The sequence below is a fragment of the Tetrao urogallus genome (assembly GCF_951394365.1).
Source record: "Tetrao urogallus genome assembly, chromosome: 21".
NCBI classification, from domain to species: Eukaryota; Metazoa; Chordata; class Aves; order Galliformes; family Phasianidae; genus Tetrao; species Tetrao urogallus.
In genome coordinates this window covers 3,462,635-3,533,940 of record NC_136834.1, presented here as the reverse complement: position 1 = coordinate 3,533,940, position 71,306 = coordinate 3,462,635, and the positions used below count along the sequence as shown (strand labels likewise).

The following is a 71,306-nucleotide window of genomic DNA, read 5'->3' as shown; positions in this document are numbered from 1 at the left end:
AAGTAAAGAGAGAATGGGAGAAAAAAAGCCATGCTGGAGAGAGAAAAACAGCACAGCTGTTAGGAAAAAAATATATACAAACGAATGGGCTAAAAGGCACAGGAGAGAAATAAAGACCTCTCTGGTAGTCTCTCTAAGGCTGCTCTTCCCTCCTGGCAAAATACAGGAAGCACTTTCAATATTGGGCGTGGAGCATTGTTCAAACTAATAAGTGCTTCTGTGCTTAATATATTGGTCTCTGTTAGAATTTGTCCAGAGCTAGGAGCAATTAGGAGGTGAGGAGAAGGCAGCATGGAAGAACCAGGATGCAGGCTGGGATCCAGTAGTAAGGAGAAGATAACATCAGTGAGGCTTAGGTACCAGCCAAGATAGTACTCCCCAGAAACTGGGAGGGTACTGCTCACTTTTGCCAAACTTAGGTAGTGACAGAGTATGAGGAAATGTTGTCTTGCTGCAAAGTGTAGCTTCTGCTCAGATAGCAACAGCACTTGACCCCATCAGTAGAGTAAGACTGTGGAACAAGAGTTTAATGTACACCAAGGAATTGAAGGAAAGGACTTGGTCAAGTTTTGCTGGCCCACAGTGGGTAAGAGATGGCTGCAGTTCCACCAGGCTCCATCATTCCCAGTACCAGCTCAGTGCATGTGAGCCTGCTCACTCCCAGCCCTTGAGCATCTGCTGTTCTGGGAGGGGAAGGTGTTTTTGTTATTAAGCCAAACAGCTCTGCCTGTGTGGCAAGAGAATGACTCAAAAATGCCTTGGAAGTTGGTGTGGGTGATGACATCACTGGGCAAGCGCGTCACTACAGTGATCTCAGTGGGCTCATTAAAAGATAAGTCTTAATAACGAGACAGGGAATACAATGATGCAAATCTCCAGCCGTGAGTGTGGGGAAGTGAGAGGGCTTTGGGAAGGGATAGAGGGAAAGCATGTTCGGGCACAAACAAGTTCTGGCTGTGATGCTCTTGGGCAAGCCTTGACTACATTAGGCATGTCCTTCACATGAGCTGATGCCATTGAGGGATGGCCCTGGAGGGAGGACTCATTACTTTCCAGGTAAGGGTTTACCATTGCAGTAGATGGTGAAAGGACATTTTACAGCCCAGAGAGATCTGTCTTTGTCACTGATTTTCTTGGAAGGGGGGTAAGGAAACCTGAGCACAGTTGCAAAGCCAAGTGGAGCCTGTATAGTTCAGTGCAGACCTCTCTGAAATTTATCTGATCATGGCATCATAGTCTTCTTCAGCTGCTAGGACTGTCTGTCCTAGCCAGCTGTCTGTCCCCCCATGCAAAGAAGCTGGGTACTTTTATCAGTCTTATCTTTAAAGCCTTGAATTGTGTTTATACAGATGTGGCTTGCATTCATGAAAGAGCTCGGGTGTCTTTGTCTCTACCTGTTTATCAACTTGCCCAGTTTGCTGGACAGAGAAAATATGTTTGACATGCTCCCAGACTTCCTGGGCTCTTTTATACTGAGCTGTTCATCTGGTACTGATGGCAGAGTGGAACCAACATAGAAGCAGGTGTCCATTACTCGGGGTTTCCAGGGAAAACTTGGGATGCCCAAGTAATGGAGAAAGGGAAAGACTACAGCCAACTGGCTGGAAAATTTGTGTAATAGACAGCTGGAGGGAGGCTGCTGCAGCTTTGCCATCATATCCTTTATGTTCTTTAACTGTCTGCCTTCTGGCTTTCAGAGTACCCTTCTTCTTTGAACTGTGAGGAGTCAAAGCTACAGGCTGGTCCAGAGAGAAATCATCTTTCTAGCAAGACTGCCTGGTTCCCTCAACTGTGCAGCCTCTACAGATGAGCTGCAGTACACAAAGCTGCCCATAGCTACCCAGCCATCCTTACTAATGTAAGAGGAAAAAAAATGCATGAAAGAGCATGACTTAGCATGACTTTTCCGTGGCTATCTGGGCAGCCCTCTTGCCTTGTATTTCTAGAGGCCACTGAGCTCCACTCTGCCAGTTAAAAACAGAGCAAAGATCACTGCAAGACGAGGTGTTCGTTTCCTTGGCAGAGCAGGGAATTATGCTCAGCCATCCAGCAGGTCACTGTGGGTGCGATGGGCAGGAGTGAGGTGAGAGAGGAGCGTGGAATTTTTGAGGGGTGACAGTTTGGAAATATGGTATTTTGAGCAATTCTTTTTTAGTCCTTTTTAGTTCTTTTAGTCCCTTTAGTCCTCCTTAGTCCATTTAGTCCTCCTTTTTAGTCCTTTTCATCCCCAAAAAATAAAGGCAAAGTGGTACATTTGCTGTTTTGCTAACTGTCACCGAGAAATATTTCACTGAGCAAATGAGCAAATGTGCCTTGCTTGTTGGAATCTTTCACCCAATCTGCTCCCTCCTTGGCTGTTTTTTTCTCTGTTTCTGAAGAGACCTGGATTCAGTTGCTTTCGCCTTCATAGATGTTGTATCTGGCCTTACACAAATACCTTTGCTCTCTACATACATCTAGGAATGGTGCACTGGCTCACCTCACATAGGCACTACAAGTAAAATACTTGGACTCTCTGCTGCTATGGTGTTGCAGGCCACTTCTGTTTCTCAGATACTTTAAAACTATTCTTGTAGTGGAAGAAATGAAAATGGAGCAGGACTGGACCACAGCTAAAGAACTCAAAAGTGAATCCAAAAAGAAACAGGAAAAAGGTTTCAGAAGTTATAGAAACAGAGAAATGTATTTCAGCCTTCTACTTAACATGGCTGGGGCAAGGAAAAGCCATTGCTGAAACCCAGAACCAGCAGAGGATGGAGAAAGCAGTAATTGCATTTGGAGGTTGCAGAGATAAGGGAACACTGAAGAGAGCAAATGGAATTCCAGAGATTTTTCACGTGCAAATGGATATTTCCTTTGAGAGCCTCTAGACTAAATAATGCTCCCTGTGTCTCAATGGACAATATATCCTGCTGACCTGGCAGCATCCTCTTAGTCCAACACAAACCAAGTAGTTCCCTGCAGCTGCTTGAAAAAGATAGAAACGGGGAAAGAGAGGAAGAAGAGAGGGTACGTGGATAATTGATCTCCTTCTTTATTGTTTCCCCTTGTCTCTGTCTCTCTCACATGTTTCTCTCTTTCCTATTTTTCATGCCTGCAAAGTCTCAGTGCTTTGATTTTACGCTGGAAGTCAGAAAAGCAATGCTCTGTGCCATACAGATGGCTGTGTCAGATAAAGGCAACAGTACCTTCTGACCTTCATGTGTAGAAGTACAGATGGGTTGTAGCTTGACTGGGACTCTCTCAGATGTTTGCAACTGCTTAGAGTTTCACAGTGATGGAAAATGGACACGTTGAATACAGTGAACTCATTCTCCCTCCTACCTGATGTTAGTTTTGTATAAACTCAGAAGCAGTTGCTGGTTTAGGGTGGGCGGATATTCCCAAATATATCTGGCTTAATAGATATAGACGTAATATGATCTGGGCTGTAAGATGGGTTTTCAGTTTTAGACAGTATGCAAAATGTTATCCAAGCTGATGAATTTAAGGTCTTCACCAGCATTTTTTAACCTGAAATCCATAAATCTGTTATTTATTTCTGAGGCACCTGCCAGATGAGCTCAGAAGAAAAGATAACAGTTAGGAGGATTACTTCCACTTGTCAGGAGACAGTACATCTGCTGGGAAATCTTTAGGGCATCCTTAAAGCAAAAAAAGTTGAAATGACTGATCTGTTTATTCATTGATGTGTTCATTTTAAGCAGCTGCTGTGTAATAACCAAATAAAAAAATCCCCCATCTATTTTTTTCTGCTTATCTTTCCTTCTCTTTCTTTCTCCAGTAATTGAATATAACTAGAAGAAATGTTTCCGCTTGTTTGTCTGTCTGTCCCATCTCAAAAGACTGAACCACACTGAGGTGTTTCACGCTCACATTCAAGTGGCAAAAGTCTGTCTTCATTCCCTGCTCTTTCAGGGAGTGCTGCTGCCTTTGGAGGTTAGACAGGAGTTACGCTGTACAGCGCTGGGCCGGCCTATGGAGTCAACCAGGCTTTAGCTTGCTGCTTCCTAAGGTTATGGGCCAGTGAGCTTTCGCACAGGCCTGGCCAATGTTGGCATACAGTATATTTACAGCCGGTGCCCTGATGTGATGTGTGATCCTCTCTTCTGTCATTCATCCATCACATAACAGCCCCGCAATATGCCAAGAGTACTCTTGGCCTCCACATAAAACCCAGAAGAGGGAAGGAGTTCATGCAGCCTGCCTTGCACAGGTACAGGCAATTTGGCTGTAAGGGTTCACTGTCCTTTAGCCAGAATACATGCCACCACTCGCGTGCTGCATGGGGAAAGCACTGATTTTACTTGTAACCCTGTCTTCAGTAGCAGAGGTTACTGCTACAGCTGTATTGGTTTGGCTTTAACAGGAAGCTAATGCCTGTTTATTCTTCCTTTCCAGATTGATCTTTCAGCATTTCCCTGACCCATGCCTCTGTCTGCTTTGCCAGCCCCAGCACAACCTCAGCTCGGATCTGTCCATACTAGTGAAGGTGAGTCTGTGATGTTTCGGGCCTCTTGCACTCAATGGTGCATTGAAGCACATCAGGAAAGGATAAGATCAGGTATTTCCTTTGGGCTGAGTGCCCAGTAGCTTTGGAGCAGGGGGAGGGTTTCCAAGGCCCCTTCAGAAAGCAGCGCTAGTGCTGCTCTGGCATGGCAGAAGGAGAGAGTTCTCCTGCCAAGTCCACTCTGGACCCCTGATCAAACACATTGGGGCACCTTCTTTGTGCTAGCAGATGAAAATGCTCCTCTCATGAACTTGGGTACCCACTGCCAAGTTTAGATGCAGTCTAGACACAGTAGTTTATTTATAACCTTGGCGCATGACGTGACAGGCAGTGGGGTATAAACAGCATTCAAACACGATGAGAAGTGGAGTTATTTATACATCAGGGTGCTGAATGTAGGGTACCACAGCCCCAAGGGCAGAGGTCACAGCTGGCTTGAGGCAGGAAGCTGCCTGAATGGTGACAGTGGGGACTTTTGAGAATTGGACATAATCATTAAGATCACTGTCAAATCCCATACTTTTGCTTTAGCAAGACACAGACCAACCACAACTTGCTAATAATTTCGAGCTGCAATAGGTTTTTCCTGAAGAATAAATCCTCCTCCTATAAGAGACAATTGGGTGAGGAGGTTTTAAATGGCTCAGCCATCGCTTGAGATTTAGGCAAATGTCCATTCAGTCACAACAGCAAAAATGTCCAGGTTCAGTAGGTTATATGGACAAGGATACCCTGCTGACAGTTTGACTCTGTCCAATGGATTGAGTAGCTGCAGCTCAACAAGTCTAAGAACTGATTAACTCATGGAAGTAGCAGAAGTCAGCATCTATAGCACATCTTGAATATGAGAGAACATAAGTACAATGAACCTGTAGGCTGCTCAGGCTGTGAGGGAGTGAGGCATTACTGGCCATACAGTCTTAGGAGCTCCTTACAATTAATTCAATTTTATGTTACATAGATCCAGTCAAGCGAGGTTTAAGTGACACAGCCCTGAGTAATGTTGAGTAAAAATCTAGTTGAGAGGAGAGTGACAGAGTGATTCGTTCCAGAATTTTAGCCTAATAATGGATAAAAATGGATTGAATGGAAGGTTAATATCTGTGAACCTCTTTGGGCTCTTGGACTGAAATGGGATGGAAGCACAAACTGTAGTTATTTGCCCAGGAGTCTGAGTTTTCAGCCAGCTCTCTTGACTTCCTGTGGAACCTGCACCCTTTGAGCAAGTTCACAAGGTGATTTTAATTCCATCTTGGCTTTGATGCAGGAATCAGATAAAGGTTGAACCCCTTATACATTTCATCAGACAGTAGCTTTCGGTATGTTGTGTAGTGTGGCTCAGTCATGTCTGAAGCCTCTCGGGACATGGAGACGCTGTGAGACAGGCTGCCTGAGCAAGCCAGACAAAGTGACAGAATCAATCAATGAATGAAAAGATGAATGAAGTCTCCATGTCAAGTCTTCCTCAGGTTTTGCCTTTCAGGAAGAGGAATGTCACATCAAGAGCTGGACATGACTGCTTTTTCCTCTCTTCATTTTGTTACAAAGAGATTTAGGTTACTGCCTCCAGGTGGGGAGAACCAGTTCTGCAGGTGATGGTGGGGAAGCAGAAGGGAAAGAGTGAGATTGCATTCGTGTGGCAATAAATATCCAGCTGTGTCCTGTGACTTGCATGTCATGAGACACCTCAGCCTTCCATCCTGGAAAGAAACTTCACAGTCATAATTGGCTTTAATAATAGCTTGCACAAACGCAGTACTTTCCCCTGAAAATCCTACACACTGGGCAAACATCTGTCAAGTCCTACAAACTTCTGCCCTCAATGCAGACATGTCACTGTCACTCGCAGATGAAGACAGATTATCCAAGTGGAAAGTATATTGCTCAAATGTTAGCTCAGCCTGCAAGTCAGAGAAAGATCAAAGAACTGAATCCTTTGGTGCTTTCACTACCAAAATGTCCCTTCTCCCCTGCAGGGTTTTAAGGAAGCTATTTTTCTATCCCATGAGATTGACCTTGCTTGATTTCTGTATAGCTTTAAAACTGGGCCTCTACTTCTCTGCAGTTAAACACTTAGACAAAGTGGAGTACAAACAGCTCCTACTTAAAGCTGTAGTTTTTACGTCAGCTTTGCAAAGGTCCAAAGTGAGAGGCCATCCTCCATTATATGCAGTAAGAAGAACTTCAGCAAGAGAAAATTTTCCCGTGTTGCATGAACACGCCAACTCTCCACGCTGAATCTGATTTCACACTGCTATGTTCCCCAGAGAATTCTGCTTTTCAGTATCTGCTGCCTTCTCAGTAATGTGAAGGGAGGTCTCAGCACAGATTGCTTCCTGCAGCATCTCGTCTTTGGAGGGAGAGAGGCAGACAACACTTGCAGATCTTGGAAGCTTCCTGGTGAGAAGCCTATTTATCAGCAGTCAGCACCGTGATTTGTCAGAATAGCATGGTCCCTCTCCTGCTCATCTGAGCTGTGAGAAATGATGTCAGCCCAGGAAACTGAACTGGATTTAGACAGAGAAAGAAGACGGTAGTGCAGCAAGCCACAGCATGTCTCAGTGGGCCAAATCCCACATCTGAGAGCCATAAATGCAACAGTGAGGGGGAAGTGTCAGCGTGAGAGTGCTGAATCATCTCATCCCAGAATAAGCCTTTGAGAGGTCACCCAGTTCATTCTCCTACACAAAGAGGGGAACAACTACCTCAACATCCTTCCTGGCAGCTTGTTCACTGCACCTTTTAAGCTACAAAGAACCAAGAACTCTCCCTCTGTTGACAAATATTTGCACCTTTATTTGCTACTGTTGAGCACATTGGGCAAACATAGTCTGAATGCTCCTGTGCTGCACCTTAACTGTGTGCTGTGTGGGCAAACGTGGCTCCCAACAGAGAAAGCAGGACTACTAATCAGTCTCTGAGAAGTCCCTGACAGAGTATTGGAAACAGTTAACCTTTTACAAACATCAGAAAGGTAAAGCAAGCATGCACCCATAATGGGGAGCACTGCTGCTCCTTGACTTAATGCCATATCACATCTACCTGGCATCTTGCGTGGATCCAAACAAAGCCAACTTGTACTTTGCCATAGCAGAGGGATCCCCCTGTTGCTGCTGCTGCCTGCCTATGGTTGCTTAGGTATGAGATTGTTTGGCTATCATCAGTAGGAAATAAGAGCAGATTCTGTCCCTGACATGATGCATAGAGAGGACTGTGCAAAATTTAATTTACTTTTCAGCTCCAGCAGTTGAGCTTTCTGACAGCTTTTCTTGCTCCTTTTGTGTTGTTAAGTTGCAAAAGTTCCAAAGATCTTGACTCAATGCTTCTTTTGCTTTTGGGAGGGAGAAAGAAAAAACAAAAACATGCATGAGAAATGTTCCCTTTCATGAAAAACTGCAGCACATACTGGTACTTTTCTTTCCCTACTGCGCATGTGCCCACAGAGCTTGCATGACTACTCTGAGATTAGTCTTAAAAAGCAAAGAAAAATCTGCTGCAAACTTGGTTGCCGTTGTACTGGCAAATATCACTCAGCTCTTCCATAATTCCCATTCATGGAGTCAAACATTCCCTCATAGCAAGAATCCCAGCAGGGGGGCGGTAAAAAAAATTGAGTAACAGTTTAAAAAAGATGTATTTTGGAACCCCACCATCATCTCACGGTATTCAAAACTTGAAGAATTCCCAGGGATTACTTTGCCAGTGCCTGACTGAGAGCAAGCATCCAAGCAGTAATTATTTCTGGTGGGGAAAGATTTCCATCCGTTCAGTACAAAAGGCCTCACCTTGGATTCCTGTGTACTTTTCTCCGAAGTAGCTGAGAGGAGCTTTTGATGAACAGAAGGTGTGAGATCTGGCACACATCAGATGTGATCTGTTACAGAAGTGTTACCACACAAAATTGCAGATCTCAGTGTGGCCGGGTGGCAAATCTTGATCTGATGTGGCTATCCTGTGGCCTTGCCTTGTCTGTAGGATGCCAGGGAGGAATGTTTTGAGTTACTGAGGGACTGATTGCTCACTTACTGGTGTGGGGTGCAGGGCAGGAGGAGTAGAGTAAGAAAGAAAAGTTATTTGATGTGCTGGAATTGCACAGCCAGCACACAACTGAACTGCAACAACACACACAGGCAGGAAGCATCTCTGTTTGCAGGCACCAGTTAAAATGTGAGCTACAGTGCAATTACTGCCACAGAGATTACAAAAACCAAAAAGTGTCTGTGTAGTTATGGGCATGGAAGAATTCATACTGCTAAAATGGCATGGTTTCCCTGTTCTGTTCTTGTTCCCTGTCCCCTATTCCATCAGTGACCACCAACACCAGGGGCACAACACCTAAGAGCCTCCTGCATGCTACTGCTTGTAACTTGACTTTCCTCGTGCATTAAGGCAGAAACCCACGCAAGGCCTCATCGCTTCAAGTCCCATTCACCCTCATTGTGCTCATGGTATACAAAGAAACATGTAAATGTTTTTAGTTCTGATAGCACGTTGAGCCCGTGATACTGCAAGAAGTGTTTTGACTTGGAAGCTGAGCACATTTGATATGAAGGCTGCAGCAGGAACAGCAGGCTCGATGCAGTCTGGTTTATGCAGAGTATGTTCTGATGCCTCTGGCTCCAGTGAGTGAGCTGTCTGTGCTAGCAGTGAAGGATTGCTGAGTGCCTCCTACAGCTTTTATTCCAGCTTCTTTAACCCTTTGCATGGACTGGAAGGCTGTGTGTTCGAGTTCATCCATCTCAGTTCAAGCTGCAGCTCTGAAGGTTAGTGTATGTACTGCAGGATTATGGCTGGTGCATGTCAAATGACACGTACTTTCTAAAGGATTCATCATGGAGGCTGCCTCAGCAGGTAGGGGAGTGCTGAGAGCTGGACTGGGTTCGCCTTGTGGACTTGTATGTGTTTGGGGAAACTGAAGGGTGTGGGGTGTGCTGTGGGTTTTGTGTCAGGCGCTGTGTGCTGAATGAGGTGCCTGCCCAGGAATCTGGCTGGGAATGTTTCTCCTCCAAGCTTTCCAATATTTTGGGATGTCCTGGGGAGGCTTCAGAGCTCATTTCCTCTGCGCCTGGCACTAAGTCTGCTTCCCAGCTCTCCAGCAGCCACACGAAGCTGCAGGGAGGCCATGAGGTGAGGCATGTTTGAGCTGTTACCTGGGCAACAGCTAAACATTGACTTCAAATAATAATTGTAAAATAACTTAACGTTGGAGCGATGAGGCAGGGGAGAGGGGGCTGCCACTGCCCATTGTCCCAGGGAGCCCCATAAAATCCTCAGTGAAAACCTACTTGTACAAGCCAAATTGGCTGAAGCTCAACCTGTGCTCAGAGCTCTTGACAAACTACACCCAGACAGAGGCATCATGGTGCCCTGGTCCTTTCAGATGGCCTTCTGCAGCATCACACCCAGCCACCTGCTCCTGACTGCCACATCTCTGTATTGTCTGTGGCTTTTACCAGGCTCCAGGAGGCTCCACAAAATACATGGAGGAGTAAAACTTTGCACACAGACTGTTTCCCAATTGTTCTGGAGGCAATAGAGCCTCTGAGCACACTGCTTCCAGTCTCTGAGCTGAAATCTGAGTCCCTTGCACCCAAGAGATTTGCAGAGCTTTAATCAGTGACAGGTTAATTTTTGAGTTCATCCTTGAAATGAACAGCAAAAGAAATGGGAAGCGCTGGGGTAGGTTGCAAGTACCACATGTTGGTTTAGTGCTGTGGTTGGGGACGTAGGTATGAATGCTGGTAGCTAGGAACAGAGTACAACCTTCTGCATGGAAGTAGCCTTGGTGCTATCAGGCATGGCTCTGTCATGGCTTGCGTTTGTATTTTCAGTGGCAAAAGTTTAACTCAGAGGGGAAGCAAAAAGGCTGACCCTGGATTTTTAGATGCTGGAGAAATGAGAGGGAGAAAAGAGCAGCAGTCTGTGGGGGAGTGGCTGCTTCTCTTCCTTATCTTCTGTGCCTGTGTTCCAGGTAAAGAGAGACAGAAATCTTCTGCAGCCCTTCCCGCCCAGGTGATAATTGTGGTGTTAGCAGGGTTCATCAGATGCACAGGATGCAGCAGGTACTGCTGGGACCACTGCTGCAGTTTTCCCTGCCTGTCTGAACTGTGTTAGTTGAAGGTGTTACACACAAGCCAAACAGCAGATCTGAGGCAGATATCATCTCTGAGGATCCAGGTCCCTGACTAGGTCTTAAGACACAAGAGCATTATCATGATGAATTAAGTTCTTCTGCAGTGTGTTTAGAGTCGCATAAACTTGTTCCTAAGCACCCAGCCTTTCTGTATCACAGACATGTTACAGGGCAGGACTTTGTGTTTGCTTGCTGCTCCTAGATTTACTGGAAAATGACTTGGCCAAGGTAGATTGTATAACATATAGTATTAAAATTACCAGCACTGTTCTTTCTCTATAGTAGAGCTGGCTGTGGTGAAATGAGGACTTGCTTCCAGACAGATGGAGATGTAGCATTAGGTAGTCATGGGAGGGATTGGATTGTTTTTGACAAGCAGCATGATGTCACTTTCTTTCAGTCCCCTTTGGGTGGGATATATCAACAGGCTGCCATTTGCCTTGCATGCAGTGACTAATTTCTTTTTAAAACCCATTTATGCCGCTGCCGCTTCCCAGTTAACTCATTCTCATCTTTGCCTTTTGTCACGGTTTCAGTCAGAGACAACAAAGAAGTATGAGCTGTATCAAATAATGGCATTTGCTGCGGGGTAACATTTTGCCAATGCGTGTTCTCACAACAGCCAACGTACCCTAAGATCAGACGCTGCCTGACACTGCAGTCAGCCGATTGCCAGCTCCTCCCACACATCTCTTCCCATCTATAATATAGGAATAATTATCTTCTTTTATATAATTCATCCCCTTAGGCTGTGAGCCACGTACATCATGGGCTGGGTACTCAAAGGGTACCCAGCACTGTGAGATTAAAACTGCGTTGGCAACCTGAGAGTCAGAAGAAAAGTCATCACAACTGTGGTGGCAGATAGAGCCCATCCAGCATTTCCGTTAGGGATTCTTGGCCAACGTGTTAGAAAACAGTGTGGGCTGAAGGACCACATCTGGAGATGACAGGCGTGAGGTACAAGAAGAGGCTAGAGAACTCCCTAGTTTGCCAACAGGTCCACGTGCAGAATCCATTTATGGCAAGGTCTAAGATTAGTAAATGTGTAAGTGGTTCTGAGGGGAAACACCAGCAGGTTGTTACTTGCTAGACCAACAAAAGCTGGGTGTTAGGATGGCAGTTAGCACAGTGCAGTGGACAGATGGTTTGGTTTGGATAGCTGTGTCAAAGCTGGAATGGCACCCAGCAGCACCAAGAGAAGTGGAAAATGCAAAATCCATTGTACAGTGAGATGCTAAAGAACATTCCCTCCACCTGCACCCAGCTTTGAGCTGTATTTGCCTGAGTAGCTCCTACAGACACACAAAGTCAAGACCAGGTCTGCTGCATGCCAGACTGCCATGGTAACAAAATCCAGCTCTCCTCCCAGAAGGGCTGGAACTGAAGTCTGACACAGCCCAGGGCTGGTGGTGTATCTCATCAGCAGGTTGGAGAAGATGAGTATCAGCTGGTGTCACTCCCCACCCAGTGAGGCAGAAGACGCTGGGATAAACCCACCCCAGATTTCTGTCTCTGAACAAGATGTTCTGGACCTGTACTACCGCATGTTTAAAAAAAACCATGCCTATGTTGCTGTGTAAATCAGGCAGGTGTTTTCACTCCTCTCTGTTCGGATGACTCCTGGATTACACTGAGTCATTGTTTCTAATGAGGAGTGCTTGGGGTGGAGGTTGGAAGAGAGGAATAAAGCCTAGGTGATCTTGGAAGTTAATTGCTGCCTGTGACTTCTGTTGATAAGGAGGAAAGCTTCCCTTAAAGACTGTGCTTGCAATGACAGCATTGCAACTCCATGAGCATGTCAGAGTGCTGTGCCTCTATGGAAAAGGGGATTCTTGAGCTGCACATCTCTCAGAGAGTTTCTTTCTAGTGGCAAAACTAGAATAGCTGAAAATGCTGGAATTGAATCTTTGTTTATAAAACTTTCCTAAAAGTAATGAATAGCATATATACAGAGCTTTGAGCGGTCAGGTTCTGTTGAGGCATTAGAGACTCACTATTCAGAAAAGCTACTTAAATAAGTCAGTTCCAGGACAGAAGGAAATGTTCTGATGCTCTGCAGAAAACCTCAGTGGCAGCTGCATCAACCAGGGAGTGAATGTCTGCAAAGAGCTGTGAGCCCACTGAGCAGAGGAAGGCCCTGACTAAGCCCAGTTTGTTCTGTAAGCAGCTGTCTGTAGTGCTCTTCCACACCATCGCAGTAAGGACGCATCTGCATGCCTGGGGGCCTTGCTGCTGTTGCTGGGCTCCAGTCACCAGGGGTTTACCCTGGTGGTTAAGAAGTTCCAGCTCTTCTGCCCAAAGGCCTTTCCCCTCACTGGGCACAGGCATGTGAGGATGCTGATAGGAGCGAGGTCCCTAAGCGGGAGGAATTAGAGAAATGCAGATGGCAGAGAGATGTTGGATTCCTCTATGTTTTGATTACTCACCAGAAGAGAATGCTGTGCTGTAGGCATAGAGACAAGGTATAAATGGGAAGTGTGGAGAAAAGGGGGGAGCCTCTCCCACCAAGAATATGTGCTTTGTACCCTATACTTCTCTGCTTTTCAGCCAGCCAGTAAAATGAAAAACATGTGAGGGGTGGAGCAGGAGGGCAGGGATTTATGGGTTGTTTTATAGGAGATGATATAAAATGCTTTTACTTCAAGTTCTCTATTGTGTTCATTTCCTCTCTCCTTCCCTTGCTTTTCTCTTAACCACATGCAGGACAGAGCTTGATCCAGGCTGTCTGCAGCCACGGCATAAATCTGCCGACAGAACCCCTGTGGTCTGTGGCAGCCCACCCCTTCCATGTCATTTATTGTGGCTTATTGGCAAGGAGAAATGGAGCCAGGTGATGTCTCTGTGCTGTGGGCACCTCAGGCTTTGGTGGCTCACCAGCTCTTCCAATGTCTGTGCAGATGTGTGGAGTTGTAATTATGGTGTACATCATTAACATTCAAGAGAGCTCCAAAGTCTTGCAGGCACCACACACAACAGTGCAACCTCTCACTGATGGTGAGCAGAGTCCCATCTCACAGAGGGTGCCATAATCAGTAAAGATTAACAAGGTTGACTGTGCAAATATCACTACATGGAGGTGATGTGACTGAGGTGGCTCATTACAGCAGTGACACCAATGGAGCCCTTCAACATCAGGACAAAGGGAAAAAAAATCAGCTTTGGAAACTCATTGACGTGTATATTCTTCTTGGATTTGGTCTCAGGAGAAATCCTGAGATATTTCAGGGCATTACAACTTATTCTGGAGTTGGAAGGGGGATTTCTGGAAGGATCTGGTGATCAGCAGTGTCAGATTTATGGGAAAAGACGCAAGGCTGATAAAGCTGTAACAACAGGACACCCAGTCTTCGTGGGATTTATTGCTATACCCTAAGATCTGTATTGGCTCATTGCTCTTGTATCCACATTGTTACATTTCAGAGCATATTTAAATGAAAACCTTCATCCACTGAATAATAAAAAAGATGCAGGAAAACATATGTTTGAACTGTAGCTCTCATTTCTATAAAACTTAATCCAAATCCTGGGCTATTAGTTCAAGGAAGAGGTAAAGGAAGGAGCCCTGGAATTACTCAAGGAACCTTGCATGGTAAGGCCTGGAAAATGCTTGTTTGCAAATTTGTTGCTTAATTCTGGAGTGAAGACAGCAAAAATCAAGAGACAGGAAAGGTTGGAAAGGATCATTTAAAGCTAAGCTAATGATAATAAAAAAGCATATGTGGAAGGTAATAAATCTGGTGGGATGGGCAGCCATTTTGCTAGGCACTTTGCTGATGTTAGCTAATAAAACAGCAGAGTGTTTGGTAACTGAGGTCATCTCCTCTGTGCATTCCACCCTTACTTATATTATTTTTTTCCTCTCAAACCTTTTTATTTCTAAGGGAAAGATTCAATCAAGTGATGATGTGTAAATTCTGGGATGTGAGAGGTATTGTTGAGATGAAGCGTATTTTATTGCATTCTTATAAATATTTTGCTAGTTAAATTGCAGAGAAGCACAAACACAGGGAAAAAAAGGATATGTAGATCACTGTCATATTGGAAAATTTCCCCACCTTGTGTCTGCTGTAATTCCACATCGAGAACAGAGAGAGCATGTAGGTGATGCAGTCTATCACCACAATGCTGTGGCCTGTTAAATCACATATTTAGCTGTATTTAATTTAATTGTAGAGTGCTGGGTTTGATAACAATTGTTTTCTACTTGGGTTGGACAAAAAGGATAAAATCCAAAGAGAAGGAAAGAGATGAAAAAAGATGGAGCGAAAAGGATGATGAAGGGTTTATTGAAGGTAGTTGCTGTCCTCGGGGAGGAAGGAGAATCTGCCTCCAGCAAATTCTGTAGAGGGGTTGAGCTTTACCCCCTAAACTCAGCCTCAGTTCCATGAAAGTTCAAGGGCGTTTGGTTTTGCTGTTGATTTGCTGCTTGCAGATTCACTCCATGGAAGCACCTTAAGGCTTCAGGGCTTGAGAATGGACTGGACTAGGACACTGGTGCCTTGGTGGCTCAGTATGAGTCCACCTTACACAATTTGGGTGGGGAGGTAAAAGGAGAGATGTTGCCTGGAAGATGCTGTGCAGGGTTAGTGACTCTCACACTTTGCTGTGCTGGAGCTGGAAAGTTCCTCTCAGATTGGCGTGTTGCCCTGGGAGGGTGGGAATCACTGAATTAGAACCCTGTACCTTTTAATTCTCCCACCCAGCCCACTCCCCATTCATGAGATGTTTGATTGCTGAGCTCACTGCTGAATGGAGTCCAGGTAGCTCCTCAGTGGTTCAGCTGCTTGTCCTGGAGCCCTGGATCACAGGCTGTCCTCCCATATGTTTCCTATTAGGCCTAGTCTTGCCTGCAGAGATACTGACTATGGGGATGAAGGGAAGCGGGCTCTTAGAGAGGGATGATGTTCCTCTTTTCCTTTGCTCTCCATGTAATTTCCCCAGAATTTGGGATTGTTTCTGCCTTTATTTGGCTCTATTGGTTAAGTTTGCACTGCACCACCATGGGTGGAGGAACTGTGTTAACCTACTGCATTTCTGTGAAGCTTGTTCTTGGGAAGAGGCTCTCATGGTCTCCTGGTATGCCTCTAGGAATTTCATTTGGCCTTTAAATGGAAAATTTCTGAGGTGCTACGGGTTTTTCTCGCCCACAGCATAAGCGTAGCTGCAAGACCCCAGGGATTCCCTTATGCTGATGGCAGACATGGAGGTGTTCCTCCCGCAGCCAGTGGCTGGCACTCTCCTCCAGCACTGAGCCAGGTGGTACACAGGAAGTTTTTTCACAGTCTCCCAGTTAACTCAGGATTCTCCCAGCCTTCAGTCACTCATTCCAGCCAATTAAACCTCCTATTCTTCCAGAGAGAGAAAACAAAAGGCTGTAAATTCTTGGCTTCAGTGGCATCCTCTTACCACAGGCTCCTAAATCCAGTTCCATGTTATGTGGGAAAAAAATGGTTTTCTTTTGTCGTTTTTAATTTTACCCAGTTTCTCATTCTCTTGAATGCTCTTCTTGTTCCTGTGCTGACAGTCTGATGCTCCTGGTATTGGGTCAGCCCTGCAGTGGTTGCATGACAGTATTTAAAATGGTAGCAGCTGCTTCGAGTCTGTCTGTCCTCAGGGTCCTGAAAGTGGAACTGAGTCTGTCTTAGCAGTGACAAGATGTTTAGTAACAGCAGCCAAGACTTGCAGCAGCCCAGGCTTCTCTGTTTGTAGTGTCTAAGCACTGCTGACTGGGAAACACACATTACGACGGACAGCTGACCTTTGGGCAAGCCAGTCTGTGCCCTGGCCTCATCCCTGCTTGCTCACTTTGTGCTGGCTGCCTTTGTGTTTTAGCTTTCCCCACATAACACAAGAGCAACAATTGCACGATACAGCAGGTAGAAGGAATTCAAATTGTTTGTGTACACTTAAGGCCTTCAGGATGCCACTTAAATCACTCAAAAGACTCTTGACACAGTTGTGATGACAGAATGAATAGCCAGGTGAAAGGTTTCCTTATTGTGTTTATAAAAATACATGTCCTGCGTGCTCCTTCAGCCCTGGGCTTGGATACTCTTTTAGAAATATGCTTCTCCCAAAGCACCCCTCAAATTATGAGCAATGACCTCAGCCATTCCTAGGGCAGCTGAGTGCTATTACTGTCTTCATCACCACCAGAGGTATTTCTTTGATGGTGCTCCTGGCAGGGATGCACTTTGGAGTAGAGCGGAGTTTCAGATATGTATCCGCCTTGTGATAGACACCCACTTACTGCACCCTTCCAGATTCCTTTCACCAGGTGCTCTGACAGCTTTAAGTTCAAACATTTAGTATCTTCAGGGAAGAAACATAATTCCTTGTGATCTTGCTCATCTGTGTTGCTGGTTTTAAACTGAATGCCAGAAAATAGCAAAATTGCAGGCGTCTATCTGTTGTGTTGGACTTTTTTAGAAGCGTTTCATCAGGCTGAGGACTTGAGACAAAACTGCTACAAAAATGTCTGACCCAGCTCCAGCTGCAGTCAGTGGAAAAAGAGTAACTGACTGCAGTGGGAGCTGGATTAGAACCTAAAACAGTGAGTGCAGTGGTGCTGCGGTGTCTTTCATCTCAGAGCTGCTGGGTGCAATCCAGACTAGGCTGGTAATGGTTGGGAACCTGCCAGCTGCTAATGATGTGGAACAAGTTGGTGAGTCCTTGCTCCAGTTTGTAGGAAGCCACCAGACAAAACAAGTCCCGTGAACAGCCAGCTCAACCCTTTCCTGGTTGGGTTCATGCTGTACTGGCAAAAGAGTACTTCAGGAACTTACCCTGATGTGGCTCCTGTGGTGTCTGATTTGCTGAGGCCACAGTGCTTCTGTGCACATTTATCGTCATGAAATTCCCTAGAAATATTCTGCATGCTATAAAAACAGTGTCTAGAACACAGTGCTTTCCCACATCTCTCCTGCTGCTTTGATACAGTCATAGCATAACCACAAAACCGGTCTTCCTCCTTGGTTTCCCTGCATGTTGTCACAGCTCCTGGAGTGAATACCTGCACTCTGCAGCGCTCTTTATTTCAGCTCCCATAGGTGAAAGGCTCTGTGTGATGAAAGAGCAGACACCTCTTAGTGTGCCAAAACCTCAAATTCAGCAGACTGCTGAACCAAGAAAGAGCTTGACTTTCTAACAATATCCCACAGCATATGAAACGGTGTGAGAGATTGGATGACATGCACATAACAAGTAAATATTTCTCCTGTTTTCAGAGCTATTCTGTAAAATGATGAGAAGGAAGGAAAGCCAGCCCACTCACTTGGAGTGAGCAGATACAAGCCGACATAGCTCTTCATTCCACCTCGAAAAGGAAAATGAGAGTAAAGGTGATGACAGCAAAAAAGCAAGTGATATTTTTGCAGTCCAGCTTAAACCAGTGAGGTGCTCAAACAGTGTTGATAGCTTTATTTTCCTGAGCTTCAGAAAAAAAATTATTGCCACCTATGCTTTTTTAGAAATCATCTTTCCTTTGAGATGTGTTTCATGGACAGGAACAGGAGCCACAAGGCAGGGTACTTTCAAAGTGTCCAGAGAGGTTGATAGTCAAATATAGGCAAAACAAGTTGCAGGCAGAAAAAATGTACAGGATCTGGTAAAGACCAATCTTACGGTGCCTAGTGCCTCACTGCCCCAAGGTGGTTTTGCTTCTAACTTTGGTCTTACAGTGCTCTCTGCTGGGGAGCGAGAGGTAGAGAAAAGCACAGCTGCAAGTATTTCATCTGGAAGTCAGGCACCTCAGTGCAAATTTAGCTTATATGTTTCTCCAAGAAATTTTTTCTACCTCCTCTGGCCCTCTGGTATAAATGTGAATTAACAGTTCTCCAGGAATGTTTCTAACCGATGCAGAAACGTATGACAGAAATGTTTGGAGCCTTTACCCGTGCTCAGTAAAGCAGCTGTTACGTTGGTGGCAGCGGTCTCCAGGCAAACAAGCTTCTCTTACACGTTTGTGCATATTCAGGTTGCTAGGTCAAGGCACCTGCCTGGAACTGTGTGTAACAAACTCGTCACTGAGCTTGACAACACAGTTAGATTGGTCTTTTCTACCACTTTGCTGCTGGCAATGGTAAACAGGGTAAGCAGTAAATTTCATAATGATAATTTGCCACCTAGTGGAATACCATGCAATAGCATAAGTTGTTGCTCAATAAGCTAGCAAAAGACCTGCTAAACTCAGATTAGATGCATGCAAGAGCTGAGTATTTTAAAAAGTCCTTATAGGCCTGATAAATCTCACACAGAAGGTGAATGGGAGATGCTGTGAGGCTGGCTTCCCTTATGGATATTTTCTACAGCTGATTCTCTTAACATTTGTAAGACGTCATAGGATGCGAAGCACACTTTGGACCAAAGGCTATATACAGTATAAGGTTTGCTGACCTTTGTCTATCCTACTTTAGCCTATCTCACACAGAGACAAAGGAAATGGAAATCTGTTCCTACAGCTTTAATATTAGGAGGTACAACCTGATGTGCCTCCTGCATACGTAGCCCCACCATGCCAGTCAGTGATCCAACTCAAAAACAGCTCAGCTCTGCACATACCCTTCCCCAGGTCTCAGGGCTCAGGCAGCCCTGCTAGAAGTCCTTGTCCAGGCAGTTTTCTGGGAAGCTGTTCGACGAGTGGCTGTCTTGAGCTACGCCTCCCTCACACCTCCCTGTGTGGGCTGCTGCCCAAGACAAAGAGCTCTGGCTCTTCCCTCCTGTCTGGCAGCTGCTCTTGTTCTTGTTTGGCCCTCTGCCTTGCAGACAGGCCCACTGCCCAGCTACCAAGTGACATTTGCATAACGTACACAGCATAAGGGCAGGGAAAGAAGAAAGGAACAGGAATAGCAACAGAAGAAAACAAGCTGAGGGAAAGGGCACCTATTGCACGCGCACATTCTGCAGGATCAGATTTCCCCATTTCTCTGTGCCTGTGAAACAGCTGACCAGACCTCTCATATGTCCCATTCACTGTTCTTCACAAACACTGATTTCCCTCTCCTTCCTCTTTGCCCCTTAAGTCAAACAGATTTTCTTCTGTCCCTCAGGTCTGGCTTCCTGTTTCCATGCTGTAAACCTGCTCAGGCTTAACCAACCCATTTGATCTAGGAGCTGTTTTCCCAAGTGTGCTGGTGGGTTGGAAATAACCTCCTGCCACATCACAACTCTCCACAGATGGGTGTTTGTGCACATGTGCACACTGTGAGAAGGGCTGCTTTGTTTCTGTGGGACTGGGAACATAAAATTGCGGCTTGAGACTGGTTTTAATGCGGGGAGAGCTTTTCTTGGTTGGGTGTGTGGGGGAATGGTTGGCCAAGTTGTGTCCATGTGTATGTTTGTATGTGTGAGTGCTCCATGTGCGTGAATATGAGAGGCCAGTGCTCCCACAATTGCACCTTTGACATTTATGGGTACACGTAAAGAAAATAACACCCCAGCTTACACTGTGTGTATATGTGTGCTTATGTGACTCCTTAGTTATTTGCATGTGAATACGCACCACTTCTGTTTGATAGGAAGCCTTAGCAAAGAAGTACACAGAGCCAGTTGTGGTGGCACTGATGTTTTCAGGTGCCATGGATATGTTGTCTTAATGTGTATGCCTACCTGCATGCTTTTGTCAGTGTGATGAGGTCAGTGGTTTTATTGGCTGGGAAAAGGCACTTCAGACTATGTGGACCTCCAGATATCATGTGGCAGCCAAATGAATACTTCCACCAAACAAAAGAGAGATGTTAATGGACTCATCTGCCTCCTGATGATCCTGCCAAGGTTGCCAGCTCTCTTCTGAATCATCTGCTTACCAGATTTTTCTATTCTTAGATGAATTTGCCTGATCTGCTGGGATTATACTTTAAAGAAAGCCCTTATCTCACCCTTTGACAGGCCTGGCTGCTTGAAATACTGACAGCAAATCCATGCCACTGTCTGGAGCTCTGGTCTATGTTCTACATTATCACAAAGAGTAGCTTTACAGGAGCTTGATGGCAGCTTAGGATCCTCAGGATTCCAGGTTGTGCCGGGGCCAGATATCCTGGGCAGTGACTTGGCTTCAGATGCTTAATGCTGTGTTCATTCCTTAGTCTCAGCAAACCCTTACACAGCCCACTAGATTAATTCTACTTCAGTGCGCCGTCACCCTTCAGCCACCACACAAGATCTCAGAGGTAGATGTTCTTTTTGAGCACCTCGGTGTTCAGCACCATCACCTCACAAAGACACAGGAAGGTCTGAAGGACTGTCTTTGGAGACTGGGGTCCTCCCGAAAAGCACTGCCCCCACTGTGGACTGTGGTCTGCTCCATCTCTTGGTTTTAAGCCGTTTTTTCCTCCGATTAGGAAAGCCTGAGGATGTGCACACACAGACTTTGAACTCCTGCATCTCTCAGCGTTGGGGCTGGAAGTTCAGTTTGTGCCAAGCCAGAGGCGTGAAGTTCATGTCTGGATCTCAATTGCAGTTCGGCTGTGTTCAGCTCGTTGTCATGGATAATAGAACATTTGTGTATACGGAAAAATATGCAGACTTGGGGTCTTTTTGTAGATTTTAATCTTTTCTCCAGGATTTTAGCTTTAATGTAAAAAGCCAGACATTCCTAAATGTCCTGGCTGTGAAATTCACCCACAGCGCATAAATTGATGGCTCTTATAGAGGAGCATAAATCACTGCATTGGGCTGGAGTTCTTCCACTGACTGCAGGGAACGAGAATTGAAAAAGCCTTGTGTCGTGTGCCCTTGAATGTGCTAACCATCACCGCCAGGGCACAGATAGCCCCGGATCGGATCCAGGTGTGCCAAGGGCTGTGGGAAGCTGCAGGTTTTGAACACCTAAGTGTTTTCTGCTCTTGGATCAGTGAAGCGGCGGAAGTGTTTCCCATGTTCTCACTGACTGTAAAACCAGAAGAGCCGTTTCCATCAACGGCCGCCGCCGCCACAGCTGCGCGCGCGCAGAGAGCGGCGGGGGGGCGCTGTGAAGAACCGCCTCGCGGCCGCCGGTAGCAGCTGCTTCCCGCCCGACGCGTCGCGCGCGCTCGTGTGACGCGTCGAGCGCCGCCCGCCGGCGTCACGTGCGCGCGCCGCGACCCGGCTCTGCTGGCAGCGGCCGGCCGGGCAGCCGGAGCCCGGGGCGGCGGCGCTATGGCGGGCGGCCCGCAGGAGAACACGCTGCTGCATCTCTTCGCCGGCGGGTGAGTGTGGAGGGCTGCTCCCGAGGGGAGCTCGGCGGCTGTAAGAACTCCCGGCGCGCTCTGAGGGCGCGGTGCCGCGGCGGTCGGCTGCTTTTAATTCAAAACCTCGCTGGGCTGCTGGGCTGCTCTGCCGGCAGCGGGCGGCGCGCCGTGATGCGCTGCGGGCGCTCGGATGGAGGGCTGGGTGTGGGAGCTGCGGCCCCTGGGCTCTGCCTTTTCCTGACCCGAAAAGGGCCCGTTCGGTGAGAAAGAAAGAAAGAAAGAGATAGAGAAGGCCTTGGTGTTACTGCACGACGGACCTGGCGTGCCGGGATGCTGCTGCTGCTTTGTCTTTGCTCTTTCAAGGGGTTGTGAGTTTGGTGTGTCGAGAGCCTGGGATGGAATAGACAAAAAACACCCTGTGAGATGGCCTATCACGGTAATTTTAGCTGAAGTCTTGTGAAATCGTTATGATGTGTAAATTAAAAATAAAAAATCAGAAGTCCAGCAAGAAAATCCCACCCACCCACCTACTAGGAGTGTATGTAGTAGGTCTGTCCGTGTCAAAAATCTTTTTTTTAATGGTTTAGGCTCACTGAGCAGTGGGATAGCTGTAGTGTTTGCCAGCTGACAAAGTTCAGAAGCCCACATGAAGCCTATTGTTAATCTGCTTAATAGCAGACATTGCTGCTTCTGTTGCTAAACCAAGAGAGGAGGTTGGCTGTGAAGCAGTAAGTTCATTTAATACAAATATTAAAGCCAACAAAGCCAAGTTTTTCAGACACACAGCCTTTCTTCTACTGGCTAAAATGGTTGCATTGTTGTAAGTACTCTCTCCCTGTTGTTTTTCCATTCTCTGCTGGATCCTGTGCCAGAAACTGGACCTGGATGTGCCCATGCAGCCATTTGGGACAGAAACAAAGCCTCTGCAGAACTCCAGGTGTCCTCATGTAACTCCTTGCACGATAAATAAATTGGAATTGTAAACTCATTGGGGTTTTAAATCAGCACTGAATGTTCAACATCTTCCTTATTTATTTTGTAACAGTCTCTGCTTTCCCTTAAGATCTTAATAAACATTTTATGTGCTATAGCTGGGAAATCATTAGGTTCAGACTGGTTTCGATAGAGCGTGGACGGAAAGAATAGAAGCACAACAGAGAATATCATCCTGTCCTCTTAGTTATAATAAGATTGATCCATTTTTAAAACAGTTCTGAAAGTGTGGCATGGAGGAGAGAGATGGTCTTTTGGGCATACAGGCCTTTACAGGTTAATTGGTGACGCTGATTCTTGTTCTGAATGTGTTCAGGAGGCACAGAAAAATGCACCATCACTTGTTTGGCTGTGATGTTACAGAAAGGACAGTGAGATAGCAAATGTAGTTTTCCTTGTACATCAGCTGATGCTAAGGTGTTTGCCCTGTGCAGATAAGGGTATGAGTGTCTGTGCCCACCTGCTATCCCAACACGGTTCTGATCGTGTGCCACATTTAATGCTGTTACCTCTGCTGTTCAAGTCAGAAATGCAGACTTCTTAGGGCTCACTGGATGGAACAACAAACTGAACGTCAGCTTCAAACTGCCGTACAGAACCTGCAGAACCGGGTTCTATATGACAGATAAAATTATCCCCTCCTGTAGAAGAAAGTGTTGGAAGCTCAGACCGCATTATAAGTTGTGCAAGATGCTGAGCTTTGTTCCATGGTAAAATACTTTTCTGCAGGTGAAGCTAGAGGAGCTCATTCACTTAAGTAATTTTGAGATTTACTGGTGGTACTGGTGGTAGCTTCTTGCAAAAATGAGCATGGGATGGTATGTCAGATTGAGATATTCCTTGATATATGCAATTATATTAAATATTTTATTAAATTTTATTAAATATTTCCTTGAGAAATATGCATTTCTCAAGGAAATGCAGTGCAATTTCTTATGTGTGCACAAAAAAAGGCAAGTCAGCGTACTTACAGATAGAAACAGTCTGACTTCCTCTTGGTTGTTTTTCATTTTAAGATTTACAGTAATAACAGCAGGCCAAAAGCTCTTGGGATATTGATGGGAAGAGGACTGTGAGGGCAGAGAAGGTTTCAGAAGCAACAAACAGAATGATGCTTATGTTGCACAACAAATGCAAGCTGCTTTCAAGTCTGGGTTCTTCCTTCCCTGCTGAAGTCAGTGGAGTTCTTGCTTATTTTTGTTTGGGGAAAACTTTGGCTCAGGCTTCAGCAGAGGTGACTTCATTTTGTCTTTCCAGCTGTAATAATATTGTTTGCTACAGGGATTTGCTAAGAAGTGATCTTTAAAGGCAGAGCAAAAGCTGAACGAACTCCTTACTGTGATTTATTTTGTACAGGTATTGGGTGGTGTCTATTCCTGAACCTCAAGAAGAGGTTTTTTTACTGAAACTAAGGGAACTGTTTCTATGAATAAAATCACATTTGTGACTTTTTTTCTGTTTGCTGTTGAGGCTTAACTCTGTAACTCCTTTCTGCTACTGCTGTGAAAGGCAAACTGAGACACCAAGCAAAGCTTCCTTAAGCCACCTGGAAGGGACTGGAAGCGTACTTTGGAAAGGATTGTGAAGTGATTTGGTAAGGCTGACAATACCAGTAAATCTCAAACAAAATTACTTAAGTGGGTGATCTCCTCTAGCTTCACCTGCGAAAAAGTATTTTATCATGGAACAAAGCTCAGCATCTTGCACAACTTATAATACGTTTGTAGAATGGAGAGAAGCAACCTTGACCTGAAGTATGTATTTCTGTTATGCTGTGTATGTTATAGCCCTTAAGCTGATAATGAGATTTGCTGTCTTTCAGCCCCTTATCTAGTTTAGGTTCTCATCTGCTTGATGTAATTCAGTAACAGTGCATCACTGAGGAGCACCAAGTGCTGGCAGCAATACACGCACCTGATGACAGCTTTATTTGCTGGAGGTGCTGTGAATGCTTTATATCTCAAAACCATGAAGAACAGTCTGTATTGTTTTGAAGATGACTTTCCTATGGTTTCTGGGAATGCAGCACCTCACGTTTGCGCTCTTGATGAAGCAGTACTGAATATCAAACATGCAGCCTGCTTCACTGCTTATGCTGTGCGTTTCATGCTAGGCCATGTGGCACACGTCAGAAAAACAGAATGAAATCCCTATCACAAACAAAATCATGGGGAAAATGGCTCATCTCAGTTTGCCTTCAAGGAAAGCAAATGCACTGTTGCTGCAGTGCTGTGCTTTGTGCTGACAGTGCCACTGAATTTAGCTGAACAGAGTCCTGCATCCATCATAGGAGCCCAGTCAGTAGCACCAAATGCAATAATCTCTGCTTTTAATTAAGTTACTTGGCATCATCTATATCAGTTGTGCTAGCGGGTGCTGAGAGTTTATTTCAAATGCAAGTCATTGGTGTATTGGGGGTGGACTTTGTAAAAATAGAAAGCTGCCAGCGAGAGAAAAGTTCAAATTGAATTTTGAGATGTACATTCTTGGCATGGCTTTTACACAGAATGTTTTCTTTTTATGGAGGGAAATAATTTTTCTGCAACTCATAATGCACAGCACATTGTATCTCTGTAAGCACTCAGCCCTTGGCTTGAGGATATGAAACGTGCTCCTGTGTTTGGACGTCACAACTCAGAGATGTGTTTTACTGCTCCAATGGTAATGTATGCCTGGCTAATGTGTATCCAGAGGGAGTGTTTGTAGCCTGAAGTACAAACACTGTTTTTCTGGCAGTTTGCAATGGGCCCAAGCTGGTGCATTGTTGGGTGTCTCTCACAGAAGGGATTTGTGTGTGTGATGCATGCAGAGCAGGGCTGGGAACTCCTCATGTGCTTGCTGTGTGACGTGTCAAAGGTAGCGTGCCCTGCGTTTGTTTCTGAGCAGGTCTCTGCCTTTTGACTGAAGGCAGGTTTAGAGATTGTTGGCCTTTTAGCAAGAGAGTAATGGTGGTGAACACCGCTCACATCTCCGGAACTGCAGTTCTGCATGGTGTCTCATTAAAAACCTCATCCTGATCGGAATTAAGGCTTAAATCTGCAGTCGAGGCAACACCTCCATCTTCCCAAATCAAATGGATTTGGCTGCATATTCACAGCTGAATCTTTCAGGGTTAGGGCTGTTTATGTAGCTGAGAGAGGCTGGTGGTTGTTTTTCCTTCCCAGATGAAGGTATTTGGAACACTGTGGGAATACAAAGTGTTTCTTTTATGCACAGCATGTTATTCAGCCATCTTTGTGGGAATAGAGCAACGCCAGGATTTAATGGAAACAAATTCCCATGTGGAGGAAAATCTGATCATCTGAACAAGATGTCAGAGCCCCTAGTAGAACTGTCTGCTGCTTATTTATATTTGGGGCATGATTTATGCATCCTATTGGCATTCTGAGAATTGCTCCTTTAGATAATGCTTTTTTTCTTAAATGGCATGCAGGCAACATTCACTCTGATCTGTTAAAAGTGACGATGCAGATAACTCATTCCCTGTGTTGAATACCAAGGGATTACATATACGTTCCCAGAAGTACTCAAATATTCAAGTCTGCATAAATTAACTGGATTATCAGACTAAAAGGATGAAATTCCAGAAGTGAGCCATGAAGAAAGAAGACAGCTGATGCAGGAGGGAACATGCCAGAGAGGCTCAAAAACGTTATGGCAAGATGTCGCTGTAGTCTGAGCAGCTGGTGGGTCAGAAAAGGCAAATGGAATTTCAGTGTTGTGAATTTATGGGGTGTTACTATGAAAGTGTTGTTCTGGTGTTCATAAATGATGATAGAAAACACAGCAGCGTGGTGTTGGTAGATGAATTAGCTATTAAGGAAATGAAATTATTTTCATGGAACTCACTCAGACTTGCTGTTATTCGAGTGTTAATTATATACATTTATGTACTGACTATATGTAGTGGGGAGAGTGGCAGCGTGGATCTGCAAGAGGAACTCTCAGAACACTTTGTCCTTGCATTTAAAGGTCTGAGCTCTGGGGACATGAAAGGTTTTGCTGGAGGAGCCATTCCTGGCCTGTTCCTCCCAGATCTGGGCTGAGGCATGTGAGTGACATGAGAAGCATCTAAAAAGGCAGGAGAAACAGAAGTGACGCCCACCAACAAAAGGCTTGTGTCCAAGCTCTCCTTCAGTACACAGGACAATCAGAGACCCAGTGAGGTCTCTGTGAACAACGTCATTCTTGATCCCATGGCACACACCTAGTTCTGTAAACAACTCTGACTTTATTCAACCATCAAATCTTAGTGCTCTGAAAGATGAAGGCAAAGCTCTTTCTTACAGGATTTGTCACTTTGAATGTGAAGATTTTCTCAATTTGGTTAAGTTTTCCCTGCCTTAATCAGGGAAGAGGAGGAAGCAAGTTTCTTTAAAGTCCTTAAAGGAGAAACTCATTGAAGTATTGCTGTTAAATCAGATTGCCAGGCTTGGTCATGTCAGTTTATTCTTTTGGATAACTGTGTCTGAAATGCACAGTGCTTGGAATCCAGGAGCCTCAACAGTATTGGCCATCAATTGTTAGTGTTTAATATAAGGCATTGAGCAAGCACCAGGTAGTGTCTCTGTAAACTGGTACGTATTTTTTGCTGCATTTTTTTTGCCAGTCTTTACCATTTATGTGCTTAAAAATGACTCTCCTCTTGAAGTAGTTCACATACAGAAAATACATGTTAGTACCTCTATTAATGTCCTTCTGTAGTTCCCTGTTCCCAAACGTGCACACAGAGTTCTTGCTGCTCTGCCAAGGAATTCTTTACATGCAAATCAAAGGATGGGATTAGGCTTTTTCTTCCTTTCCCTCTCATGGAGAATTACTTAAATCACAAATTGACATTAACATCAAAGGAAGTTAAGTTGTAGATTTGTGCTGCTTTCCAAGGGAAGTCTAAGCACAGGTTTTTGAAGGAACAACGTACTTAGATGCTTGTACAAACAAAGAAAATTCCTTGTCAATCTGTTCAGTTGTAGGAAATGCCTTTGGAAAAGAAAAAAACCAACAAAAACCTCTTAAGTCTTCCTAAATCCAAACATGTTAGTTTAATAAAACTAAGTGTTATTTTTAGTCATCCTCAGAATTATTTTTAGCTGTCAGGTTTCAAAGAAGAGGCATTCGAACATGATTGAGGAGCAGTGACAGAGCGAGGTGTTTGACCAGGAGCACTGATGAGAGTTGGGTGTTGTGCACTGCTGTGTTCTTGGCCCTGTGTGCTTTTTGTGAGCCACGCTGCATTAAGAGGAGCACGGCCTCTGCAGCAGAACAGGCAGCTCTAACGTGGCTCCCCAGGCTGTTGTAGCATAATATGAAGCTCAGTGTGTTGTTTTGGTGTAACAACCTTAGAACTCTTTCATTCAGCCTGTTTGCTAGCTTGGGGAATTTCCAACTTTAGCTGCCCTGTTTCCTATTGCGTGGCAATAGTGATGAGCAGCAATTATATTCAGGACTAGTTCTATATTGGGGATTTTTATAGCTCTTTGATACTTCTTTGGTATCACCTTTGATAGGTGATAGAAGTAATGGCTGCTGGTGGTTTTCCATCACTGTACTGGAACATTCAGATATCATCCCAGTCTCAGTGAGAAACTGATGTGTGATCCTCAGTGGCAACCTTAGCCTGCCGTCCTGGGAAAGGTGTTACAGGAGGGTTTGGAACCTTTTTTGTGCAGTGTGGTACAGAACATTGAATTCATTGTGTGAAACACAATGTAAGTAAAGTAAAAAATAGTCAGCCCTGGGTAATGTAAAAAGAGTGTGTCTGGAAATCCTCAACCCTGATTCAGGTTTGTTTATTTCCTAATATGCCTTGAAATCTATTTTTTATGATAGAGCTCTGTGTCAGGAGTGTGAACTAGGTGAGTTTGTAGCAACAGATTGAAAACCAAGCTTCAGCCACCAGCAGTTTCTGTATTATCTGGTTATAGACAGAAATCATGGGTTAAAGAAAGATGTTGAAAAAGCCCTAGAACAAGAAAAACATGGAGTGAGACAGTGCTAAGAGCAGGATAACAACAGTTAAAAGCTATATCACATGAAACTATTCTTTGGAAATGTGGGCAAACCGAGTTAAATGCCCTTATTAAAACCATGATTTGAATTGTTTCTGCCATCTACTGAGTTTATTTTCAGGTGGATGCCTTTCAAGTAAGAGGACTTCATGCCAGGTGGGATTTTTTTCTTTTCTTTTGTATACATAAAATAACGTGATGTAGCACAGTGGCTCCCTGACCACCTTCTGTTCAGGGAAAATCTCCCTTGGAGTGGCCTCCATTCACTGAGTCACGGGCTGCAGTCTCCAGGAGTATGCTCAGTTCAGAGGTGTGTCACTGATACTGCCATCAAGCAGCCTTGTAACTCCTCAGCATTAAGTTTCCAACACAACAGCTGTTATCATAGGGCAGGCTGGGCAAGGTGGGTGTGATGCACTCCAGATCACTGACTCTCCTTATCTTGGAGAAATTTGACCTTCCTTTCAGAAGTTGCCTTGGAAAATGTCTGGCTGCTGCTTAGAGTGCAGCCTGAGCCATCTCCTCTGCCTTTCCATCCCCTTGCCCAGAGACATCCTAGTTTCTCACTCAGTTTCTCAGCTTGGATGTCTCAGAAAAAATGGGAGGTGCTGGAACAGGCTGCCCAGACAGGTGGTGGGGTCACCATCCCTGGAGGTGTTTAAGGAAAGGGCAGATTTGGCCCTGACGGACCTGAGGCAGTGGGCAGTGTTGGTGGTAGGTGGCAGTTGGTCTTTTTCAACCTTAATGATTTTATGATTCTATAATCAGCGTGCATGTGTAATATTCCTGTGCTTCTGTTATCAGGCCGTGGGAATTCTAATTAATTCTCTTTAGTAGCCTGAAGAATGGCAGCCTCCCCTGTTCCCACCTTCCCTCGCGTCCTTGCAGCTTCCCCACACCAGAGAAGTTGATAGCCATTGTTTTTAAGGGAACCTAACTTGCAGTAGAGAGCTGTTGTAATCATAATTATTGAAATGGTGGAGGATTATATTTGCTGCGTACAGTTTCTTAATCCCCAGTCGCTTGTTCTCAGCTGCCAGCTTCCTGCTTCCCATAGGAAAAATCCATCCAAGGATATGTCAGTATTAGGACAGCCACCTCTGAAACATGGGTGCCTCTGAAGTTTTTACAGGCAGGATTCCAGCAGATGATCAGCCATGGATTTTTGTTGGAGTTGGGAATTGTTTTTGCGTTTCACCCTTCCAACCTCATCACTACATGGGATCATCATAAGTGTTTCTCAGCCTTCTCTCCCCTCCCACAGGGCTTGGGAACAGTCTCCGTTGCCTGATGTGGAAACAGCTCTGCTTCTGTTAGTTTATCCACAGTGTGGAGCAATTGGAGTCAGTTATGCAGTTTTTTATTTATGCTCTGTGCTCTTGTGACTTGCTATATCTGTGCAGCTACATTTTACTGACTGTCTTCTATTTAAATTGTGTTTTACAGATGTGGAGGAACGGTTGGTGCCATCTTTACTTGTCCCTTAGAAGTAATAAAGACTAGGCTCCAGTCTTCAAAACTGGCCTTTCGGACTGTCTATTACCCACAAGTCCAGCTGGGGACCATCAGTGGTGAAGGAATGGTCAGGCCAACATCTGTTTCACCCGGGCTCCTTAGCGTTCTTAAGTGAGTACTGTTCCTCTGGTCCTTCAGTGTTAATTGACACCAGTGATCTGAGTTTCGATTCCTCGGTTCAAACAAGGAATGCAGATTTTGCTCCAGACTTGCACTGCAGGGATACATGTCAGGCTTCTGGATTCGGCAGTAGAAAGATAAATTATTCTTTTAAAAATACATAAAGTTCCTGAGTGTTCCTTTAAGCTTCCACAGGATTTTATTGCTAGCACTCAGAAGCACGTTGATTTGGGTAAGTATCTGGGAGTATTATTTTTAATCTGCTTTTGAGACTTTTGTAGTTATTATATTCTAGGAGTCAATGCACACTGCGTACTCCAAGCTTTGTGTTCAATGTGCTTTAGCTTGCAGGGACTACCAGAAAATATTCTGGGGGAAAAAAGCCTTTTTTTCGTTTCCTTTTTCTTTTTTTTTTTTTTTCTTTTTTTTTCCAATAACAGGAAGACTTTGAGCAACAGAACAGGTAATCCTTTCTAGCTGAGGCCAATTCTTGGCACAGTGGTTGAAGGACTGAATGAACTATGCACTCTGTCTTTCCTGGAGCCATTCCCAGTCTTCTCTGAGTAGCTGGAATGGTACTTTTACTATTGCTGCCCATGCTATTTAACAGGTTGATGAAGTAAAGTTTTGATTTCTCTCTCTTTGGAGCTTCATTTAAAGGTGGGAGTCTGTAGCCTTTCCTTCTCCTTAATGGGCCAGTGTTGTAATGAGATTTCTGATTCTCTGTGTTTTGTGATGCATGTCAGTCACTGATCCATTTTCAAAATTGATTCTACTTGAGTGCTAATTTGAACTAGATGACCCCCAGAATTCTCTGATCCCTTATATTATTGGGAGGAGCTGTTGACTCCATTGAGAGTGGGGAGGCCTTGCTGAAATCAGAGAGCTGGGCAATCACCAACCACAGGAAGTTTAAAAAGAGTGAGTGCTGGATTCAGCACATAAGAAGGGGCAGCCCTGTCTATACATACAGTATTGGAAGGCCACAGTGTGGTTTCTCTGGAGCCTTCTTTCTCCAGGCTGAAAAATCCCAGCCTGTCTTTGTAGGAGAGGTGCTCCAGCCCTCCTGTGGAGCTGCTCCAAAAGATTTTATACATCTTTTTTGTTCAGAGGGCGCAGTACTTCAAACAGGGCCTCACAAGGGTAGAGAGGGAACCATCCCCCTCGACCTCTTGATACAGGAATTGGCTGCATGCTGCAGTTGGCCTTCTGTGCCACACTGCATGCTGTGGACTCGTGTTCAATTTATCATCTATCAGGAGCCCCAAGTCCTTTTTAGCAGGGCTGCTCAGAGAGTTCCCATAGTATGCATATGTGGAATTGCCCTGACTCAAGTGCAGCACCTCGGCTTCCTTGAACCTCATTAAGATCACAAGGATTCATCTTTCAAGCTTGTTCAGGCCCCTTTAGATGGAATGCCGTCCTTCTGCATCAGCTGTGCCTCAGCCTGGTGTCATCCACAAACCTGATGAAGGTGCACTCAATCACATCATCTGTGTCTGATAAAGATGTTTAAAAGTACCGGTCCAAAGACAGACCCCGGGGGACAGCACTTGCCACCAGCCTCCACCTGGACGCAGAGCCATTGATCACAACCCAAAGTTATGGTTCAGACATCATGCAGTGCATCGAGTTTATTTGGATCATTGAGCACATCACAGGGTAAGGCAGGATGGTCCTGCTTAGATCAGGTAGTAGAAATGCCAAAGAAAATACTGACTAGCAAAACAAGTTGAATGATTTATATAAGGCCAACACACTTGGCAGGTTGCCTGAGGAGAAGCTGCACAGTTATGTAACAGTACAGTGCTAACTCAAATTCTCTGCAGAACTAGATGCTTAGAGTCATTCTGGGACTTGAGTTTCTGTTATAAACAGAGCTTCTTTCCCATGCCAAACACTTTGTATTCAGAGGTGAATCTACAGCAATTCGTGACCAAAAGTATAACTCAGTGCCAATTGCCTTTGGTTTTCTTCTTTCCCTTTCTACTTTTTCACCTTGCAGCACTGGTCTAAAGACAGCTGTTACTAAAGGAAGTAATAACTTAAACATATGAGGCTGTTAATTTATTTCCTTTTCCCATCTTTCTCTAAGATCTCCCTTTTAGGGAAAGAAGAAATGGGTTAAAATTAGGTCAACCTTTTAATGTATTTATTAAGCTCATTAAATTTGGTTGACAAATCGTGATTTCATTTCACCCTAGAATTTCTGTGGTGACTATGATCTTGACTTCATTTTACTTGAGGAATTGCTCAGCTGCATGTATCACACCATGTTTTTGACCTATTTAGTCCAGAGGATTAAGAAGTGAGAATGAAATAATCATGCAGTCTGTCATTCCCTTGCTGACAGTGTCTGTGAAGCACAGATAATGCTATTGATTGTGATCTTTCTGATGAAACACAAACGTATGAAGAAAGAGGAGTAAGTTAGATCTCTTATCTCCTTACACCCCTTTCTGAATCCTGACCATACATACATGGCTGAACTGGATGTGACTTGGATCCTCTGTTTTAGGAAAACTGTATGGCTGAGGAAGCAGCCCTTCAGAGCCCTGCAAATAAAATCGTTCTAGAAGACTTAAAGATGCTGAATATGAAAGCTCCTTAGCTGCTGTAAATAGAAGAAAAGTAGGTACTCAGGAGGGCAGGTTAAGCCTGCTGCTGTATAGAAAGCACTCCAGAAGGTCGGGCTGTTTTTGTCTAATCCCTTTAAGATTCTCATGAGTCACCCCAGCTGGAAGCTGCAGTCGTGACTGCTAAATGACAAAGAAGGAGTAGTTGGTGGATCTGTCTCCTTGGAGACACTCAGCTCTGGAGTTTACACAGAAAGTTCTACTCCACTGCAGAAATAAAAAACAAAAAACATTTCAGGAGCTCCCGTGTATCTTCTGCCTAATGAGCTTGTTTTTGGAATCCACAGGGGACATTCCCAACAGTGCTAATGACCTAGAAAGCAAACGGAGAATTGGACAGTACAAACAGATGCACGTGAACTTCCCCTGGGACCTGGTGTTATCTGGATTTTATTGCATGGTTTTCACGTGATGAGCCTTTATTTCAATTGAGGTCTACTGCAGCAGACTGCACTCAGCCCCCATGATTACTGGACCATATCTGGCTCTCGCTGGTGAATAGTTGGCTATTTACCAGTGTTTGGGTGTTAATTCAATCCTTCTGAATATGTGCTCTGTTAATAGGGCAAATAATTGTGTAAAAGTAAGTCTTTTTCACCTGAGCAAGCGTGGAGCTTGACAGCTGGACTATCATAGAAGCTCTAGCTGAACATGCCTTCCAAGATGTGGGGAAAAATGGATGAAAATGGCTTTGGATACTTGGCCTGTAGCAATTGCAAAACTACAGGAAAACATTACTGGATTATTATCCTGCTTTACACCTGGTCATGAAATCTGGTGACACACAAGGGTAGTTCTGTAGTTTGTGGCATCCTTTGGAGTCTTGCTATGAACTCTTTTGGATGCCCTCAAAACCAGAACAGTTACTCTGAACTACCTGGGGGAACAGCTTGTAGAAGGGTGCAGCATTCAACTTCCACTGGGAAAAAGTGACTAATTGTGAAAGGGGAAAGAGTGCTGGTGGTTTTAAATTTTTCGTGCCTCTATTCAGGCAACAGACTCCTAAACTGCTTAAGTTTCCTGGATACAGAGAATGACAAAAGTGTTCTTTGTTCTTCAGTCAATTAGAATTGGATTCTCTGTGAAACTATGAAGTTCAATTCCTTTCAGCTTTCAAAAATGGAAATTGTAACCTTCTGTCATACGACACGCATTCGCCAGCAGTGCACTGAAGTCTTACAGCACAGTGGTCTTTATTCAGCAGTGTATAATTCTGCTGATTTTCTTATAATTCTTTTGTGCAGTTGTGAACTTACTAGTTTTCAAACCAACATTGATTTCTTCAGCACAGTTCTTTTGACTGATTGTCTGCCAGAATAAGAAGCGTAACTTTTAACCTAAATCCTACCCTTTTTTTCTCTGTTTGCTTTTATTTTAAGGTCAATTCTGGAAAAAGAAGGACCAAGGTCACTCTTCCGAGGTCTGGGTCCAAACTTGGTTGGAGTTGCACCATCGAGGTAAATAGTTAAGCTGTTGCCAAAAAGCACATTTAAAGCATTAACCCAAACATTGCAGCCCATTTGCAATATGGAAGAATAGGTCATAAAATTATCCCATCCATAAACTGCTTTGCAAAGCATCAGACTGCATAGCTTTCATGTCAACAACTAATTCTAAAAATCATCCTTACACTTGTATAGCACTGACTTTCACTTACATGTATCAGTAACTGATGCATTTAGTACCTGTTTCTAGTCAATATTCATATTCTCTTCTTAAAAGGATGGAATACTATGAAAGTCAGTACTGTTTTTTCTAACAATGAAACCTCAATTTGTCATTTTTTGACTTCTGTAAACTTCTGTATGTGTGTCTTAGCTGCTTGTTGTGATCTGTGCTTTCTGTTATCAGTGGAACTTTGTTCATGATGCTATCCTCAAAAAAATAATTAGGAGGGGGGAATATTTTAATGTATTACTGCAAGTGTGTGAAACTGCTTTTAGTTTAAGTCCAGGGTTAAGTGCTGCCAAGGCAACTATAGCTCTGACCAAATGTAGGGAAAACAGAGGCTCAGAGTGGGATGTTGCAGTCCCAAGGGTACAAAATGTATTAAATGCCAGGGTTGGCATTAGTATCCAGTCTAACTTTCTTTAACAAAACCATGCTGCTTCGCATCACAGGCTTGGTATGAAAGTAAGATATTTCTACCCTGTGGGTGTCGAGTCAGATAGTGGCACCTTAGAGGAAAAAAGTTGTATTCCTGCAGATGGACACATCATACAGAGGCCCCTTTTTAGAGAGTCCTGTTTTTTCTAGAGGAGGTAATACTGTAATGTACCTAACTTGATGTCATGTGTATTATTGCTTTTCTTCTGTTCTTTGTTTGTTTTTCCACAGAGCTGTCTACTTTGCGTGCTACTCCAAAGCCAAAGAGCGATTTAATGGCATTTTTGTACCCAACAGCAACATTGTGCATGTCTGTTCTGCAGGTTCTGCAGGTACGTGTTTGCAGTTCACTTTCCATATGGTCTGCAGCAATACTCCAGCATTTGCTCCCTTAGCAGTACCTGCCATGCTTGTGTTGGTGTCTGCATGGCTCTGAGATGCACCTTAATTTTTTGAAGTATGTATTCCAAGCTGTTATCAATACAAGACTTTTTCTCAGTAGCTAGAAAATGAATGGAGGTTATCATTAAGATAGGGCCTGGACTTTCAGTCTGTTAGTACAGGCTAATAGATAATTCCTGACTGGGGTCTGTGAATAATTGTGACATCTGTACAAGTACAAGCTTATAGATCCACATTGGCATAGAGGATCTACTTTCTAGGAAATATATCCAGCAATCATCTCCATACAAGGGTGAGATCAGGAGATGTAACTGAGATTGTGGAACAACAGTATGTATAAGGTGTTCTTAATGAGCCAAAGTTCAGAGACTATAAATAAAATCTGTGAGTCTGGAAACATCTCGTTCTCTCACAAACAGACAGGAGTGCTTGGCAGGATTGCTTTGGAGACTGTTAAGGAACACTCTGAGGAGTTTAAATTGGTGTTTCATAACACTACTAAAAAGGGGTAAATTTGTTGTTCTTAGCACCTAGTTTGAATAACCACCTATCTCTGCAATCTAAAGTTTGTAGCAAAGTTGTTGCACGTGTTTGTGCCAACCCACCAATTGCCAATGCAGTCATACAGTCCTACTCTGGCACAGTGCTTTCTGTAGGTAAAGTGCCCTTGTGAATAAGTTATGGCAGTGTTATTTATTGATTTAAACTTGTGTGGTTTGGCCAAGTTTAGCATTGAGGAAGGGTTTTAGGAATTGCTGGAGCCAATGAAACTGATAGAAACACATGCTTGAATGTCTTTCTGATTGAAGACTTTCAGTAGGAACGTTGTAGAACCATGCGCCAGGTGCTACAGCTACAGAACTGTGAGTAGTGGCATGACCTGATGCTCACCTCTAAAGGACAGGGACCCTTTCAGTGCTAGTGAAATATTCTAACATCAGCTTTTGGGGGAAGCCAGAGATAGACTCCACAGAGCTTGATCCCAGGAGTTTGCTAGCTCTTGGCTTACCTTGTTTGCAGAGGAGCTGTTGTACTGTTCGATGCTTCGTAATGTTTCTGATTTCTTCTTTGCAAGTGAGGATAAACTTTTATTCCAATCAAAATGCTATAAGAATATTTCTGAACAGTTTAAAGCAAAAGTTAATAGGCATCAGCAAACCTTTGATACTGCTTTAGCCAAATTATTTTGGCTTGTTGTATTTTTTTCCTCCCAGAATAAGGAAATAGCCTGTTCTTATTGGAAAAATACTGCAGGACAGCTCCACTAATTCAAGTGTCAGTCAGCAGAGTGATCATTAAAAATGTTTGCCAGACTGACCCCATAGCTGTGGGTGGATTCAGTTGATGAGGTAGCTCAATGGCACCACCTAGAGCCTTGGGGAAAACAAGACACTAATAAATGCATGTTTTCCCTGTCTATTTTTTCTAAAACCCAGTCAGTAAGTAAGCTGTCTTGCCTACAGCATTGTTTAGAAACATGAAGTACATAGGTGCAGAAAGAAAAGAGCCCTTAAGGCCATTGACTGATGCCTTCTGGAGCTTTCTTAATATAAGATAGTTCTCTGGCCAGAGACAGATCAGAAGCTACACACCTGTATGTTGTCTGAAACCTCTGCAGCTGGTAACTAGAACTGTCACTGCACAGTGTGTATAGTTCATTTATGTAGTTCATTTCATATAGTTCACTTGCTTGAACAGTGTGGACTGCCTGAATTCAGCTATACTTCTGTTTTTCTTTCCACTTTCTCAGCCTTTATCACAAATACCCTGATGAATCCTATATGGATGGTGAAAACCAGAATGCAACTGGAACGGAAGTAAGTAACTGAAGGAGATGGGATGCTGCTAAATGGCTAAGGGAGCCTCTGGAAAACTCTGAAAATCTTAGATGTTTTTTTCTGATAGCTGTTTAGACTTTGGTAGATCTTGCCCTATTTCCCCAGTTCTCACTTTCATCTTGGAAGCTACCATCCTGGTCATGCTGGATGTTTAGGTTTTGGGTGTTGGGTTAATCTGATTCACAGCTCCTATAGAGGGATGTGGAATTTGCCTCCAGCCTGAGTTAGATTCAGGTTTTGGTTCCACTGTAAAATTCCAGTAAATTTAGATACAGCATTAATTTGCCCTCAGATCCTGCTTTAAAAAGTCTTCTGAACCTCAGGGGTTCGTGTTGAGGCTAAATACATCAGTGACTGAAGTGCTCTGAATGAGCAGTAATAGAGACTGCGGAAAGGTCAGGGGAGCCCACGTGGGGAGCCAAACGTGGCTCACAGTCCTTGTCCCACTTGGCAACACCCCTTGTGCTGGCCCTAGACCATACAGACACATGTATTACAGCAACACACTGAGGCTGCTGATACACAGTTAAGTAGCTGTAAGCAGAAAGAGTGCTGTTTTTTAAATTCTAATGAAGCAGGATTTGTTTAATTTCATAAAACGTTCCAGAGGCAGCAAGAATCTGTTGCAGTGGCTTAATGTTCTCATACTCCCTTCAGCATTGTATCACGGTTAACCATAGCTCCTGAAGGCAGAGGGGGAATTGGGCACTAATATCTTCCAGTTGGGTGATTCATGGTCACTGGTGGATATTGAAGCAATGAGGGATTCAGGTAATGAAGTGACTCGTTAGAATGGAAATTCTTTCCTGCAAGGATGTCTTATGTGAAATAAGCAAGATCCTTTACGACACCATCACTTATAAATAATTTATAAGCCTCGATTCCAGCACTTCACAGGGTGTCACCTTTGAGCAGAATGCTGCCTTGTTAAAATGAAAGACTGTTTCTCGTGTAGGAGACTTATGTATCTTGGCCTGCTGAAGGTAGCTTTAAGTGGAATTAGTAGTGTAATGTAAAGCAGTGTCTCTTCAATACTTACTGTCTTTTAAAGCACTGATGTGAACTGTCACAGACTAGTTAGAGCTGGAGCTGTAAGAATTATTACATGTATGTATGAATTTGCAGAGCCAAGTGTGGATTCTCAGCATAACAGTCCTGCTCCACACAGCTTTCTTAGAAGATTTTTGAAGTAAAACTTGTTAGAGAACCATTCTGTAGTTCTGAAAAGTATTGAAAGCCATCAGGTTTTTTTGTTGTTGTTTGTTTCAACCTTTATTCTCATTCTGGGCTCATTATGTTTTCTGTGTTGTTGTTGTTGTTTGTAGAGTCAGAGGTTCAAAACCAATGAATGCTCTGCAGTGTGCTAGATACGTTTACCAGATGGAAGGTATCCGTGGTTTTTATAGAGGATTGACTGCCTCCTATGCTGGGATTTCTGAGACCATTATCTGCTTTGCTATTTATGAAAGTTTAAAAAAGCACTTAAAAGAAGTCCAGCTGCCCTCCTCTTCTTCTAACGGAACCGAAAGGAGCTCCACAAACTTCTTTGGACTGATGTTTGCTGCTGCTGTTTCCAAGGGCTGTGCCTCTTGTATTGCTTATCCACATGGTATGTTAACTTTTCCATTTGTGACTGCAGAACAGCTGTTGCCTCCAATGCAAGGCAAATAATTAGTTTTATGCTTGTGGAATTCCTGTCTGTTTGAACGGCCTGTGCGTGTTACTGTGGCATGTGCATATGCACTGAGATTTTTAGTACTGTTCTTATTATTCCTGCCTAGCTATGTAGTGACTAGCATTTCCTCATTTCAAAGCTACTCCAAAAAAAGCTGAGTGCCTGTTGCATCCATTCTCACTAGTAGCCTCATCTATATGAGTCCCAACTGCTTTTAGAAGCTTTTATACATCTAGTTTATATGCAGACTGAATAATAGTGTTGTGTGGTATTTGGAAGTAATTAAGTATTTAGAAGAATAAATAGGTGAATAAATAAGTGAAGGTTTCTGATTATCTGAATTTGCATCTGAAGTAATACAAACTTGGAAGAGGGTGCATGCATGCAAATCGGGGGGTGGGAAGCACTCAGTGGGTAAGGAGTGGTGTTTCTGGAGAAACGAGTGAGTGCCAGTGTGGTTTTATAGAGCAGTACTGGCTACGTGAGTATCAGTGAAGTGTTTCATTTTGTAGCAGCTTGACCAAGCAAATAATCCATTTTTTCTACATGGAAGGGCACCCCTCTTTAACATCCTTCTTGCCTAAAGGACAAAGCAGGCGGGATTTCACGTCTGAAAGCCCTGGCTAGCAGGCAGTGGGTGCAGGGAAGTTTTAACTTCTTTTTGATCTTGGCACGTTTCAGGGATGTGTAAGTCTTGTTAACCTTGGGCTCTTGTTTTACTTTTCTGCAGAGGTCATACGGACACGGCTGCGAGAAGAAGGCACTAAGTACAAGGCCTTCATTCAGACAGCACGGCTGGTAGCACGTGAGGAAGGCTACCTCGCCTTCTACAGAGGACTTTTTGCCCAGCTCATCCGGCAGATACCAAACACAGCCATTGTGTTGTCCACTTACGAGTTAATTGTGTATCTGTTAGAAGACCGTGCAAAGTAGCAGAGCCAAGACTGCTGTTACTGACTGTAGACCAATGTCTTCGTTGAACAAACAGTCCTTAATGACTGATGCAGGTTGCATTGTTGGTGGAAGAACTGCAAGTCTGTGATCACCTGCTGAATGTTTTCCTTTTGGATTTATGCTTTCTGAAAGGTTTTGAGTCATTAACGTTAATAGTTAATTATAACTTTTTTTTAACTTAATGATAATTAAGCAGCTACTAAATTAAATTACACTATTTAATTTAAGTATATGTTTGTCCTTTTTCCTTAAGCACAGCCATTGTGGTCAAGGAATGTACCTCATACCATCAAGTGGTCTCTTGGACTGATGTTCATTAAACTGTATTAAAACTGAAGAACTGGCTTGGAATTTTGAAACTTAGTCTTCCTACCACTGCAATTGTATCATCTTTTAGCACTAAAGTAAGCTTACGTCCAGATAACTTTGAGAGGTCTTCTAGTTTATTTGTGGTGCATCACCTCTTGCTGTGCAAACATTGTGCAGCGTTCAAGAGGCACACCAGAATCTGTTAAAAAAGCCACTTACACTGGTAACATTTGCAAAATAAGATTTTGAAGTGGGAAGCTCTTCAGTAAAATGTCCTTAGTTACAGCACTGTGCATCTGTGCACCAGTGTTTGCAGACTGACCTGTCCTATCTGCTTTTAGACCTTGCTTTTGTGAATGGCTGAGAGCATAAGGACAGTCAGTGTTTGAGGCATGGCCACCCTTAGAAATTCCATGAGATGTGCTACTTTGGTCGTGTATCCTGACCTAAGCCTTTTTCTACTGCGGAGCTGTTTTTTGTGTTTTTCAATGCTGGGGACCTGGAAAGTAGAAGAGAGGATAAGATAGGGCTCAAGTACGACAGTCTTTGAATGCAGTTCTGGATTCTGCTTTACAGTACGACATTCAGGAATAAATCCCTCTTTATTTGATGTCTTTGTAGAGCAGCAGTAGTGGAACTGAGATAGTCTGTTATCTCATGGTCATGTCGCTGGAGTTAGCACCAAAAAGCCGCAAAGCCTGTGTAGGTATTTTCTTTATCACTGTTTGATTTCTTAGAGAATGAAATAAGAAGGATCTGCCAGTCTTGTGCAACAGTGCTACGTTTCACATTAATACAGTATCTACCTATGCCCCTCCAAAAACACAATATTGAAGGGGAACTCTTCAACACTACTCATGATATAGTTCTCACCTTTCAGTTATAAATAAAATATCCTAGAGTTGATCCAGTTGGCCCTCTCATGAACATTAATTTCAGTAATTTAATTTCAGTAATACCTTTACTGCTTGTGTTGCAGTAGTAACTTGTGATTAAAAGATAGTCTGCATAATAATTCCCGAGACAGCAGGATAAAATATTTTAGAACTTAAATAAGATCTGTGTTTTGCTTTGGATACTCTGTGCTCTCCTATTCATTAGTGTCATTTGCTTTGACAGCTGAAACAAACACTGCAGCATTTGAGCCCAGCTTCATTCTTCCCTGCTGCTGAACAGAACAGTAAGCTTCTCATGATCTGAGCAGGTGTTGAGCTCTTGAGCATAAGCAAATGTTCATGGACATCTTTGACTTCAAGGAGCACATACAGCAGAGCTGTTTTTCGGACTTGGAAGGATCATGCAAAGCATTAAGAAACAGCCTGTTAGTGAGTAGGGTTCTTTTGTAAGAGAAAGCTTTCAGGTTAATATTTGATTGCAGAAATACAATGGATTCAAACCTAGCTGGTGACTGGTACTTGATGTCATATTTGACATCAGTGTGATGGAGGAGCACAGTACAAGTGATAGAATGTGTGTGTGCCTCATTATGAGGCAAAACAGTGCAAAAATAGCTGATTTCTATTATGTTTCACTGAAAAGAACATATCATGTTACCCTTAAGCTAAAATAAGAAACAGTTGAGTAACTAAAAACTGACATGGAGATGATGCCATCTTTAATGGAGATGATGAGCAGTGAAAGCTTTAGTCTCTCTCTAGATGTCAAAACTGTCACACAGTACTGTTTCTATTTTTAAGAACCAGGACACTTGTGCTGCTGCTCTGAAACTTCTGAGGTTTGCTTTCTTGAATTAGTATTCCTGTGCAGTCACAGCACTCTGGCTCTCTTAGAGTTAGTCACATGTGTAGACTGCTATTATCCAAGAATGGGGGAACTAAATGATACTGCAGAGGGGTTTGGGACTTAGAGAAAGTGAGTAGGATTTTGCTTCAGCTCGTTCTGGTGGGAAAAGAGGAATTCTGGATTTTTGTAGTTGTTCTTTAAGCTGTACTGCTAGCTGTGACAAAATCAGTCTTAATTTGCTGGAGCAGAGCAGGCAACCAGGACTAAGTCAGTTCCTATTCATAAACGACCAGTTAAATTGAAATTGAAAGCATGTTGCTGCAATAATGAGCTCCTCAGGTTGGTTATTTTAACTTTGGAAACATTCTTTTGTTTTTTGGAAGCTGTAGACAATCTTCCCAAAAATCTTATGCTAAAAGACTTAGTGCCTTCCTTTGGCCAACCATGGTTGCCTGGACATTCCTCAAAATTATCTTGATTCATATCACTGATTGTTGTGATGCTTCTTGTATTGTGATTGTGCCCCTTGTCAGCATTTATAATTATTTTTGCAGAAGTTCTTTATTAGTTCCTTTAAGAAGGAAACTCTTGGTAAACAATGCATCTATGGTTGGACTGATAATACAGATACAGTCAGTAGGAAGGGAGGGCCTTCTGCAGAAAGAATAGACAAGCTTTTGAGTGCAGAAGGCTTGGAGTTCCTGCAGAAAGACTTGATGTGCCAAATGACTGGGTTGCACTTCCTCCTTCATTTGGTCTTATAAAACAGTCCCTAAATAATCAGCTTAACAATGGAAGAGAGATGAAAAAAATTGCATCCCTCTCCCATTTATCAAGAGGAAATAGTCACTGTTTATCCCATATTCCATATAATTCATTCCCATGCATAAGTGTGTGGAGATAGAAATGAGGTTAAGATCCCAACCACACTTAAGCTTAGAAGTAGAGGTCATTTGCAGCACAGCATTTGTCTGTGATGAGCTTTTCCTTTGCAATTAAACAGCTGGACTCAGTTCTAAACTTCTGCTCAGTTTTAGCTTTTTAAAAACAGTGTTGGCACAACTTGGTTTGCCCACATTTTAAGCTTTTTTATTGGTTGCACTGAAGGGTTTTTTTGTTTGTTTTCTTTAACCAGGAAAACAGCTGTGCAGTCTGAGGCAGGATCAATCTCATACCTCTTACCTTCATGTAAAAGCAGGGCATGATTGTCAAGGCATCTTCTAGTTCTGTAAGAACAGTGACTCCCATCTGGATGTGCTGAGAGGGGCAGAGCTGAAACAGGTATGGGTTACTTTGCTTTCTAGGGGAGAGCTGGGTGAGCCTGACTGGAAAACTGCTCGCATCACACTCAGGGTCTTCCCATGAAGCCATAGTACCTGTAACAAGACAGAGGAAAGCCTACAGTAGCAGTTCTCAACTGCTGGCTTACAGGCAGCAAACTGCTTCCACAGCCCCCTCCAGCTGCTGCTCGACTTGCCACAGTGTGCCTTGGCTGAAGGGAGCTGTGATTTGCAGCGTGTTGCTTGCAGGGTAGCACGGAAGGGAGCTCAGATCGGCAGGAAGGGGTGAGAGTGGAAGGGCTTTGTGTTTTCCTGAAGGGGGCGGCTCCGTCTCGTGTCTCGTAAAGAACTTATTCACAGAATGGACAGGGTTGGAAGGGACCTCAAGGATCACAAATCTCCAACCCACTGTCACATGCAGGGCCATCAACCTCCCTGTTTCATACCAGCCCAGGCTGCCCAGGGCTCCATCCAACCTGGCCTTGAACACCTCCAGAGATGGATGGGGCATCCACAGCCTCTGTGGGCAGCTGTTCCAGCACCTCACTGCTCTCTGTAAAGAATTTCCCCCTGACATCCAACCTAAATCCTCCCTCCTTTAACTTAAAACCATTTCCCCTTGTCCTGCAGCTATCAACCCTTTCAATTTTTCTATCGGTTTCGCTTTCATAATTCTCTCAGCCACTATTTTACTTTCCTTGCCCCCCTCAAAACCACGTGTCGACGTAAATGGCAACGTTCCCGTAAGCTCCCTGCTTTCCACCGTGCGCGAGAGGCCCTGGGAGAGACGATGTTCCTTTTGGAAGCCTTTCTCCAGGCCTGGGCCTGCAGCCGGGCCGAGCTGCTGCTGCCGGAGCCTCCCTGCAGAGGGTGCTCGCTGCGGCACGCCCGGCGCCTCGGCAGCACCGCGTGTCAACGTAGGAAGAGAAAAAAGAGCAGAGCGGAGCGGGCAGCGCGCAGCCCTGGCGCCGGGCCAGGCACGACGGCCCCTCCGCCCCCCGGAACGGCCGGCAGCCCGGCGGCCGCCCCCGCCTCCGCGGCCACGATCTCGGCCTTTGCGGCGCTGACTCACGGAGCCGCCGCCGCACGACTCCGGCCTTTCACGCCGCGCCGTGAGTCACGGCTCCCGCCCCCGGCGGCAGGAGGGGCGGAGCGGCGGCGGCAGGGGGGCGGCCGAACCGCGTACAAAGCGGCGCCGCCGAGGTCACGGCGCCGGTGGTGGCGGCGGCGGCGGCGGCGGGGGAGCGGCATGGACGGAGCCGGGGCGCTGCTGGCCCGCTGCCCCGCCGCCGGGCTGGGCGTCACGGTGTGCGCCGCCGCCGCCGGGCTGCTGCTGTACCGCATAGCGCGGAGGTACGGGCCGGATCGGAGGGAGCGGCGGGCGGCGGCCGGATGAGGGCCCGGCGGCGGGAAGGATCCGCGCGGGGCGGCGGCGCGAGGGCCTCGTGGGCCGGGAAGGCGGCGGGAGGGGGAGCTGGGAAGAGGGGAAGAGGTTCCGCGTACCCGAGGCTCTGCCCGGTGAGGGGCTGGGCGTGTTTCCCGCGTTCCCGGGAATCGCTCCGTGTCTTTGTGTCCCGAGGAGTCGGCTGGGTGGGAGCCGCACTTTAAAAAATACTCCGAACGTCTTTCCTTCCTGCGGGACGTAGGATGTGTCGCAAGGATCGCCGGAGTCCCGGCGTTGGGTTTGGTTGTTAATGTGCTTCTGGTGCTCGGGACGAGGAGAGCGGTTTGCTTCCTGGGGGAAGGTGTGATCGCTGTAGGAGCAGAGCGCTGTGCCGTGCTGCGGGTTGGGAAGTCAGAATTATTTAGCGACCGCAGTTCTGTAGGCATTTTGTTCTGATATGCGTGCGGTGTTTCTGACCTTAGGACAAAATTAAACAGATCGGTTAAAGCCGAAGTTTGAAAAGCATCTAGAGAGAGTTCAGGGTGCGGGTTGCATGAAAGGTGTAGAGCTTAATTTTGCAGACTGTAATCTGGCACGGTCGGAATATGGGAATATACAGAACAAGAGGCATGTTAGACTGTAACAGAACGGGCTGTTCATCAGCTGAGTGCTGGGGTAAAAGAAGGCCTCACAGGCTCGTGGTGTGAACGATCCTGTCAGGTTTATGCTTCAAAACAGAAGCGTGCTTCTGTATCCACAACAAAACCCTTCATGTCTGCTCCATTGTGTTTTCAGTTTATATGACCGTATACAGCATCAGCGCTCTGTCAGCCTGTACGCAGGTATTGGTGTATTTAGTAAAGAGTGGCCTAAAGCAATCCGAAGTGAAGCAGGTAGCTGGTTTTGAGCCTGTTGACTCTGATGTGCCTTCGAGGCAAGAGGTGGAATTTGTGCTTAAGTTTGTCAAAATGTCTCTGGAATGGGAAGCATTTCTTACCAAGTCCTTGTCGAGCTGTAAATAGTTCTGTCACGTGATGCTGATAATTCTTTAGGGCTCTGCATTTGTTTTTCAGTCCCATTCCAGAGTTACTTTTTTGCCTTAGTTTAATGAGTTCTCCAGAGTCAGTAAGGTAGCAGCTTCGTAGGAGATGTGATGTTGCTTTTGCTGTTAGTGCAGTTTGGTTCCATTTTCAGAGCAAGTAAATACTATATAGGTAAGCACAAGGTGACTTTTCTGCAACTGCTTCTGCTCCCATAGAAAGGGAAATAAAATAAATCTGAACAATTTAGTGCAAAGCAGTGCTGCCGGAACTGCTAACATGTAGAGTTACACTGCGGTAACTGTGGCAGCATCCTACAGGGTTGCTTTCTTTACCAAGGCAGGAAAGGAGTTGATGTATACTCAGATAAGCAGGGCAGCTCCTTAAGGTTTACAAGTTTGGGCCTGAAAGAAAAACTCTGATGTGTTTGTGGTCTTCCTTTGAGATCACAGCTTTGCTACTGGCTTCTTAGGGGTTCTTGGAAGTCCTTTGCTGAGTTCAGACCTGCAACTGTAGTCATTTTTCCTTCATTTTTTGTGCCCCTCCTGATTGTTGGCTACTGACTTATTGCCAGGACCAATAGAGAGTACCTTGTGAGGGACTCTTTTCTGGGGCTGTTCTGGTCAGTGTGGCAGAGGCTGCTCATAGGAACCATCACTTGGATGCCTGCTGGAATCCAGACAGCTGGGATGCTTTTTTCACAATGGGTCGGCCCTGGAAGACCCCTTTTGACAGCACAGATTGGAATTGCAGCAGGTCAGTGAGTGCTACCCAGAAGCTGAGCTTCCCTGACTGAGCTGAACTCAGCATCAGGTTCATTGATGCAAAAACCCTATGCATAGAAAACAGTCCAAACCTGGCAATTTTTCCACCTTGTTAGGGTGTGTGTGCTACTAGATTTAAAGCTGGTACAGCAAACGTGCAGTAATTCAATTGCTGTTTGCTGCTCACATTTAACTTTGCAGGGTGGCTCTTTTGTCCAGGGAAGCTGATTCACGTTAATGCAGTGTTAGAATATAAACTCCTTGCAGGTGGTTTTCTTGCTGCTCTGTAAAGAATTGAGCACAGGTAGATTTTCATATAGGTTTTGCACTGCTTGTCTTCTCATAACGATGTCTGACTTCAGAAGCTCTGGTTTATGATGTTCAGTTGCTGTGTGGGTTCAGTGAAGGTGTGGGTAGTTGAACATCTTTCAGTCTGTATTTGAGAGTCACGCTTTTTTTTGTTGCTGTTGTTCAAGTCCTGCCCAGTTGCTAGAAAATTAGCACCCCACCTATGTGTTCTTGCCTCAGATGACCTTTTTTTCTTCTTTCTGTAACCAGACTTTTAAAATTATTTTTATTTTTTGCCTCACGTTTCTATGGCAACAGATTGCAGCATTACGAAAGGAAGGATTATTGCTTTTTATCCTAAATAATCTAGGATGTAGCAATTTCTTTTGCATACATTGTGTGAGTGAATGGCAGCTATTTAACCCTTGGTAGCACATCCTTAACTCCAAGCATGAGAAGAGGAATCCTCTTTGGTAAAGATGGAAGGGTCTTGAGTGTATTAACAGTTCAAATCCTGCTTTGCTACTTTTTTTCTGCTTTCCACCTTTGTTATCCATGAATTTAGTGCTTCTGTCTGTTCCATCGTGTCACAGAAGAGGGAAGTAGATAGAGGCTGAAGTACAGCATCTCTTCTTTTCACCAGTGCCAGAGGATGGCTCAACAAGGGACTGAGGCACTTTGCTCCAGTGCCTCTATTAGTTCAAGGAGCTGTGCTGTGACCTACATCTGAAGGTGGAATTTAGGTTGTGCTTGCTGTCAAAGTCTATGCTCAAGGCACAGTAGGATTTGTAGTAGGCTAGCATGCTAAATCCTTTGCATTATACGTTGACAGCTTTTAACTTAAGGTAGTGGGATGAAACTGGCACCACGAGGTGTTGCAGTCCATCCATTGCCTGGCTTTTTTACCTGGGTCTTCAGTAGTGACAGCTCAAGGGTAATGTGGACTAGCCACTTAATTTTCTGTGTTTCTTTTCTTTCTCTTCTTTCTCATGCCTGTCAGATTCAGTGGTTGTATTTTTATCTGAGAATGCTTACTGTTTTGAACCCCCTTGGCAATCAAGCAAAGAATTAAGTGGAGAACATTGATCTTAGGAGGGGCATGGGAGTGTACATCTATTTTGGGAAGAGAATCTGTCACCCTAGTAGCTCCAGCCATTTCCTTTCAGCATCTGGCAGGGAATCCTCTGTGCACTCTTTGTGACTTTGCAGGCTTCTTTTTGGTGCTTTGTTTCAAGTTTATCCTTGTAATTCATACTTAAACAGGATGCTCAAGGATTTGATGTTTTACAAACCAGATTTCAAGACGAGGTCTATGGAAATGGGAGCTGGGAAGAATCTTAATGATAGGCATCCAGCCGCAAGGGTGACTGCTGTGATAAAAGCCTGTGTAACTAAGGGAGAGCCACCTGCCTGTTTGGTTGCAGGGTTCCACATCACATTTCTTCAGCATTCAGGTGTTTCTGTACAGAACACTGCAAGAGCAGGGAATGTTTTAGAGGGCAAAGAGAAAGGAAGCTACTCCCAACCTGGCCATTTCAGCTCCTGCTGTTTGCTCTCTAGGCTCTCACTGAGCTGCCTTGCTCAGTTGATTTCAGTGCTGCTCTAGATGTTTGATGTTTGCCAGCAGCCCTGTCCCTTTGGGCACAGATCACTGTGTGGGGTCCTGTTGTTTTTTTTTTTCTGACTGGGCCAACTTTTAGCAAACATGCATCTGTCACAGCGGTGTATTTATGTGTGTGCCCTATATGGACACTCTCCTGTAAAAGCTGCCTGGCTCTCACAGCTTCACGGAGCTGGGCAGCAAATGGGGCAGGCAGCAGCTGGACCTGTCTGTCTGCACGGCCACCAAGGCCAGTCCCTGCTTGGGCTCTGCCTGAGCAGCTGCCTCTCTTGGAGGTGTGATTGTGGCAGGTTATGATTAAGTCCAGACAGCTGAGCTGTGTTGATGTGAAGCTTCCCCTTGGATATTGCTCCAGACTTGAAGACAAATGCAGAGCTTCTTGAGCAGACAGGCTCAAGGGCCAACGTACTGAGGTTTTTTGTTCAAACATTTGTCAAAACCTCTAATGGCACCATGTCACAGCTGTTTCTCTTGCAGTAACTGTTTAAAAACAACAACAACAAAACAAGGGATTTATGGTCCAGATGATTAGATTGGTCTTCATCTTTTCAGTTCCAGAATGTGAAAACTGGGGAAGGCCTGATGATTCCTCATTTCCTTCTTTTTAGCTTGAGCTGTTAGAAGAAACAGCTAATTACAGTGCCTGCACCTTGGGCTAATTTGATAAGCACTTGTCCTTGAAAAATTCCATCCTAATCAAGGCAGGTAGCACCGTAGCAGTGAGCTCACTTCCTGGGTTTCTGAATACCATCATACACAGTTTTTATGGACCATTCCCAGGATCTTGTATGTTAAGCAGATACTCTACTGAGCTCTTTGTGAATATGAATGCTGGTGATTATGAACATGACTTCTATTCCCAAATGTACCTCTGGAAAAGCTAGTGAAGTGGTTTATTCACAAGGTTGTTAATAAAGTTCTGGCATGTCCACAGTACTAGCACAAAGAGATATTAGCATCAGGCAGGAATTTATTTCTACTCTAATTGTTCTTCTTTTCGTTGCTGAAATAAGTACTGTGAGTCAGACAGTCAAACATACTGAATGGGAAGGTTGGCTGTTATTCCAGGCTCTCTTACGGTTCCCTGTTTGAAAGCCTTTGCTTTCCTTCACATCAGATCTGATGCTGATGCCTGACACGTTTCTGTTCCTAACAGGAAGAAGCCCACACATGTGACAGTGAACTGCTGGTTTTGTAATCAGGACACGGTGGTGCCGTATGGGAATCGCAACTGCTGGGACTGCCCCAACTGCGAGCAGTACAACGGCTTCCAGGAGGTACGTGATGAGCTGCCTGGAGGGTGGCTGGGGAGGTGCTCTTGGCTGAGTATCCAGCAGATTGACAGCTGGTGGCTCTGTGCTGAGCACCTACAACCAGCTGCTCAGTACACTTGTTCACACTTGAGAGAGCATCTGCGTGCACGGGGATGTGCTGACATGGAGTGGTGATGGCAAGGCCTTTGCCTTTTGAAGCAGGGCAAAAAAGTTTGTCATTTTCACCAGTATCTCTGAAGATTTTTATTTTTTTTTTAATATGGAATGATTATTTTTTTGTATTTTGGAATAGAGGAATTGTGTCCCATAGGGTGTCAAATTACAAGGCCTTTCTTAAACCAAAAGCCAACAACTGCTCACATTGGATGTATGGAACAGTGGATGAGGAGAAAATCTGAAGTGTTTTTATCTCTTTTTCACTTTTATTTTTGTTACTTAGTTATGGAGTACAGAGCTTGGAGGATTTTGTTGTCAGCTAGAGAACACCTAGCTTTGTTTTATACGATCTCACTTTTGTTTTTCCTCCTGGTTTCTTCTTGATTCTTTTCAGAATGGAGACTACAACAAGCCCATCCCCGCTCAGTACATGGAACACCTTAACCATGTTGTTTCAGGTGCTACAACTTTCTGTGATCCCACCAAACCACAGCAGTGGGTGAGCAGCCAAATTCTGCTTTGCAAGAAATGCAACAACCATCAAACTACGAAGATCAAACAGCTCGCTTCATTCTCACCGAGGGAGGAGGTGAGTCTTGGTTAGGGGCTGGCATCATGGAAGAACGTTCATCCTTTGCTTTCCACGTGGCAGGGCCGTGTGTCTTTTGTGGCCCTTCATCTACAGAGCCATAGAATGCCTTGGGTTGGAAGGGACCCAAAGGACCATCCAGTTCCAGCCCCTCTGCCATGTGCTTTGCTGGGGGCAAAGGCTAGTCTAGTTTTCTGTCTTATCATCTGTGTTCACGAGATGTGAACAAAAACAGCAGAACTGGCTATAGAAAAATTGGCCACAAATTGGGGATTCCCATAAGAACAACAGAAGCTTTCTGTGAGTGCTGTATGTGTCTCTTCTGGTATATGGAGGCTTGGTGAGCTATATGGGAAGCTGGCTGTATGGCTTGCCTCCAGCTTAGTCATTCTTCAGATCTAGTTTCAGGACTTTTTCTGGCGTCTGGAAGCATGCCTCATTCATGTGTCACAAGTGAGCATAATGACTGATAAGGGATCTGCAGCGCTCACCTACTTGTTTGTTTTTTCCTATCATCAGGGCAAATATGATGAGGAGATTGAGGTGTATAAGCACCATCTGGAGCAGACCTACAAACTGTGTCGTCCATGCCAGGCTGCTGTGGAATATTACATAAAGCATCAGAATCGGCAGCTGCGGGCTCTGCTGCTCAGCCACCACTTCAAACGCCGTGAGACAGACAAGACCTATACTCAGGTATGTGGCAGGAGAGAGGAGGGACTTTAGGGGAAAGTACAGAAAAATCAGTGCCTCTGCACCTGAATTTATAGCTGGGGGATATATCAGTGCTGGTGGCTGCCATGGGACTTTCTAAATTGGACTATGGATGCTTAGCAGAAGTTTAGAAAGATGTGGAATAGTTTGCACAGATACTCCCTGATGTTAATTTGATCTTTCTGTCTTGTTGGTGTCATTTAGGAGATTGCCTGAAATGCAATCATGAAAGAGTGGAATTGGAACGGTAGGACAGGCAGAAAAGGGGAGATAGGGAAGCTAAGTCATGAGTACAGTGCAGGAAACTACAGAGTTCAGGAAAAAAAGAAATAAGTATGATGGAAGGTGATCTATGACCTCTTTGGCTCAGTGCCCAGCAGACCTTGGCTTCTGCTTGTAGTTCTGCTCTTTGCTACCCTACCACGTCCCATCCAGCATCAGTCCAGTACAGAGATGGACAAGGACAGAACTGTTCAGTAAACCATACAGTCTAAGTAAAGCACCATTTCAAAACCTTACTGCATTTTTTTTTCAGCTTCTAACAAGAAGTTTTTCCCTTCCTCTGCAGAATTTGTGTTCATCTTCCTCCACTACTTCCATAACTACACCAGCTCAGGTGATATTTCTGCGGTTCTTGGCCTTCCTCAGCTGTGCATTCCTGGTTCTGTTGGCCTTGTATGGATCAGGCGACCCCTTCTCGCTCAATGCTGCAGTCCCTGCTCCTGTCTCTTCTAGTCCAGCATCTGTTCAGAACAGGACTGGCACCAGCTCACATGCAGACTTGGGAAATGACACTTCCATAACGGTGGCAGGCTGGCAGGAGCTGCTCCACATGCTCCCAGAACAGATGGTGGAGAACCTGAGCGCTGCATGGGATTACGGGAAGAATCATCAGATGGCGCTTGCTGTTCTTGGGTTGTTCACCTGCCTGCTAGCAATGTTCTTGGCTGGGCGGATCAGGTGGGTGTGCTCTTTACTGCTGTTCCAACTCAAGAAAAACTGCATTGGCAGTTTTGTCTTGACTCAGTGAGACATGGGGCAGCCCCAGAATGGCAAACGTAGCAATAGTACTGGCTGGCACTGTTCTCCGTGTTCTTCTTTGGGTTTCTAGCAAGTTTAACAGCAGAGCTTACTTCTTTTCTATGCCTTGATTCATTCCTTTTAAGCTGGAATTACAGTGAATGGAAAGTTCCCAGTGCAACTGTGTCATCTGCTGGAGAGTAAAACTAATCTGTTGGGGGTACTTAGCACAGCAGTGGGAAAGGCTGGGGGTGATACATCCCACAGCACATGGCCTGCTCAGCCTTTGAACTTTCCCCATTCTTTCCCCAGCTTTTCCCTTCCCACCCCTTCCTCACAGCTATGGGATGGGATTTGTTGAAGTTTCAGCTCTTACCTTGTATCTTCACTGCTTGTTTTTGGTTTTTTTGACATTGCAGGCTCCGAAGAATTGATGCATTTGCTTCAGTCTTGTGGTTCATAGTGATGAGCCTGCATTTAGCTGAGAGATACCTGAAGATGGAAACACCCAGCTGGCTAGATACAGCCAAATTTGGCACCACGTCCCTATGCTGCTTGGTGGGCTTCACTGCAGCAGTGGCAACGCGGAAATCAACGGGCCAGCGGAGATACCGGCCCCGAAGGTCAGAGCCAGAGCAGTGACGCTGGGGGAAGGAGGAAAAAAGCCTTATGAACTCTGTGCGACTGGTGCTTCTCTCTCCTCCTTTTATTTTCTCTCCCTTTTATTATTATTTTTTTAATTAGAAAAGCAGTGAAGATCTTTCCTTCTTTTATATATTTATATATATATTTTTTTCCTGCCATCCTTGCTTCCCACTGTGTTAGCTTCTTGGAGCATTCCCACTGCTGGTGCTAGCCAAGGAAGCTTCTCCTGCTGCATCCCTTCTCCCTTCCTTCTGAATCCTACGTCAGCAGTGCAAATATCCAACCTTCCCAAAGCCACTTCTTCCAGCAACTGCTTCACAAACTGCTCCATAAATGCAGACTCCTTCCCATCCTGCTTCTCCAGCCAAAGAGATTCTGGCTTCTCCTGTCCTTCTGGTTCTTCTCACTGCCTGTCCATCCTTAGCCAGTCACAGAGGAATCCTCTTCCTTGATACTCAATGAGGCCTGGGCCACATTCAATTTCTGATGGTGCTGGTCGCTTTAATTTCAAACTGATGGAAACTTGCCTCTGGATTCTGAGTCCTCCTGGCGTGTGCTGTAGTAACGCTGCATGGTGTGTGGGCATGCAAGGAGGGGACATGTAGTCCATAACATTGTTCTTCTTGCCTTCCACTGTGTAGCATCACTTAACTGCATGCTGTCTTGCTCTGCCATTCTTCTGGGATTCCTATCTTAAATGAAAAGGAGTCTTGAAGTCCTTTTGACTGGAACTCCAATAATTTATTTTAAAGGGTGCTTTAAAAGGTTATGTAGCTCAGAGTGTCTTGGTTAGATATCTGAAAATATTTTAGGCTTAATTTTCAGCTCTACCAGTGGCTGTTGTTTTCTGTGCTAGTCTTCTTTGTTTGGGTTGTTTTCTTTTTTGTAAGAGGAGCCTCTGTGTAAAAGCACAACTGGATGAAGCTGTGTTCCTCTACTCCTGTAGCCTTAGAAAGAGAAGGTATACAGTATTGCAACGCTGTGCTGTGCTATATGGCTGACTTCTGCTGTATGTCACTGCTTATCCAGTTAATGTTTTACTTAAAAAGAAATGCAGGTTCTTGAGAACACAGGAGGATATGCTGTAGTGAGGGGTGGGAGCTTCTGCTGCAGGACCCGTAGCAATAGAAATGGATTATGTTTGTTACTGGAGGGAATGTGGGGTGTCTTAGTGGAAGTTGGCATTGGTACTAATGCACCGAAAGAACGGGGCCTGGACATTGTAACTTCTGAATTGAGAGCCTAGCAGTCCTCTGCTGAAAGCTTGGATGGCTGGGTTACTGCATTCCCAGAATGAAGCTTGAGCTTGTTGGGTCCTTGATGGGTAAGCAGTCTGATTATCTTGTGCATTTTTTTGTAAGGCACTCCGCTGATTTTCCCATCTGAATTCAGGTCTTGCAGTTGGAGGTGGGCTTTCTAGAGAAAACAGCACTGTCCCAGGAAATCTGCTATTATATTCAGAATAGCAGGCAGGACATGCCATGGTGATAGTCTGATAAGTTAGCTGGATGTCTTGATCTTCCTATGCATAAACTCTAAAATAATCAGAATGGAGCTCTCACTGTGAAGTTTCTGCATCTCCCACTGAAAGATCCAGATGCTCCTGGATACTGGAGATGCAGGTGAAATGCTAAGAACACTATTTAAGGAAACAAAATATGTTTCATAGCTTTCATAGTTATTGTTCTTCAAGCCAATATGCACTGTGAAAGCACAAATGTAGCACTAACAAAAAACTCTGTAGAGATCCATTGGCAGTAAGCCAGGTGAGCTGAGTGTGTCATGGGCAGGTACAGCTCCTGGATGAAAGCCTTTGTGCCTGGAACATAGCAGCTGGCATTGGAAGGGGACATGGGAACCTATTTCCCATGCGTGCTCTCCTTTAGAAATAGTTTTAATGGTGCCTTCAAACAACTGCTGTATCCACCTCCAAGCCAGCACAACACCTTTCTCCATTCTGGTGCTCACAAACGATGCTGTTCAGGTGGCTGCTTATTTACATGTGCACAAAAGGGAACCAGCATCTTCGGAGCCTGGTTCTGCCCTTCTGTTTCCTGGTGCTTTGCAGTCCCCACCCAAAGGCTTTGTCTTCCACCTCCAAACTCCAGTTTTCCTTGTTCCAGTCTCAGGCTTCTAAAATGCTGAATAACAACTACTGTGTCTTATTTTCCATGAGAGCAATGGATACTTATTGAGTTTAGAGTTCCTCTAAAGTAAGTACTTACAAGGAGCCACGGGAGTTCATCAAAGCAGGAAAAAAAGCCTGAAATATGCACAGTCCTTAGTACTGACTTAGACTTCTGTAGTCACTCTGGCTCCTTTTTCTCACTATTAGGAGATTTAGTAGGAAGTGTGCCTTAAAAATCTGGTGTCTGTACCAGACCACAGGCTCCTCTGTCCTGTCAGCTGGTGGAAGAAGGGAGCAGTATTAATAAAGACAGCAGTAGGCTGGTGAAAAGATAGAAATAGCAAACAACTGCATATATTTTTGTAGATAGATGGTTTACCACTGTCTGCTCAGCCTTCCCTCCAGTGCAGTGATCACTGCAATGTTTTCAGACCTTGAAAACTCCTTACTGCAGCTGTCCTTCCAACACAATTTTCCTGCCGTCATCTTCTCTTCTGAGAGTCTCTTCAGGTGGACAAATCCACCTACTGAAATGGATGGTGGAACCAAATCCAGTGCCAGCTCTGTCATTCTCTAAACTACCTGCATGAAAGACCTAGATGACCTTATGTCCATTATTGAAATAAGACCTCTGGCCTTTTTTCTGCTCCCTTCTTTCTCTTCAGTATTTCCAGTTTTTAAAATGAAATGTGGGAAGGTACTCATTTATATTAAGTTGTGATTGTCTTGTGCGTTTGCATGTAGAACTTGAAGGTTCCTTCTAGCATGTGAGATTGCAAGCAGTTGGTCTTGCAGAGGTAAACAGTTTCCCCTTGCTGCTCTGCTGCTGGGTATATCCAAACAGTGGGAGGAACCATGCTTTTAGAAGAGGAAAAAAGGGTGAGGTGAGGGAAAGTAGCTGACAAGTTGTTGAGGTATGTGGGAATGGTCTCAGTAACATCATGCCTGGTTTCTAATGGCAAGGTCCTTTTCTTTAGAAGGAATAAAATTAATCTGAATCTTCTTGCCCTGTAGCAGGGAAACTTGGTGGCAGCACCCAAAGGTGCTGGTCAGCCTCTTCAGAAATTTTACTTTCAGGAGCTGAAAGGGCTGTGTCAGGTCCTATTTCTTGTGGCCCCATAAGTCTGAGAAGCTGTTCTCTTCTTTTTAGCAGAATGTAATTTTTTTCTTTCAATTTAAATATGCTCTGTATTTGCGCTCTGAGCTCTGGCACTTTTTACACTTATTCTGTTGTTTTGCATCATTCTTCTGTGCCTGATCCTTTCTCTTACTCTCTTGCCTTTTTTCCCATGCAGTGGTATGATGGAATGGGGGGGAGCTGTGCCCAAAATCTCTTGAGCAGGCAGTAGAACTGGGGGAAGGAGTGGGGTTTGTACCGTGAAGCCCAAATAATATTACTTAAAAGAATATTTGAGGCAAGAACTCTTTGTCTTCACTTTATTCAAATTAATACAAGTGAAGTATGCTTACAGGTTGCAGTAATGTTGCATGTCAGAACACCAGAAAACTGCTTCGTTCTGTGGCCAGCCTGTACAACTGAAGCCTTGGTCTCTGCGGTGCTTTCTTCACCTTACAATTGAAGAATTGTTGGACTCTTAATTGGAAAAACTTTTAAAGCAAAACAAAATAACAAAGCAGATGTTGGAGTGTGACTCCTCATGCCAAAGAAGCTGTCTTTGCTTCAGACTTGAGCTTATTTTCCCAGTATTTGGTGCCTGAGCAAGTTGGTGCAGCTGCTGCTTCTAAAAACGAAAAACCTCAAAGCGTTAGGAACAAATATGCAGCAATTGCATTTCTGGTCTCTTAGAAGTTCTCTTTTTGCCTTGCTTACATGTTTTGTTGGGCTGATGGAATAGGAGGAGAGGGAAGCAAGAAAGAAAAGGATGTTTGTTTTCCCAGTGGTTTATAAACTGCTAATATTAGATCTGTACCAGTTGTGTCCTTGGAGCTCCTCCTTAGACGTTTAGGTCTGAAGAAGATGATTTTCAGTTATCTTATTTTAACAGTTTTACTGCTAACTCTTTCTGGAAAATATAGAACTCTAGTTAAGGAAACTATTGCTGCCTTTTCTGACACTGTTCCTACAGTACCTGATTTCAATGCCAAATAGACTCTTCTAAACAATATGCCATGCTGTAGCTTCTGTAAGGAAGGTGCTTTACCAATCTCGTGTCCTGGCCTTGGGGTTCTGTTAAGAAATAGCTCAGCAGTTAGAAATGCCATCTGACTGTGGCAGATTTCTTTCCCCTTCAGGCTCCAGCAGAAGGAAGTGCATGCCAGCAGCTCAGTCATTCTGGTGCAAACCCCACATCTGAGCATGGTGTCACTGTCCTTGCAAGTCTGAGATGTTGATTTGCATGACACATTTCCTTCTGCTGAGGGAAATAATAGCTACCAAAGGGCTGGTAACATACAAAGAAACCACTGATAAGAAATCATCCAGAACCACTTGGTTGGTGCTTTGAGCCTCTTGTGTTCACTTGGAGTATTTATATTTCGAGCTACAGAGAAACAGGTGGTAAGTCACCTGTGGTCACCAGATACAGCTCTGTTGCCTAAGGGTTCTCCCAGCCATGCAGGCTAGAGGATGCCAACACCATAACTCAGCAGAATCAGAGGGTATTGGGCCCCCAAAGCCTCTCATTTTAGGTGCTGCTTTTTGACCCTGGCCTTATGCTGTTGTCTGAACCAGAGGATGGGGACTACAGAGTGGAGCTGAGCTGGTGAGGAACTCTTAGTATGTGCCTCACTTAAAATCAAGCCTGCTCCAGCCCAACATGGCTGACTCTCTTAGCTCGTATGGCGGCCGTGCCTGGCCTTCCAGCTCCAAAACACCTCGTGCCCTGCTCAGCAGAGTGAGATGCATAAAGGGCTCAAGGTGATTTTATTAAGTGCCTTTCTCTGGATGAACTTTCTGACAACACTACTTTGCTCTGCTTCAGTGGAACTGTTGCAGCTGCAGCTTGGGACAGCAATGCCTGCACGTCTGGCAGGCTCGTGCTTTTGTCCTGCATTTACCACCAGTGAGTGTGGGTGGGAATATGAACGTACTTGGAATATACTCTTGGATTTTCATTGACTCTGCAGACACTATGAGGGTTGAAGTGAGAACCCAAAGCTAGCACCTGAGTAAGTATCTCTGCTGCTGCTGCTTTTGGTCTTCCTGAAGCCCTCCCTGATATCTGTGCATGCCAACTGACCCCTTCCTGACCTTTTACAATTTTAGGTACCCTATATTTATATTCCTTTCTTTCTCATGACTTCTCCTTTCCTACGTCTGTGTTTTGCATGCCCTAGTGAACTGAGCTTGGGTGTGTCAAAGGGTGAGGACAGGAGAGGAATGTAGAAATGGTGTAGTAGTGTTTTATTTTAACTTCAGTATTTTTTGAGTAAGCTGAAATGATGTGAAGCTAATAATCATGCTTAAATACTGTAGAAGTCATGTATGGATGTATTGTGGTCAAATTATTTATACTTATATAAACTGATCAAATTAATAGCTGGTTTCATTACTCCAGACTGACTCTGCTTGTGAAAGTGGGGAGCTGCAGAACATGGCTTTCAGGTTTTAAATAGCTGCCGTTGAACTTGTGTGATCTCGCGTGTAAACTTGTCAGTTCTTTCCAGGTGTGCCATCACCTGCATGTGCACCTAAAGCTCCTTTGAGACTCAGCAAATGCTCTCACGTGAAAGGGGCAGTACTCAGTCCTGAAGCGTACCAGGAGTACCCTGTAAAGCCTCATATGGGACCAAAGCTATCGAGTACGCAGGCAGGGAAGAGGTCCTCTGAACCTTCTAATTTTGCCAATGTCTGTGTTTTGCAGACATGGAATGTGCACACACCTTCGTGCCACCAGATGGGGGGGGGGGGCTCAAATTGATGCCAAACATCACATCTGTATTCCAAAAGGTATCAGTGCAGGACCTGGCAGCTGGAGCCTTTTCAGCTGCAGTTCATCCCTCCCTTTTCACCTAAAGCAGAGTGACAAGTAGGAGAAAACAATTCTTAGACTGAGCAGATGAAATTCCTGGCTCTGTTCCGGCATCAAAATCTTAATGTATTTGGGACCTGTGCTTTCTCAACATTATTGTCCCTGCGTGCCTGTTTTTTATTCGCCATATCGCTCTTTACTCCTGATTCTATCGCTTTGACCGGAGGCACAGGATATGGAACTGGCTGGTGGCCTGATGTAATGCAGCAGAACAGACAAGTGGCTGTGCATCAGCTTACAGAAACTTGCTTGTTTTGCAGCTAGCAATGAGCAAGGCAGCAGTGAGCTGCTTCTGCAGTCTGTGCAGCAGCAGTCTTGCTGTCTGCAGTACGTAGTGCAGTTACACAGGGACAGCTTGTAGGTAAATTATGATGGGAACTTGATTCCAAAGGAAACATTTTACCTAATGATTGACAAGTGGTACCCTGACTGATTCCAGGCAAACCAGCCTGGATACATGCAGCAAGCTGCCTGACTCTTCACGTTACCTGTTAGCGTGAAGGGACCCATTTATAGTCTGTAGTCTGACCTGACCCATGCTCTCTCTCTATCCTGTGGGTGGTGCAGCATATCTGCAGTTAAAATGTGAATTAAAAACACATGCTAACTTTGGTAGGAGGGGGAGATACTGGGAGAGAGGAGGCTGTACGGGCAGGAGGTGCTTCTTCAGGGCAGTGTACTGTCCCATGCCATGTAATGCACTTCTTTAATTTTCTGTTGTTTTTTTTCTTTTTCTCAAGTATCTGTGTAGAGGAATTGTGCCCAACTGTCTAGTAACGCTGTGATCATTGTAAACACTAATTAAGATACCGATTTTTGATGTTCTCAATACTAAGTTCTGAAATAAATGGCTTCCGGGCCCTATTTCCACAAATCATCTGACTCCAGAGCCTTTTTTTTCCCCCCTCTTCCTTTCTTGGTTACTTTTTCCACTTGCCAGAGCCACTTTATCATGTACACAAATGGCTTGGAGAAATGCAGTCATCTGAGAGCAAAAGACTGTGATCTGACTGTTCCTGCCCTATTGACCCTCTTGATTTTCTTGCTTTATTCCATTTGCTTCTGGAAGTTTTAGTTCTCCTGACCAATCTCATCCATCCCATGACAGCACCCCTGCCTCTTAGCAGCATCTAGTTCTCTTGGCACAACGGTAGCAAACACTAGAGAAGAGTGCATAGAGAAGGATGAGAGTTTTGTGCATGTTGCAGGAATTTATTCAGAGTAGAGCTGCACGTAAGCCATTCGTGGTCAGCCTTTAATCCTAAGGTACTGTGCTATCCTTAAGATTGTCCAACTCTTCCTTGGTAAAAATAGAAAAGTAGTTTTCTGGATGATGAATTGGCTGCCCAGAGAATTGGACGGCACTAACATGCTGAGGTTGAGATTTGGGGTTGTTGAGTAGAAGAGGCTTTGGAAGTCCAATCCAAAAAAGTAAAAATGCTACTGACAAGATTGTAGTTGGAAGTGATGAAAGACTGTAATGTATCCCACTCTCTTTCAGTGAAAAGCAGCCAAAAGTCAGTAAGTCAGAAATGCTGTTCTGTGCAGCAGGGAGCTGTGTAAAGTTGGATCCTTTTGCACAAGAGTAGGAAAGGCACAAAGTTAGGAAAAAAGAGTGATGTTCACAAGTGATGCTCTGATTTGACCTTTCATAGACACTGTGAGTGGCAGATATTGCTGAGATGAGCTGTATCCGTTCTGACCTGCACTTCTTATTTCCTTTCAAATCCGTTTTCCCTCTTGGAGGTCAGTATGTCAGTATGTATCCATTTGCTGTTCATGTCTGTATGTGTGGTGAGGCAAATGTCTCTGGATGTGCACCCAAGGACTCTCTGCACGTTTGCGAAGCGTGACACCCTTCCCAGGTCCTCTGGAACCTGAAGAGGTTGGGCACTTTCTGCTGCAAGATTGACGAGTTCCTAGCTGCTGTTAAAGGCATGGCCTGCTTGCAAGCACCAGAGGCTGATGGGCTCAGATGTTGTTCAGCCTGATTAAGCTGGTCGGGATTGTTGATGTCTGCCTCATACTAGCAGATAAGTAGTTTTATAAGGTATTTTAAATTACGATCTTAAATCTGAACTGCTTCTGCGTGCACTAGCACTGTGTAACATCACTGCATCACATCTCTCATCTCCATGAGAGTGGCACGTGCGTAAATCATCTGACAGCACTGAGATGTATTCCTCCACTCCCTGTCTTACTACTGGCTTTTCTCTGACAGATGAAAAACCAGGTTTCTGTTCTCATCTGTCTCAGTGTTTTCATCAGAAGTGAGATTAAACCTCCAAATGTTGCTGTTTGATTACAGGCTGCAAAGTCTGGTATCTCCATTTAAAAATGTACCCGTATATTCCCTTCATATTCTGTTAGTACTTCGTCATTGCTTATTTGACAAGAGTATTGCCTGTTTCTAATTAAAGAACCTCAAGGGGAGGTTCTTTTTCATGTATGTCACTCAGTTGTTAAAATGTAAAACAAAGTTCCCATGCTTTCAGCATTTCACCCTTCTTAAAACAATAATTTAGAGGCTATGAGAACACAAGTGAGACTCCAAAGCAGATTCTGCTGGGGTAATGTGATGAATGGAACCGCACTCATGGGTACTGATGTGTCTGCGAGGAGGAATGGGAAGAAGGTAGAAATCGGTGTCATTTTGTGAGAGATGGTTCACTTTGGGCTGATCCTTAAATCGTGAACCACTGCAAAGGTACAGCACGAAATCTGAGTATCAGAAGTTAACTGCAAATTTATTTGCATGTTAACTGTATGCTGTGGCAGTCTGACTGCAACAACTGCATTAAATGCCCAGTCCTGTCAGATGGTTGTATTACCAGTAGAAGTTAGAGGTACTTAAAAACCAAGCTAACTGATGCAGGTTCTTTAAGTGCATTTTGTCTCTCATCTTGTGTTCTCAGGTTGGTATCACTGTTTTACAGCTCCCTCCTTTCACTTGCAAAGAACCTATGGAAACAAAGATCTAGGAATACAGTTGCCATTACTATTGCCAATTTGAAAGTTCCCCAGAGGCTGTGATAGAGATGGTGTTTTGTACATTAGAAGTGAGACACTGTTTGGAGAGTGTGCTGCAGGAGCATGGTTCCCTCTGCATGACTATAATGGTACATATTAGTGGTTAATTGTGATATATGAAGAAAGGAAAATTTAATGGCTTCGGCCTCAGTTTAGGGTTGAGAAAGCCAGGTTTGTGTCTCCGTTCTATTGTAGGGTTTTTGTGTGACCCTGGACAAGTTCCTTAGCTTCTTTTTGCTTCTTCCTATCTGTAAGATGATGGTGATGAGTCCAACAGAAATATAACAAAGGCAATTGTATCAAAGGGGCCTGAATGCTGGCTTTAAAATGGAAATGTGCCTAAATCTTTATCTAACTGTTCATAAAAACACTCTCCTCTGTGCTGGCGTCAGAGGTAAGATACTGATTCTGGTTTGTAAAGACAAGCAGATAACTGCTTGTTTCCCACAGACACAAGATTTCTAAGTATGTAATTTACGTATGCATATAGCAAATATCAAGTACACTCTGTTATTGATGTTCTGTGCATTAGGACTTTGTAAAACATTCTGATGATTTATATCAGAGTGATTTTCTCAGGGGAGAAGTCTAAGGACCTCAGATACTAAACTGTCCCACCATTTATTCCAGCCTGTATTGCAGAACAGGTCAGTGCACAATTTAAGTAAGGTTGAGCATTTCTTCCTTCCCCAGTTGCAAAGGTATAGAAATGTGCCCATAAACTCAAAGCATTCTGTATCTTGTACTCCTGCACCGAAAAATTAATGCAAACTTAGGAACACACCCAAGTTTTCCTAGGCTAGAATACAACCACCATTGTAGTTCTGGTCCAAAAAAATCCCATAAATTCTTTTCTGTTCTATTTAGGTTGTTGCATTCTGGGTCTCCTGGTTATAACTGAGAGAGGGAGTTACTGGAACCTATCCATTCCTAAATGCTTGTCGTGCCTGTCATTTGCAGGTACTTCTCCGGGGATTCATTCACTCTGTTTCCCAATGGCACTGGGGCTGGCTTCCCTTCCTCTACTACGTCTCTCTTTGTCCCAACACCACCCAGTATTCTCCAGCTGACAAACCAGCAGCTCTTCAGGTCCCCACGCAGAACTTCTTCTTCCTCTCTTCCTGGACGTCTCAACAGAGCACTCTCTCTGGGTACCATCCCCTCCTTGGCCAGAGCAGGTAAGGCAAGGGAAAGAAGGAACCCGTTACATTTAGATTCTTTTCACTCCAAATATTCTGGGGGAGAGTCACTTATTTTATTTTTAGAGACTGTTGGGCAGATCTGTTCCACTGCAGCTGGGAAAAGGTCATTATTCTGACTCTGGTATTTAGTCTCCTTAGGAAAATGGAGACTTTTTTTCTTGCCTAAACTTAGAACCCCTCCCCTTCTGAGGTTGATGACAAGATGAAGCAGTTACCTTTTTCAAGGATAGACCCCTGGTAGCTGAGCCATGTAGGTTCAAGCTATTTTGTTTTTGCTTTTTAGATTCTGGCTACTTGTTCAGTGGAAGTCGACCAGCCTCACAGTCATCTCAGTCCAAGGAATCTCCCACATCAGGTAATGCACTGAGGCTTCTGAACAACCATCTCTGCAGGATTTGCAGTGCGTGGATTGAAACATGGGATCCCAGTTTAATTCTTTCCTCCCTGCTCACATCCCGGTGAAAGCACTGATGAAAATACTGCAGAGATAGTTCCTACTAAGATTGAGATTGCATTAAAATAAGACCTGGGTATTCTTCTCCGTGGGAGAGCTCACACTGAAATCAGTGAGACGAAGCAAGGATCCCTTTTCTACTCTATATGTAGCTGAGATTGCTTTGAAATGAGACTTAAAATTATTCTTAGGGCAACTCTTCTGTTTTGCTTTCCTTCCCTAGCCCACAGAGCTGGTAATTTAGCTATGCTGTCTGCTCTGCCCTTTTGAACCTGTCTGTTGCAGTCATGATCCCAGATGGATCATGGGCTGTTAGTGCTGCTGCAAATGCAGCAAACTAGTATACCTTATCCTTGAATGTACCAAATGTGTGTGGAATTTCTCTGTGTTTTGCAATGTGTGAGAGAGAGAAACTGAATGAATTATGAATTTTAGTACAAGGTTTGTTGGTTGTTTGCGATTCCTGTTCTCTCTTCCTTAACAGTTGTTAAAGAAAACTGTGCCTCTTTTATCGGACTTGTGATCTCTTTTCTCTTCTGGGGTATTTCCATTTCAGAGCACTTCTCCCTGCTGTCAGCCAGCTGTGCTCCCTCACGCATCCCCTCTCCAGCACCATCAGTGGCTGGCTCTGTGACTTCCAGCTCAGGTTCCTTGCGGTACCGCCGGCCGCTCATCAGCCCTGCCCGACTGAACCTGAAAGGACAGAAGCTGCTGCTTTTCCCATCTCAGAATGAGGCCCTGCTCACCCCAACCAGCTCAGAGGCGCACACCCACTCAGACAGCAACATCTTTACAACTGAGCTGTCCTCGTTTCCGAAAAAGAACCTCAGCGAGCGGGGAATGCATGGTATGCTGGCAGCCTGCTGCACTCCTGGAAATGCATTTGTAGGATAGAGTTGGATTGCAAATAAAGTCATGCATCATCTAGGCCGTACGGTAGATGGGAAACCTTTAGGGAAGACTCAGGTGGTGATGATTATTAGGCTACCAAAGCTCCCTTATGAATTCACTGGCCTGGAGAACCACTATTCTGCCAGAGCAGATGTCCTGTTCTCACTGAGTGGTGCCACAGGAATACCCTGCCACCGCCCTCAGCCTTGTTTGGTAAGTCCTTTAACCACGGTTCTGGTGATGCTGACATGGACAACTTATGAAACAAATTTGGCCTTTGTTCCCAGCTCCAATCCTCAATCTTTTCATGATTTTACCAGGCAAGCGTTCGTTACTCACAACCACCTTTAGGCTGCTAAACTGTACTGCTTTTGACTTCCGCCGGTGCCTTCTGAATTTTTATATCTCTTTTTGCAGATATGAGATCTGCCGTGGAAGGAGGCAGTATTTGCAGCAATAATTCCATCAGAAAGGAGGATCACTCATCACACTCATCTACCTGTGTGGTAGATACAACTACCAAAGGGGAAGATTTGGTGGGCTGGAGAGGTAAGTGCAAGTCTCATGGGCACTTCACTGTGCCTATGAGGGCAACTGAGATCTTTCCTGTGGTAGTGATCTGATCTTAAGGTGAAAGAAATAAGTAGCAAAAGCAGTTCCTCTCTGCTATTTTAAGCCCTTAACAAGATTATTCCTATTCTTTGGGCTGTTTGAAGAGTAGTGATAGTCAGAGTGTTCAACTGGGACAGAGGGCAAGGGGTGGGGATGTGGGTGTTCAGAAGAGGGATAAGATGAAAATAGAGCTAAGGAGTGCAGTGGAATCTTTCCTAACAGGAAAAGTGCTTCAGAAATTTCTGCTTACAGTGAAAACACTGGGCAAAGAGAGAATGCTGCATGTGTTCTCTGTTATTTATCTCATCAGTTCTTTTAACACCTCCTCCTACTGTTCCTTTCTCTCTTTGTATTCTCCTTTTCCACCAAGGTCATTTTGGTAACTCCGCTCTCCGAGGTCTGCTGGCAGTGAGTCTGACTCTCAATGCTATCTTCACATCAGCCTATGTCTACCGGAGCCTGCGCTGATTTGTGCCAGCACTTCCTTTCTTACTGGTCCCACCTGCTTCCAAGAAGACTCCTTGACCAGATGAATTCAACCACGGTTTCATCTCTAATGGCCGTGCCACTGGTGCATGCTGTTGGTTTTCTTTGTTTTGTGTTTTTATAACGACTGTTTAGTCAGCTGTCATGACAAGGAACCCTATTGGCTGCTGCCATCACTTCCAGGATTGTCCCTGGAGGTGAGCAGAACTCTCAGAAAGCCCTAGTTCAAAGCCAGAGGCTGTTCAAATGTTCCATACGCTTTCTTTCAAATGAACTGATCTGAGACATGAGCCTGAAAAGGTGTAAGCTGCACTGTAAGGAATGTCCCCTCAGCTCTTTGTCCTGACATACTAACCTCATGCTGACGGTGCTGTTAAAACTAGAATTAGAACAAATGAGCTGAGGAGGGCACGGCATAGTAGTTGGTGCTGGGCTTTGTCTACAGTAACAGCATTCTCAGCCTCTTTGGTCAGTGGTTCCTCTTTTCCCTTTCATTTGACACTCTCTTCTCAATTATCCATGAACTTTTCTTTGGTTGTCTGATCACATTGGTTACCCTGACTGCTCTGTCATATTTCTTGCATCTTATATGACCGTGTGCTTCCACCCAGGCTCTGCCCTGAGGCTACTCTCACCAACTCCCATTCTGATCTTATTGGTTCCCAGAAACTTCTCTGGTGCATACCTCCAACCAGTGCTGTTGTAGAGATGTACAAATCCAAAACAGGCATCCTTTTGTGGTCTGCATTAGAAAGACAAAACCTAAATTTTATTTTGTGTAGGAGACATTAATTCTGTTGTAATAAGAAGGGATCCCCACTTGAAGGGCTTTAGCTCCCAACTCCAGCTGTGGTGTTTTCACTGAAGCAGGAGTTGCATAGCTTGTTCTTGCTGTAAATTGCATGTATCTGCTGGGAGGTACTTGAGGAGCTGTCTGACTGTATGCGTTGTGTTAAACTGGCTCCTCTATCTGATACTGGGATTTGCAAAGTAATTATTTAAGATATTTCATAAATAAATACCACGGTGCTCTTAGTGAGAGATGCCAGAGCTGCTTCTGGACAGTGCAGCTTTCTGGAAAGATAGTTTTTCTAACCCAAAGAAAGTAGCGTTAGGTTCTCAAAAGCAGCTTATAATTTGAGTGCTTCCACTTCTGGGTGAGTCATCAGCATGGCTTAGAGTTCAGGGGCCATGTAGAGCATCATGCTGAGCACTCAAAATTGTTTAATACAAAAAAACCACAAAAAAACAATCTTTATGCCTTGATTCTTAAATCCCAAATACAGAGAGGAGAACTACCAACATGCCAAGGATACCTGGTGAAAAGAGAGCCAACTGGCATATTAGCTGTGTATTTTCTGAAACAGGACTCACACTGTTAAGAGGTTTTTTTTTATTGTCTCTTCCTTTGGTCTCCTTTACCTCAAATATCCTTTCTCTTTCCTTTCTCTTCATCCCATTGTCCTGTGTTTGCATCTTGAATTACAGTTAACCTTCCTGTGTCTTCCTCTTGGTCCTGATTTTGTTCCCTTTATTGCACTCTTGCACGTGCACAGAAACACAGCATCTCTCTGCTGATAATTCTCTGCCCTACCCTGAAATTCACACCCTGGAGTGATGATCACCCTTCCTTTCACTTAATTTTTTTACTTGCATGTTTTATTGAGATCCTACCACAGCCTCACTTAGTCCCTCACATGAGCCAGGCCCTTATCATGTAACAAAGTGAGCAGGGCTTTAGTGCTGCTGATTCAAACTCTGCAAAATTAAACCTCTCTTTGTCTCTTCCATTTCTTCCTGCACTGTTTTAGCAGTCCACTTCCAGCCACTGCTCCCCATCCTCCCTTGTTAGTGAGGCTAGTTGCTGCCTACTCTGCATCTTACATGCAGAGGACAGACCTCTGGCCATGCACTCATTGAGAGACTGCAGAGACCTGAGTGCCAGCACCCCTGTGCAGAGGTGTAGATCCAGGATGAATACCTGCAGCACAAATAACTGGATGTGCTGCAGGTTGATGGTTAATTCTTTTGTAACTTGCATGAATTGTTACTTATAGCTGAACCTGACCCACAGCGTTGCTGTTATGAGCTTTTTATCCCCTTTATAGACTTGTGCAGGCTCACACAAGCATGTGTATAGGAAAGATGCTAGCAAACCAACATAGAAGCTTCTCCTTAGACCTGTGCTGTTTGCATTTGATGTTGTCCAGGTGTAATGTGTGACATCCCATTTGTGGATCCTTGTCCTGACTTCCAGCATACCCAGGGGCTGCCTATGCAGAGACAAGCCTGCCAGAAAATACAGTGGTTTTGCTTTTTATTATGCTGACAGAAGTGCACTGTGACTTCATGTATGCAAACTTCCTACTTTCACCTCCCAGTCTGCGCTGAGTTCGTTTACCATCACACTCACCTGGGGCCCAAGTTGGTCTCTGTCTCTACCAGATTGCAATATAGAAATTCCCCTCCTTTCCAGCAACGAAGGAGCTGCACCCTCTGAATGCACCTCTTGTTGCCCAGAGCAGGAACGCTTTAAGCTGTTACTGCACTTCTGAATCCACTCACTGAAGCTGTTCTTAGATGAGCATTTGGAGACCTTGTCCAAAGCAATATAAAGACTTTGGATTTTATTGCTGAAGAGGGAAGACAACCAACTTTCTCATTCTGGTGCTAGAATACTCTCCAGTGGTGCTTTCACAGATGTGAAGCCTTTGCTTGAGTAGTACACAAGAGTATATGTTTGTATGTGTGTGTGTGCATATGTATGACAACATTTGGAGGGTTTCTTCGTTTTGAAAGATCTGAACCCACGTTTGTCTTTATATTGTTGGCCTTAATCTAGCTCCTAGATACTGTGTCTATCTTGCTGCTGTTTTCTGTATGAAGCTGGTTTGGAGGAGAGGAAAGATCATCTGGTTCCCCTGTAAAATACTGTTGACTGGTGATGCTAATCTTCATACAGTGTTATTTGGGGGTGAAATTTTATTTTTCTAACGTTTTTCCTACTGTAAAAAACTGTTGGAGTGTTTGGAACTGAAAAGATCGTTATGAAATGGACTGTCTGATAAAGATTTTAGTGCTACTTAATAAAAACCACAATCAATCTTAAGGTGGAACATAAATGAGCTCCATTTCCATTCTCTGCCTTCCTCGGAACATTGTACTTCTTTGGGTGTGGGCTTGTTAGTTACGTTATGAGACTTGGCGAGGACTTTTAATGATTTTGTTGTTCTGAATTAGGAAGGATTTGGATTCTAGAACCTTGTTCCAGTTCTGCAGCCTGGGTTCGGTTTGGCAGATGCCATAGATGTTATACACACACCTATTTGATGGGACGGATGGAACGAGTTGCTGATTTCTGAAAGTCATCACATCTTTTACCTGAAAGCTTAGACATGAAGTTGGTCACTGTGGCAATGTGGTAAAACTTACTGCTGGCATCCATAGGCCAGATTCACTGGAATTTTGCCTGTCTGCTCAAGCAACAAATTCAGCTTGTGAATGTTTTGTTCTCACTCTCTTCTTGGGTAGTGGGAACATCTTTAAATGCTGCTGAACTGCCTGGGTTCCTTTAAACAAGGCAGCTGAAATGGAGGGCTTGCGTTGCCTGTGGATGCTGCTATGTTCTTTTTCTTCCAAGTACCATTCCAGGAAATAACTGTGGTCTTAACCTCTATCACACACATCTGTTAGAAGGCTACAAAGGGCCAGTTTGGCCAATGAGAGTTAAATTTTAATTATATATATATATATACATACACACACGTGTGTGTGTGTATATATGTACATGAATATATGCACATTGCAACAGAGAGTAATCATCACTGTTTTGAATGGAATTGGTATCTAGAGAGGGTGTGGAGGACAATTTTGAGTCCTAAACTTTATTTCCTGTGACAGAAACGCTGTATGTCTTGTATGTGTACTTGTTTGGGGAGCTCTGACACTGTACAGTTTAGTTAAATTGTACTCCAGGGGGAGAAACTGTTCCTCGGAGGTTTTTAGTTCATACTTTGTGTTTAAAGAGGAATATTTTTCTTTAAAAAATAAAAATGGAAAAAATTTTCACTTTATAATGATTTGATTTCTTGGGGAGCTGAGTGTTTTTTGGGGGGCAGGGAGATGCTATTTGGGTTCGTGTGTGTGTCTGTGGTCAGATTGGCTTTGATCTCTTTGCTCTGATGAGATCTGAAATGATAAGTGTTACACTTTGAAAGCTTTCCTTCAGCTAAAGCAAAGTCATCTCCTGCTGTAACTTCTCAGGTGCTGCTGCACCTCTGTAAGGCGTTGCTGTCTTGAGCTCACAGAGGATAGGGACTGCCTTTAGTGTTCCTGTTTCCTTGGAGCCCTGATCTTGACCGATGGCTGTAGGGTGGCCTGGTACCATCTCACACAAAACCACACAGCATTTCCTGTATTTTGGCAGACAGAGGGTGGAATAAAGGGACTCTGAATGCCGGTGCTTTGTCCTGCTCCAGTCATCCTCCAAACGTGTACAGTCAGTGAGAAACCCAAGAGGAACGTTCGTATGCATATAAGCTGAGAATGACAGACTGAGCATTTTCCTTCTCTTCCTCAGCTCTGTGCTACAACTTTTGGAGAAGAGGAATTGGTGCCACCCAGACCAGTGAGCCGTGAGTTCGTTTATCCATTTATTAACAGCGAGCAAAGAAAGGAGGGCTTATTAACCAGTAATCAGTGGCTAAGGCAGGGAACTGCCGTCCAACCGGGAGTTCTTTACAGACACGCTTGGACGCATCGGGTGTCCGGCGGCGGCAGCGCTGCGCTCTGCTCAGCTGCTGCGGGTGGCGAACGGACCCGGCGTGGATCTGAATCCACGAATCCCGGCGTGCGGCTCGATGGCCCCGATGTGCCCGGAGGTGAACGGCCCCAGCCCCGCGTTCCCCCCTGTGACCCCGTGCCCCCGCGCTGCCCGCCGCACCTGCCGCCCTCGCCCTCTGCCGCGCTTGGGTTTGCCGAGGGAACGCGCCGTCCTGACCCGCCCGCGACCCCCAGCCGCTCCGGGGATGGGGCGGGGAGGGAAGGAAAAGGGCTCGGGGGAGCGCGAGGGACAGAAGCGGCGGTGCCATGGGGGACGAGGCGCAGCTCCCCTCGGGCAGCCCGGCCCTGCAGAAGCCGCCTTACACCTACGCTGCTCTCATCGCCATGGCCATCCGGGCCAGCCCCGAGCAGCGCCTGCCGCTCAGCGGCATCTACAGCTACGTCTCGGGCCGCTTTCCCTATTACCGCCGCGGCCCTAAGGGCTGGCAGAACGGCATCCGCCACAACCTCAGCCTCAACCCCTGCTTCCTCCGCCTGCCCCGCCGCTCCGGCGCCCCGCACCGCGGCGGCGAATGGGCTCTGGATCCCGCTTTCCAGGACGCGTTCCCGGGGGACGATCGCCGCCGCCGCCGCCGCTCGATCCAACCTCCGCCGCCGCTCCCCTGCTGTCCGTGCGCTGCCCGCCCCGCTCTGCCCCGCGGCTGCCGCTGCTCCGAGCCGCCCGCCTGGAGCCCGCCCTGCCGCGCCGGTGCCCGACAAGCGCTGCTCACCTGGAGCCCGTCCTGCTTCCCGGGCTGCCAACGAGGGCCGCCCGCCTGGAGCCCGCCCTGCTGCCCGCCCTGCT

At 44.8% G+C, this 71,306-nt stretch overlaps 2 protein-coding genes across 2 annotated transcripts; both read left to right on the top strand.

Annotated features, from left to right (window-relative positions):
* Nucleotides 1-21,779: 21,779 nt before the first annotated feature.
* Nucleotides 21,780-40,037, top strand: SLC25A33 (solute carrier family 25 member 33; the record flags this gene model as incomplete). The annotated part of the gene is made up of 7 exons (XM_079545588.1): nucleotides 21,780-21,829; nucleotides 30,259-30,438; nucleotides 34,463-34,540; nucleotides 35,421-35,521; nucleotides 37,342-37,408; nucleotides 38,755-39,038; nucleotides 39,835-40,037. The coding sequence occupies 7 exons, from the start codon at nucleotides 21,780-21,782 to the stop codon at nucleotides 40,035-40,037; spliced, it is 963 nt and encodes a 320-aa protein (XP_079401714.1).
* A 4,602-nt stretch (nucleotides 40,038-44,639) lies between these two features.
* Nucleotides 44,640-65,662, top strand: TMEM201 (transmembrane protein 201; the record flags this gene model as incomplete). Its single annotated transcript, XM_079545404.1, has 11 exons — nucleotides 44,640-44,743; nucleotides 49,644-49,764; nucleotides 50,312-50,506; nucleotides 51,026-51,202; nucleotides 51,789-52,180; nucleotides 52,660-52,863; nucleotides 62,996-63,213; nucleotides 63,521-63,592; nucleotides 64,248-64,538; nucleotides 65,000-65,131; nucleotides 65,565-65,662. 11 exons carry the CDS (start codon nucleotides 44,640-44,642, stop codon nucleotides 65,660-65,662), a joined length of 2,004 nt encoding a protein of 667 aa, XP_079401530.1.
* Nucleotides 65,663-71,306: the final 5,644 nt, after the last annotated feature.